This window comes from Quercus suber, unplaced genomic scaffold (assembly GCF_002906115.3).
Source record: "Quercus suber isolate HL8 unplaced genomic scaffold, Cork oak 2.0 scaffold_1037, whole genome shotgun sequence".
Taxonomy (NCBI): Eukaryota; Viridiplantae; Streptophyta; class Magnoliopsida; order Fagales; family Fagaceae; genus Quercus; species Quercus suber.
Window position 1 is genome coordinate 11,805 of NW_027070448.1, and position 64,361 is coordinate 76,165.

The 64,361-nt window shown below is 35.1% G+C and overlaps 3 protein-coding genes, 1 long non-coding RNA gene and 1 pseudogene across 19 annotated transcripts; 4 read left to right on the forward strand and 1 right to left on the reverse strand.

Annotated features, from left to right (window-relative positions):
* Positions 1-3,747: 3,747 nt before the first annotated feature.
* On the forward strand, positions 3,748-7,014 carry LOC112040867 (TMV resistance protein N). The gene is made up of 3 exons (XM_065769023.1): positions 3,748-4,253; positions 4,937-6,440; positions 6,525-7,014. The coding sequence occupies exons 1-2, from the start codon at positions 3,748-3,750 to the stop codon at positions 6,042-6,044; spliced, it is 1,614 nt and encodes a 537-aa protein (XP_065625095.1). The 3' UTR covers positions 6,045-6,440; positions 6,525-7,014.
* A 1,370-nt stretch (positions 7,015-8,384) lies between these two features.
* Positions 8,385-14,389, forward strand: LOC136065589 (uncharacterized). Of its 4 annotated transcripts, XR_010627226.1 has the most exons (5): positions 8,385-9,355; positions 9,470-9,584; positions 10,415-10,805; positions 13,619-13,704; positions 14,238-14,389. It is a non-coding gene; the product is annotated as an uncharacterized LOC136065589 (long non-coding RNA). The 4 variants fall into 4 exon arrangements; XR_010627227.1 differs by lacking the exon at positions 10,415-10,805; XR_010627225.1 differs by lacking the exons at positions 10,415-10,805; positions 13,619-13,704; positions 14,238-14,389 and having other exon boundaries at positions 8,385-8,516; positions 8,589-9,355; positions 9,470-9,755.
* On the reverse strand, positions 14,244-24,723 carry LOC111986695 (disease resistance protein RPV1). Of its 13 annotated transcripts, none has more exons than XM_065769033.1 (9): positions 23,954-24,722; positions 21,815-22,913; positions 21,422-21,697; positions 20,396-21,325; positions 19,167-20,327; positions 18,643-18,741; positions 16,666-16,733; positions 15,146-15,780; positions 14,244-14,664 (listed from the first exon to the last, which is right to left on the reverse strand). In XM_065769033.1, the coding sequence occupies exons 1-5, from the start codon at positions 24,478-24,480 to the stop codon at positions 19,953-19,955; spliced, it is 3,207 nt and encodes a 1,068-aa protein (XP_065625105.1). In that variant the 5' UTR covers positions 24,481-24,722; the 3' UTR covers positions 14,244-14,664; positions 15,146-15,780; positions 16,666-16,733; positions 18,643-18,741; positions 19,167-19,952. The 13 variants fall into 13 exon arrangements, with proteins under 13 accessions (XP_065625105.1, XP_065625100.1, XP_065625098.1 ...); XM_065769028.1 differs by having other exon boundaries at positions 18,610-18,741; XM_065769026.1 differs by having other exon boundaries at positions 16,619-16,733; positions 18,610-18,741.
* A 9,423-nt stretch (positions 24,724-34,146) lies between these two features.
* On the forward strand, positions 34,147-51,271 carry LOC112040865 (disease resistance protein RUN1-like; annotated as a pseudogene).
* A 5-nt stretch (positions 51,272-51,276) lies between these two features.
* Positions 51,277-53,040, forward strand: LOC136061286 (disease resistance-like protein DSC1). Its single transcript, XM_065769048.1, has 2 exons — positions 51,277-52,186; positions 52,230-53,040. The coding sequence occupies exons 1-2, from the start codon at positions 51,395-51,397 to the stop codon at positions 52,503-52,505; spliced, it is 1,068 nt and encodes a 355-aa protein (XP_065625120.1). The 5' UTR covers positions 51,277-51,394; the 3' UTR covers positions 52,506-53,040.
* The last annotated feature ends 11,321 nt before the right edge of the window (positions 53,041-64,361 follow it).

The following is a 64,361-nucleotide window of genomic DNA, read 5'->3' on the forward strand; positions in this document are numbered from 1 at the left end:
ATGAGCTAGAATTGATGGGATAGATATCAATAAGATGAGAAGCACAGATTGATAGAAATAACGCTCTTCGGTCAAGTCCGAGGATGGGATATTCTTATATTTAACTCAAGCTTATGTGAATACACTGTGTTCTCTTTTTTCTTCCTTCTTATATTACATGCCTCTTTTTCATGATGATCACTTCCTTATTTAGTCCTTCACCCCTTCATCCCAGCCTTCCACCTATTGATTTAGTAGAAAATCCCTTAGATGCTTGTCCCATTAGGACCTTCTAGAAGCTTTGTGGGTAGCTATGAGCTGAGATGCTATTGTTTAGGTGTCATTTTTCCATAAATGTGGTCAGTTCATTTGGTGCAGTGCATTTAATGTGGTGGTGATAGCCTTCTTCTCAAATATTTCGTCTTTTATGGTTGACTAAGTTTCTGCTACTTTCCTGAAGCTTATCCTTCTATAATGTTTGCCTCCCTAAAGCCCTCCTGAGGTGGCCCGGCTCCTCAGAAATCAGAGTTGACCCATTATTCCTTTTATTTGTCCTCGGCCCATTGACCCAGGCCCAGCAATCCCTTTGACCATATATCCTCGGCTTTTGCTCGTCCTCAGGCATGGCCCATAACCCAACATTCCTGCTTGGACTTCCTATCCTCACAGTTATCATTAAAACAAGGCCCATGAGCACTAGGCAATTATAATGAGAGTTGTATAGACGAGTTAAAGTTTCAAGGAATTTTCTAAAATTTAAAGAACATAGTTGCATCCTATACTATAATGGTTAACTACACGTGAGCTTATTGTGCATGTGAGTGTGGATTAATGTTGCATCTTGAGTCCCTCTAAAGAATAAAGAAAGATATTTGCCTTAAGTTTTTCTAGTTATCGTGCAAATTCTTTTGCTCAACCGTTAAACAAAATTTATATACATTCTCCACCATCCCCGCATCTCACATTACAAATTTTATACTAGATGTGTTGCATCTACAATATTTTCACAACACTTTACAATTGTTATATTTTTCTTTTTCTAGAATTGCATTGATAACCAAGATATGATGTTCAGGCAGATGGTAATGGTTAGGCCAAAAGCCCTACTATGTCCTGCAATTTATTTGGTCTATTTGTTATATCGGTTTTTCGTTGTAACTTAACCTCTTAGAAATTTCCAAGTATGGCATACCCTTTTTTTTCTATAAGCAAAATAGCAAATATTCATTAAAAACTATTAATTGAGCCGACCAAAAACTAAAGAATAGGTTTAGAAACAATTCATTGGACCACAATGTCAAGACTTAAGTGAAAGCACCATGTTTACATAATCACATTCAAGTTAATTTTATTTGAAGAAGAACAAAGTTTCAATATAAAAAAAGGGAGGAATTATATTTCATAATTTGAGGAGGGAAACAAAAATGATTGAGATTCACATACTCAGAAAAAAAGACCACATTTCAACGTACTTCTATGAAAACTTTAAAAAAAGAAAAGACTATCAACATTTAATTTTATTAAAAATATGTTCCAAGCAATCACTCAAATAGACTAGAAAGCTATAGATTTGCCACATCAAAACTTATTCACAAGATTAACTACAAATTATGCATGTGAGTATGCATTTATGCTATATCATCGGTACTTCTAACAAGTAAATAAAGAAAGATAATTTGCCTCAAGTATATAATTAATTCCCATGCTGCGAAAAGGAGTCTTGAGGTGCCTTGCAAATTACTCAGTGCCTATATTTTTAGTTTTCACATTCTCTAACATGTTTAACGGTTGTATTTTTTTATAGTCTTATAGTTCAACTAATACTTTATATATATATATATATATTTTTTTTTTTTTTTTTTTTGCTAGGACTAATACTTTACATTGTTTTCAATAGAAGGATTCCGATATTCTCATTAGCAACATATTGTAACTATCTCAAAAAAAAAAAAAAAAAAAAAAAAAAACTTCTCTTTGTGGAACAATTTATTTCCACATAACTATACATACTTTTCATACCATCATGGCTACAAATTTGAGGAAAGAAATACTTATTTATACTCCAATTATTTGCTCCTTTATATAACTCCTTTTCCTATTGATTTTTTTTTTTAGCTTTCTTAGATAACCGTAAAATTTTAAAAATCTTAACACACATTATTGTAATTATTTAACATATTATCAAATTCTAATATTGTGATGGTAAATGCTTATTTAGAAGAGCAACAAACTCACCGACAAAACAATAATTCACAACAGTTTCACACTTTCCCTAACTAGTAACAAAATCCAATCCGTATATTTTAGGGTAATTGTTAATGAGATTTTAAGATATGTTTGGAAGGACTTCCTCGTCTTTTCCTATTTTATTGCTCCCATAATTCTTTTTTTTTTTTTTTTTTGAGAAGTGCTCCCATAATTTTTCGTTGTTAAAAAAGAGGACATCCACTTCAACTTTACACATAAGCTGCTTTGAGTGGGTTTAGTTTAGCTTTTTAAAACTGTATTTTTTGAAAAAATGAAGATTTCAAAAAGTACGGTATGAAATTGTACTTTTTTAAAAAGCTAAGTGTTTAATAAAAACTGTTAAAAAATACTTTTTGAAAAAACTAAGTGTTTGACTAGCACTTATAAAAGAGACGGTTTAAATTGTAAATTACCAAAAAGGATAATGTATATATAAAAAAGTTTATTTCGTACTTAAATCAACTACTTAATACTACTTACTTAAAAAAAATTACTTAATAATAATAATATAATAATAACAATAATAATTTATTGTTAACTAAAATTTGTTGTAAAAATATTATTAACTAAAATTTGTTGTACACATATTTTAAAGATGCATTTCTCTAATATAATTTTTTTTTCATAAGCTTACTTAAAAAAAAAAAAAAAAAATTGTTCAAGCCCGTGCCCCACACGACATGTATAACCAACACAAAACCTTTTTCTTTTTTTCTTTTTTCCCTTTTTTTTCTCAGCCACATCTTTTTCACCTTTTGTCTTCTTTATTTCTCCATTATCACTATTTTTCTCCACACACTTCTTCACATTTTGTCTTCTTTCAAGTTTCAACAGCTCTCTCTCTCTCTCTCTCTAACTCTGTTTCACATCTCAGAAGGGAATGGCATAAAACTCAAGTAGTCAAGCCCTTTCTTTTTTTTAACGAGAAGATGGGAAGGGAGGGACACTTTAGCTTGAGTGCTTGACTAGTTGACTTGCATTTTGCTAAGTTCACTTATAGCCTTATTTAAAATTACTCTATTTTACCATTAAAATCTTCTAGATTTCTTAGAAAATTTTTAAATCTTATGATGTTATATATATGTATATATATTATATTATGTTTAATATAAGTAGTTGTTGGAATAGGAAGATATCTTTAGTATATCTTCCCCAATTTATTTTCCTTTCAAGTGTTTTTTTTTTTTTTTTTTTTTTTTTTTTGGAGAGGAATATATATTGCAATGCAACAGAGAAACAAGGAAACAAAGATAGGACCTGCAGAGCAGGATTTAGTGCAGCATGTCTGCTTGTACAATTGATTCTAAAAAAGAAGGGGTAACCCCTTTCCACACCTGATGAGAACCATTCCTACGGGCAAAATGAGCAAGCTCATGGGCTGCATAGTTGAAGGCCCGATTAAGAAACGTGAACGAGCAGAAAACAAAGGAGGCTTGGGCGTGAATAATATCCTGTATAATTCTTACTAAGTTGAATAATTTTCTTAATACATATCTTTAGTATATTTCCGATAGCAATTCTATGGGCACAGAAAATGCCTCCTCCTCATGTTTTCCTTCTTCTTCTACTTCTATGCCTAGATGGACATACGAATACGATGTCTTTCTCAGTTTCAGAGGCTTTGACACCCGCAAAAAATTTACAAGCCATCTGTACGAAGCTTTGAAACGGAATGGCATAACCACTTTTAGGGACGATGAAAATCTCGATCGAGGAGCATTCATTAAACCGCAACTCTTGAAAGCAATAGAAGAATCAAAGATTGTTGTCGTTATTTTCTCTAGAGACTATGCTTCATCGAGTTGGTGTTTGACTGAACTAGCAAAGATCATTGAGTGCATGAACAAGAAGAAGCTAACAGTTCTGCCTGTTTTTTATGATGTGGATCCTAGTGATGTGCGCAAACTGAGGGGGACTTTTGAGGATGCGTTTGCAAAACATCTCATTGATAACACTGAGAATGTGCAAACTTGGAAAGATGCTGTGTCAGATGTTGCTGGCATCTCTGGATGGGATTTATGGGACGAGTAAGAACTTGTTTTTGTTTATTGTTTTTACTATTTTTCCGGATACTATTTTTCGCTACTTTCTTTATTTGGCCACATGATAACTTTCGTTGTCTGTTACAAACCTAGGAAAAAATTATAAGCTCGAATTGTACTTTGGTTGAAAAACATTGCAGGCATAATTTGTGCCACATATATGTTATACACTTTTAGAGTTCCCCTTTTGCTACTTAACAAAGCTAAGATTTTACTCTTTCGCTATCTTTTTCACTACCTTTTCCCACGTGACCCTGACAAAAGAAAGAAAAAAGAGAAACCCACAGCCACAATTGTTGACTGTGTGAGTGCTGTGGAAGTGGGAATTGTTCTTACATAATACTCCAGTGTCTTAAACGTAACACATTGCAACAAACTTGAGTTCCACGTAATCGAGTTTCATGTAGCATTTTTTATGGTACTCGATCTTCTTAAACTCAAGTTCCATGTCAAACTCGAGTTTCAGAAACTTGAGTTTTAAAAAAGTGGTAGATTACTAAATATTTCTCAAACATGGGTAAAACACTAATAATTTCGAAAAATAGTGATATTTGGCTATTTTTGCCCCTAAATTAATGTATCTAGCTATGCCTGATCAGATTCTCAAAAAAAAAAAAAAAAAAATGGCTCCGCCTTATCAAAACTATTTTTGCTATATTTTTTTGCAGGTTTGAATCAACAGTTATCAAAAAAATCATTCAATGGATAAATTATGAGTTGGATCGTGAAGTCCCAAGTGTTTTTGAGCACCTTGTTGGAATGGAATCTCGTGTGGAGGAAATGTTGGATTTATGCTTGGGTGAAAGGTTAGATTGTGTTCGTTTCATTGGGATTTGTGGTATAGGTGGAATTGGTAAAACAACTCTTGCTCGAGAAATTTATAATAAAATTTTTCGTGTCTTTGAAGCTAGCAGCTTTATTGATAATATTAGAGAAGAATCTGAAAATCAACTTCTAGTTTCTTTACAGAAACAACTTCTTTCTAAGATCCTCATGAGTACCCAAAAAAATATATCGAATGTTTATGAGGGAATCAATGTTCTAAGGAAGCGACTCCGCAATAAGAAGGTTCTTATTGTTCTTGATGATGTGAATGAAGAAGAACAGCTAAAAGCATTAGCTGGGAAAGATGAATGGTTTGGTGTAGGGAGTATAATCATTGTAACTAGTAGAGATAGGCATTTGTTGAGAAGGCATGGAGTGAAACATATATATGAAGCTAAAGAGTTGAATGACGATGAAGCTTTGAAACTTTTTAGTTGGAAGGCTTTCAAGAAACCTCATCCTGAAGAAAATTATGTGGATTTGTCTAAGCGTTTTGTGAAGTACGCTGACGGCCTTCCCTTAGCTCTTGAAGTTTTAGGTTCTTTGTTATTTGGAAAAAGAATAGATGAATGGAAAAATGCCCTAGAAAAACTAAAAGAGGAAATTGGTAACAAAATTTTTAATATTCTTAAAATAAGTTTTGATGGGCTAACAAAAATGCAACAAGAATTATTTTTGGATATTGCATGTTTTTTTAAAGGAGAGTACAAGGATGGCATAATAGATATAGTTCAAAGCTTTGGTTTCTATCCAGCCTACAATATTGGTTTTCTTGTAGACAAATCTCTCATAACCATTGATGAATATGGAACTTTGTGGATGCATGATTTGCTACAAGAAATGGGTCAAGACATTGTTCATCGTGAATCCCTTAAAGAGCTTGGTAGACGTAGTTGGTTATGTCGTTATGAGGATGTCCTACATGTATTGAAAAATAATATTGTAAGTTGACATGTCTAAACTTGAATTTAGAGAAGTATATATATTCTTTCACATTCTTCTAAGAATTTTTCTAATTTTATTGTTCTTGGTTACTAGGGAACAAAGTTTGTTGAAGGTATAGTTTTAAAGACACCTGCGATTAAAAAGGAACACCTGAGTGTTGAAGCCTTCTCAAAGATGACAAATTTGAGATTCCTTAAAATTGGTTATGTGCAACCTCCACAAGACCTAATTGGAGGTCCTATCCAACTTCCACAAGGCCTCAATTATCTTTCTAATGAGTTACGTGTAATAGATTGGCATGGATATCCTTTAAAATCCCTGCCAACTAGTTTTCAACCAAACAAACTTGTTGAACTGAGAATGCATTGCAGTGACATCAAACAACAATGGAAAGGAATTATGGTAAGATTTTCATAATACTGATTTGTATTTCCTGCTTTTTCATTTAGGCTTGAGTTTGTCTAATTATTTCTTGTTTTATAATAGATTTTAAATGAGTTAAGACTCATTGACCTCAGTGACTCTCAAAACTTGTTTGAGATCCCAGACCTTAGTGGAGCCCCAAATCTTAAGCAACTGATTCTCCAACGTTGTACAAGACTATATAAGATACATGCATCTCTTGGAGATCTCAAAAGGCTTATTCGATTGGATTTGAATGGTTGTAAATGTCTCGATAGCCTTCCTCACAAGATCAACTTAGAAGCACTTGAATTTTTCAATCTTAGTGGTTGTTCAAAACTAAAGAAGTTTCCAGAAATTGTGGAAAATATGTCACGTTTGTCAAAACTTTGTTTGAGTGAGACTGCTATAAAAGATTGCAAAAACCTTTCAAGTCTCCCTATTGCAATTTGTAGTTTGATGTCTCTTAAAGCTCTCAATTTATCTGGATGCTCAAAACTTGATGAATTGCCAGAAAATTTGGGGAAAATCGAAAGTTTGGAGGAGTTAGACTTGAGTGGGACTGCTATAACGGGCCTACTGTAACGACCCCGCCCCAACTGTGTAGATATTGTCCGCTTTGGGACCCATACCCCTCACGATTTTGTTCTTCCCCAGGTTGCGCTAGGGAAAAGGCCTCTACACATTGAAGGGAGATCATTCCTTATAAACACATTTTCATATGCTTCCCTAGGCGATGTGGGATTCCATGGATTGTAGTGACCCACCCATGGAATCCCACATCGCCTAGGGAAGCATATGAAAATGTGTTTATAAGGAATGATCTCCCTTCAATGTGTAGAGGCCTTTTCCCTAGCGCAACCTGGGGAAGAACAAAACCGTGAGGGGTATGGGTCCCAAAGCGGACAATATCTACACAGTTGGGGCGGGGTCGTTACACCTACCTTCTTCCATTATTCACTTAAAAAATCTCAAAGTACTATCTCTCTCCAGATGCGTGGGGCTATCATCTAATAAGCTCATGAGGTTTCCTTTAATGCAACTTAGAAGAAGTCTAGATCCCATGGGCATGCTAGAGCGTTCTTTAATAAGCTTATGCTCTTTGACCGAACTTGATCTAAGTTATTGCAATGTTTGGACAATTCCAAATGTTCTTGGGTGCTTGTCATCTTTAAAAAGTTTAAATCTAAGTGGAAATAATTTTGTTTGCCTTCTTGAAAGTATCATTCAACTATCTAATTTAAGAGCTCTTTATATGGGTGGTTGCACTCATCTTCTAATGTTGCCCAACCTTCCATTAAATATTGAGTTTATTGATGCAACAAAGTGTACCTCACTGGAAGAAACATTATCATTAAGACCAGAATACGGAATTTTTTTTCTAAATAACAATAAATATTAAAAAATTTAGTTAGTTGTCACATTGCAAAAGAATTTTGAAAACTAGCATCTCGAGTGTTTAAAACTCGAGTTCTAAGATAAAAATCAATTTTTTGAGGCCTGATTTGTAAAAAAAATCCAAGTAAAAATCGAGTTTTAAAAACTCGAGTTCGGAAAACGCCGCTATAGGGCTTAAAAACGTCACTATAGGGCTTAAAAATGGAGTTATAAAACAATTTAGCAGAAAAACGCCACTATAGGGCTTTAAAACGTCAGTATAGGGTATAAAAACGCCACTATAGGGCTCCCTAAACCTGGTATTGAACACTTAAGAAAAAATTTTGCAGTAAAACGCCGCTATAGGGTTTTAAAACGTCACTATAAGACTTAAAAACGCCACTATAGGGGCGATAAAACTAAAAAAAATTTTGCATGGAACTCGAGTTTTAGAAACTCGAGATTTATGTAAATGGATCTCGATTTTCTAAAACTCGAGATGTCTACTTTCCCTTATAGTTTCAAGCTATGCCTAACTAATTATATACAAACCATTTCCTCCGTTATTCTGCACATTCCCCCCCAGAATACGATGGTCAGCCGATTTTTCGTCCTCTCAATCGCGACAAATTGATCAAGAATCAAGGCTGCGATGACCTGTTTTCAACAATGCTAAGACGTTATATCATTAATCCCCAGGTCGGCCTATCTGTCTCTCTCTCTCTCTCTCACACATGTGGAGTTCTAAGCATCATGAATTGTATGTTTCAGGGTCCGCAAGATCATCTTTTTTACTGCCTCCTGATTCCTAGAATTGAAATTCCGAAATGGTTTAACCACCAAAATGTGGGGGCTTCAGTGAATCTGCAAGTGCCCTCAGATTTATCATGTAACAAATTGATGGGAATTGCTGTGTGCGCTGTTTTTGTATTCCGCCAGCATCATCCACTTCACCAACTTCCTATTCAAGATCTTGGATATATAATAGGTACGCATGGGCTTTGGTGTTCCGTTGGTGGATTTAAAAGACCGAGGGTTATTTTATCCGAGGAATTTGGTAAGATTGAATCATATCAGCTTTGGCTGGAATATTTTCCCTCTACAGACTTTGGAGCGGAATGGACAGAAATATTGAATCAAGTCGACACTAACGGATTCAGCCAGATTGAAGTTAAATTTGAACCTGAAGGTCCGGGCTTGGAGGTTACAAAATGCGGGGCCCATCTGGTATCCAAGCGAGACATTAAAGACCTAAACCAAACTAAGGCTGGGCCTAGCAGCTGCATCATCACTCCTTATGACGAGGATGGTTTTGAGTATTCAGAAAAAGATACAAAAATTAAGCGAAGCAGTGATGACTCTGATGGGGAAGGGGCTGGACCTAGTGGAGAAGCTAACTCTAATGACAAACCACCACACCTAAATCTAATTGAAAATTGGTTTGGGAATTCTGATTGTGAGGAAGAGGAATCTCAATTAAAGTTATAGCTTTTATGGAATCTGCACTGCCGATCAACTTTTTTTCTCTCTGATTTTTTGTAAGTCACCATCTTTTCTCACTTTTACGTGAGATTGTCTGTATTTCTTTTTTCTTTTTGAAAATTCATTGCCAATTCTTTTAGTTTGGTAATTTGTTTTCTCATTTTTGCTAGATGCGAAGAAGTATTTGGACTCTGTTGGAAAGGAGAAACTGTCACATTGCTAGCTGACGAAAAGGCATGTGGAACTGGTTGTATGGTAGTCATTTTTGTTCAATTGTGTTGGATGGTATATTCGGAACTCTCTGTTATTGCTCTCTTTTTATAGTATTTACTACAACTTTCCATAGGATAATGCAATAGATGCATGGCACTCCAGTGATGTAAAATCAAATGGAATGAAGAAAATTTGGGCCTCTGTTTCCAAGTGAAGTAAAATTGCAGCTGAATTATTTGCAAAGCTTTCTTGTCGTGTACAATAGAACTAATGCAACTATTTTATCATTTAGAAATCTGACAACTATTTTAAAGGGCCCTTCTTTTCTCTTTTTTATTTTGAATTCACACCACACCACCCATTGTTTGGTTAGTGGAAAGCTGTGGAAATTTTCCTTTTTGGTATTTGTATTTTGTGCTGAGTTTGTCCTTGAACTAGGCCTGAAACAGCTGAATTAGGTTCCTGTGTTCTGACTTGTTTTTCTGGGTCCCAATATAACGAACTTACAAATTTTCATTATTTTCTTTTTTTATTTTAACAATTTGATTTAAGGATGAAATCATGTCTAGAACTCCTGATGTGCGTCTCTATATGACAAGTTAGCTCTGTTGAGTTAATAGAGTAAAGCTATAATATTGATTTATATCTTTGGATTTGGAATATTAGCAATAGATGGCTACTCTGCCATCTATTCAATACCATTCGTTGTGTTCTTGCTGGTCAAAAATCATATTATTCATGTACTCAGAAGTCAGTATGAAACTTTTTCTTTATTTGTTTTTCCCTGTTTGTATGTGCTTCTTTTTCAGTCTATGAGCATCCAGTTATCAACCTTGACCATTTGGAATTAGAAACTTCTCATCGTCTTATTTGTTGTTTGGATCTCATGTTGTTCCATCTAGGTGCATTGATGTGGCTGTCCTACATATTGCGTGGGGTCACTTCTAGAGTGGTTGAATCAATACAATTGCATTGAAGCTTCAATTGCTAGCAGTTGCACAAGCTTGACAGTGCAGAAGTATGGGCTTTGTCACTTAATGGGTTCTTTATCTGATAATTTGGGTCACATTTGTGAACTGATGATTGATAATAGAGAAACAAATAAGCAAAATTGTAATGGTAAAGCAATACCCAGTAGAATTTGAAGCTGTCATGAGGAAGTTCAACCCAAAAGCTCAGAACTTCCATTGATTCCATGCTTAAAGACAAGGGAAAACAAGCTGTAGAATAACCTCTCCTCTGCCTTGCACTGCTGCCTTCATTACTTTTGAGCTCTTCATATCTAAGTTCATGGTATGTCATCCACCCCATAATGGAATATTCCAGCTATTACACAGATATCTCTTCATTCTAGAGTATTGGAAATTCCCTCTAGCTTCGTCCTTACACCAATTTCCATTTCTTCAACAACTGCTCCTCACTTTAAATATTCCCTCCATCAATTTTGCTTTTCTCTGACACCATAAATGGTAAACAAACCCCCATGCTAACTTACATGTGGAAGCTTTCAGGCTTTTTACCTTTTAAACATTCTACCCCCCATTCAATAACCTTATTCCAATTTGTTTGAGGAGAGTATATACGCATCTCTACATAACTTCCCTCCACAATCATTTTGACAAACTGCATTTAAAAAATAAATGGTCTGGACATTTTATGCAACTCCTGTAAAATGCACCAGATTCCCAGAATATCCCCTTGTACCCCCACTATAACAATTTATGGAAAGTGGATAATTTGTTTCTCATAGCAAACCAAGTGATGAATCATGGCTAGCAAAAGGCAGTAAAAAACCAGAGTTTTTCCACCAATAAACCTCATAAAACCTCAATTGAATTGGATTCCAGGTTTCTTAGCTGGTATAAATGCTCCCCTTATCAGGAACCCAAATAGGTCTATTTACTTCTCCAATATCCACAGGAGGAAGTTTGCTTTGTATAGAAACCAGAGGATTAGACTTAAGTGCTTCCAGAGATAGCTTTTTTCCTGCTATACGCTTGAAACTTTTCCTTAAGACTTCTTGCAACATCATATACTGCTCTGTAACCATACCTCATTTTAAAAATATCATCAGGATTCCACCAATACACTGGAAAATTTTGCCTTAAGACTACTTGCAACATCATATACTACTTATTAGGAGTACCTGATGATGTTAAGAGTATCATCAGGATGTCATCAATCTCCCTCTTGAAGGTACCTCCTGTATTGTGTTCCAAATCTTTGGTTTTACAACTTTCTGTTCCCATTGTCTTGTGATTTAATTTTATAAAGGGAAAAAAAAAAGACAGCAAATCGACTGGCTGTATAGTTGGATGATTGAGCATGTCATTATGATGGATCTTATAGCCGTATTGCCTCCTCAGTCAGCAAAATGAGATAACTAGTACTTATTTAAGTTTCGTCCTTTTGTTTGTTGCTTGTCTATTGACATCCATTAATACCACGAAAATAATATATCAGACTGCACATCAAATGCAACAAAGCTTGCCCAGAAATAGCTGCCCATAGCTCAATTTAAGAGCCCAAAGTTACAGCCTTAAGTATCCAGCTGTTTGATTTGCGGAAGAGTAAAGAACCTATGACCTTAGTTTTGTACTAATTATCTTTGCATCTAAATCAATGCGTGCGTGTTTAAACTTGATTGGCCTGTTTTCTTACTCCCAACTCTTTTTACTTCCTTCTTTAACTTATGTTTAGTAGCCACAAGAAGAAAAAAGAGGTAAAAAATCTTTGGCAGGTGGTAGACAAAAACTATTTCTTCTTTGAAATTGAAAAGAAATTTGTTGAACTTCAAATAATTGTAAATTATGTCGCTTGATCCTTCTGATTAAATGTTAAGACTTATATCTACACGATGAAGTATTGCATAATGTCTTCACTTTCACTATTTTGTTTTTATATTGTGAGGAGATCTTAATTTTCTTTCAAACATATGACTTTTTGTGGAACAAACTGTATAGCCCATGTTAAATTATAAAATTCTTCGTCCATGCTCTTGAAGCTGGCTCATAGATATCAGTCATGACCAATTTGTCAATAAGGTGCCTCTTACGAAAGAACTTTATTTATTTTTTAAATGTACAATATACTAAGTCTATGACACAGTTTATTTAAAAGAGAGTATAGAAGATACAGTGCTAAATAAAAGCTAGCCTCAAGTGGACCTCCATTTTGGATACAATAAGAAACAAAGGAAAATACATCATAAAAGGTTAGGAAAACAGCACAAAGACAAAAATAGTTCCAAGACCTATGAAGGCATATAATCTCCCCAGAGCATCTCAGTAGTGAGCCCACTACCCATAAAACCCACCTACTTTTTAAAATAGATTGGACAGATTGTATCTACAATGGCCTGCTTGAAATGTAAATCTATTAAGCCCAAGAGTATAAGATCAGTATGTTTCTAACTTTCTATGCTGAAAACCTGTACTAAGTCATGATCATCTGCATTGATATCTTTCTTTATCTCGTGGAAAACCGAGTTATCACAACATAGTTTATTGGTTGTTTATTGCTAGACCTACTCATAGAAGTATCAAGAAAAACTCCAATTTTCAGCTTATAGCCTTTACCAACATCATTCTGAAGTTTTTCCTTATATGACTGGTCTTCACCGTTTTCTTCATTCTCTGTTGCAGGGTTCCTAGAATTTCTGGATTCCTTGAGTTTTCACCAGTTTTGTATTCTATCAGTTTTGATTTTTCGCTTTCCTAATTTCTTTCTTTTTCTGTTGTGTGTTATACTCTATGTATGCAGTCCCTTTACTAGGGTAGCAACTCTTTTTGAATCAATGAATTTTTTACTCATCCAAAAAAACAAAAACCCAAAAAAAATAAAAATAAAAATAAAAATGGTGAAGAAATATTTGATTTGGTTTTTCCATTATACGGTCATAGCCGTTTGGCTTGTATGATGATATGTTAATGCACTAATGCAGTAATGCTTATTACACCATGGGGTAGACGTTGGCTTTTGCCTTGCCATTATCATTATTATTATTATTATATAAACTCTTGAAATTGAATTTTACAATATGTTCTTGAGAAAAAGCTCCCTTCTTCACTTGTCTTTACAGAACATTTACTCACTGTTTTCAACAGGAAAAAATGGTATTAACTTCCAAGGGTGGTACTCAAGTTTTTGTTTCTAGAATACCTCCAAGTGTCACAGATGATGATTTTCACAGGTATTAAATTCTTGATCACATTTACCACCTCTTGGTGCAATTAGTAATATCTAGCAGACTAAAAAAAAAAAGTAATATCTAGCAGACCTAAATGCTTCAAGGGCCGCATGCATCACTAATTAATTCTGTAGGATTGTAAAATAATGAAAATTGGATGGATTGTTGATGTTTGTTGCAGTTACTTTATGAAATATAGTCCACTTACAGATGCTAACATACCTAAGGTATATGGTATCCTAATCCTCTTAACTTTAATTGTAATTTCAAATATATTCTTTTTATCTTTAACATTTCCATTTCTGGCTTTTGATTTCGAGAAACTTGGCCTAGTTAACAAAGTTGAGTGTTACTGGTGTTTTTGACATTTCCTTTACAGGTCTAATAAGTACTTATGCTAATTTATAATAATGATTAGTTAATGTTAATCTAATTCGTTATTTTGTTGGAGTTTCTTGCATGTATATTCTACATTGTACTACATTCTCACTATTTTTACATTTAAATGTTGAAATTTGAAGTTGCTTGCATTCCAGGATCCAGTGACAAAACAACACTCTCGAATTGAATTCATGAAGTATGAAAATGCAGGAAGTGGAGCTTTAGTCTTAAATGTTTTATATTCTGGTTTTTTGTTCAAGTGAATTTTGTATAATACAGTGGTAATCAAGAGATTCTAAACTATAAACATAGTGTCTGAGTTGTCGTTTGGACGATTGATAATTGTGGAACTTCATCCTTTGTTGTATTGGTCTTCCATCTTACCTCATAGTATTGTCTGTTCTGTTTTCAGATTCAATATACCAGCTAATGTCTTAAACATATAACTTTAAAAGGTTCTACAGTTGCTGTGGACTTAGCGATTCCAAATGTGTGCTATTATTTAATCTGCTACTTGTATTGAAAATCGAATCAAGTCGGTTATGTTGATGGTAGACTTGCATGTTCCACCTGCTGATGTGCCTGTTATATGGGAGTAATGCTTGGTTAGCATTTCAAAATCTAATTTCTTCTCCAGCTAAATAGGCAAAACACAGGCAATAGTTTTAAAAGGTTGTTTGGATGCAGAAAAGCTTATGGTTTAAAATTTCAGTAGAAGCAAAGTGTAACAATTACTTTTAGCACCTAAACTCAAAACTTTTCTTATTAGTTCAAACACGAGCAGCAATCAACTTCCACTGCCAGTGATTTAACTGTGAATACTCTGACATCTGCAGCCAACCTATCTATCTTGTCATTGACATTTAATATCAATATGATACAGTATCAACAAGAAATAAGGCAAATCCTTAAACATTAGGACCTTCACATGGAAAGGGCGTAGGACACAGTAGTAAATATATCTAACAGTTTTGTTTTTATAAAATTCTCCTTAAATTAGGGGCACACTTATGGGAAATAGATAGAGATACTAAGTGAATGAATAATGAATATAATGACTTACCATATCCACTAACATGCTGCCGACTCCATGATCACTGAGACCGCCTCGCATATTGGCACTGCTGCACAACTGCATCTACTCAATTGCCATTACCATTGTATTTCCAAGGGTTAACCATTTAATTGAAGAAGATCAATGGGGTGGTGATTTGAAACGGTTTTGAAGCAGAAGGGAGGAGAGGGACAACAAGTCTGGAGTGGCACAGCAGGAAGCAACGTCAATTGATGTTTTAAGTCCTCCATTTTTATATATTTGTATAGATTTCAGTTCTCCTTACCCCAAGCCCTTTGAGATATTTTGGTTAGCAAATAGTGTCCTAATAAATCATATGCAGCTTTCTAAGAGTAGAATCTTGTACTCACCAAAACAGACACATAGTAGAATTAATCTTCTTACAAATATCAGCTCGAGGGGTAGTGCCACTTGCTTACAGATAACCTATGCACATGTGCAGACTTCCATTTGCTTGTTCCCATTACCAGCCAATATATGTGGTGTTTGTTTGGTATCCGAGAAAGACATTGAAAACCTCAAACAAACTACAGCTGGGTGCAGCAACAGCAGCATCACTCCTTATGAGGCTGTGGCCCCTCTCCACGATCATTTTGATGATTCAGCAATGGCAGAAAACGACACTGAAATTAAGCGAAGACATGATGACTATGATGGGGCTGAGCATAGTGGAGAAGGTAGCTCTAATGATGTTCCATACACAATGACAATTGAAGGGCTAGGAGATATTATAAGTCCAGGCTTGGAGGTTAAGAAATGTGGGGAGGGTTTGGTATTCAAGCATGTCTCCAATAATCAAAAACAAATTCTGACAAGCTACAGCAACAGCAGCATCACTCCTTATGAAGATGTTCTCCATCATAGAAATGAACCAACTTCTAATAATTAAAAACATCATGTTTAGATTGATCTAAACTCAAATGCATGTTGACTCAACCAGAACCACTACTTCTTGTTAAATAAAATGGCATATATAAGAAATTAAGCAATGAAAACTAGGCATGAGATGCAAGAAATAATTCTTGGGGAGCATACAGGTGTACTGATCTAACATCTTCATACTGCCTAAGAGAGTCATTGTGTTAATTGAGCAGCAATCTAGCAGATTCTAATGGAGTGGAAATGATAACTCGTAATAAGTAGCTTGGAATTTAATATGTGTGACAGAGTGAGGGAGGTTTAGGGCTCAAAAATATAATTAAACAAGATTCAACTATTACAGGCCCACTTCCAGGGTCCACTCTGGACCAAATTCCAAAAGGAAAAATTTCCACAGCTTTCTAATCAACCAAACATAACAAAATCATCAAAATATAACTGAAAAAATAATTGATTCAATTTTTAAATTTTGAAAATTTTCAGGATTTACAAATCAATTGTTTCAAATTTTTTGAAGTCCAGATTTAAATTTTATACTACCACACCAAATATATTCAAGCTACCATGCAGGTCTACCATCACCTTAAAACTGAGACTTGTTTTGATTCCCAATACAAGAAGCAGCGCACCTTTGGAGACCCTCGGTCTGCAGCAACTGTAGAACCTTTAAATTCAAACATAAGCCAGTCTACTGAATCTGAAAACAAACCAGGCATACTATGAGGTCAAATGGAAGATCAATACAACAAACGATGAAGTTTTGCGATTATCAATCTTCCAAACAACACCTCAAACACAATCTTTATAGTTTAGAATCTCTTGCTTAACTCTATGTATTCTACAAATTCACTTGAACAAGACCAGAATACAAAAGCTACTCGATCTCCACTGGAATTTACATATGTTACAAATCCAATTCCACCGTGTTGTCTTGTTACTGGATCCTAAAATGCAAACAAGTTCTTATTTCAACATTTCGGTGTGAAAAAGTGACAACATACCTCAAGATAGAGCAATATACACGCAAGGTCTTTTGTGCTAACCTCCCCTAAGTTGTACTTTCCTCAGTTTCTTATTGTATTCAAAATGGAGGAGGTCCACTCATGGCTAGCTTTTCTTTAGCATTCTATCTTTTAAACTCTCTTTTACATAAACTCTCTGTCATAGACTTAGTATATTGTAATATTAATATATAAATAGAGAAATTTCTTTGGTAAGAGGTAACCAATTCATCTTTGTAACAAATTGGTCATGAGTGATACCTATGAGCCAGCTTTAAGAGCATGGAGGGAGAATTTTATAAGTTAACATGGGGTGTTCAGGTTGCTCACCCAAAATTACCATATTTGAAAGAAACTCAAGAGCTCCTCACAATACAACATCAACTTATACTTCATCCACGTAGATATAAGCCTTAACACTTAATCACAAGAATCTAGCAACATAACTTACAATTATTTGAAGTTCAACCAATTAATTTTCAATTTCAAAGCAGCTATAGCTTTTGTTTTCCAGTTGCCAAAGTTTTTTTTCCCCTCTTTTTATTTCTATGGCTACTAAACATAAGTTATGTAAGGAAGTAAAAAAGAGTTGGGAGTATAAATTGATTTAGATTATTGAAAAGATTATTTAGTACAACACCAAGGTCATAGGTTCTTCCCTCTTCCGCAGATCAAATGGTTGGATAGTTCAGAGAGCTCTTATTAAGCTACGGGCAGCTGATTCTGGGCAAGCTTTGTGCATAATGTATTTTGGCTTTTAACTTCAACTTGTATTAATACATATCGTCATCTACTAACACATGTATACTATCAAGAATTGACCACAAAATAAATCTTAATTACATTATTTAAATATACTTAATATTATATATAATCATAGCATCGCTCATAAAAAAAATCTCACAATTAGAACCATTTCCAGATTTTTGCTTCCAGCACCTTATGTTAGTTGGATCAATATTGGGTAATAGCCTTTACGCATCAAAATTTGTAAAGAGATTTATATATATGTGCATAAAAAATAAAATACTCATGTCCCAAACTCCAACATACAATCAACCAAAAAATAATAACAAAAATAAATGCAGAGAGAGAGAGTTTGATAAGATCAATTCATACTTCTGTGTCATGGAATTAATGGATGATAATTGACAAACATCAAACTACTTTAAATGTGCACCAACTCATTAGAATTGACGGTTATATATCTAAGTATTCTCTCTACATGCCCATATCAACTTTGGAAGAACTCAAAGAAATATGCAATATTTATTTGGATCCCAAAGGTTGAAACTTAGACAAATACTATGAATCTCATTTTGCTGATTGAGGTAAGACAGATAAAAGATACATCATCTATAAATATCAACATGCCCAATCATCCAAATACCGGAGGTACCACCAAGAGGGTGATCCATGTAAGGAAAAGAATTCTTTTAAGCTAGGAACAGAACTTGCATTTGGGGTAGCAACTTGAACCTCAAGTGTCCTTCCATTATGGGTATGTTGAGCTACAAGTATTTTCTGACAGCATGAATATCAGATGATAGAATGTCCACTTGCTCTACCTACCTTGATTAAATTAACTGTCTAGAAGCTCAATACCTAGGAATCTTCTGAAGAGTTAAAATGTGACAGCTAAATCCACCAGAACATCTTCTAGGGCGATCCCACAACCATAGCAGAAACCAGTTAGTCACCAAGCTGCAAAAAGTAAAAACTCACCAACCAATATACATTTAATCTGGAAACACAATGAATGTATTCTATCTAATGCATGATAGCATTAATACTAAAAGTGAGCTCAATGATTGCTCATCAGACCAAGGCATGTAAACTATTAGTTTTCTGCTTAGTGCCAGTAGAAACTTAGGTAATCATCAACCTATAGTTTTCATTTGTACGGAAGAATTTTACCAAAGCTATGTAATTTTAACTTCTTGCAGGCTAGGAGGGTAAAATATTAAAGACAGTTAAGGCTTCTTACAACAAATGAGAGAATTAACCACCAAAAAAATTATCTTGCATGAACAGAGGACACATACTGAACACAGAAACCAAAAATGAAAGTATACTTAACCGACAAATCTACAATAGAGAAAATCACACACAGGAATTGTTCACAGTACCTTCATCACCAATTCACCATTGCATTTTCTAGTTCACCAAACTGACTCATGCATTGCCTCAACTCTCCCCAGAACCTGTAAAAAATCAAATCTGGAAAAGGTTTTATACATAATACTAACAAGAAGAGCATGTCCTACAGTTTGAAGATACACATTCTACCAATTTTTGGCCTTCACTTGTCGTAACAGCTAGGCTTAGAAAAAATTAAAGAGAATGCCACATGCATGGAAAAATTGCGAGTGAAATATAAAAATAAATGCAAGCATATGCCCAATCAATAAAAAAAGAAAGAAATATGCAACTACCAAGGTCTGTGAAAGAAGGCAAGGTGGTGGCTTACAAAAATTTCAGAGGAGAAAGTTTATTTGCCTTTTGAATTCATCAAAGCTACCATTTTTACTGGGATTTCTCATCATCAGAGTCATCTTGTGTGCTTAAATTCCCAATCAAATTTCCCAAACGTGGCACAAATCTTTCAATGATATTAGGGAGCCGTATTCTCTTTGGGTGCAGTAGGTCATTAAAGCTACCTTCTTCACTAGGTCCAGCCCCATCATAGTCATCGTGGCCACGCCTACGCTTATTTTTTGAATCTTTTGCTGAATCATCAAATTCATCCTCATAAGGAGTGATGTTGCTATTACGGCACTGAGCCATAGTTTGGTTGCAATCTTCAATATTTTCCTTGAATACCAAATGGACCCCACATTTCTTAATCTCCAATCCTGGACCGAAGGTTTCAAATTCAAACTCAATCTGATTGAATCCATTGGCATCAATTTGACTTAATTCCTCCACCTGATTGAAGTAGGGGGGGGGGGAACATAACTCAGCCAAAGGTGATTCGATTCAATCTTACCATATTGTTCGGAAAAACAATAGTCTTTTTTATTGGGTTTGTCACATCCATTGACTTTAAAGGAACAGGTAAGCTGATGCATAATTCTAAGAAACCCCCAATTTGCCGAATCAATTAGGTCAAGTGGATGATGCTCACGGAGTGCAAAAACAACACACAGAACGATCCCCGTCAATTTATTACATAATAATGAAGGCACTTGCAAATTCAGTGAAGCCCCCTCACTATGATGACTAAACCATTTTGGGATTTTACTTCCAGGAATAATCATATCATATCCAGATGTCTCTTTAAAGTTGCCCTGAAACACACAAATCAAGATGTTTAGAACTTCACGAGAGAGAGAGAGAGAGAGAGAGAGAGAGAAACCTGAAAGTAATGTCTTAGCATTGTTAACAACATGTCGTCGTAGCCTTGATTGTCAATCAATTTTACACAATTGAAAAGAGAGAGATATGGCTTAAAAGAATCTTCTGGTCTTACTGGTAATGTTTCTAATGAGGTACAACCTTCTGCTAGAATATAACCAATATTAATTGGAAGCTCAGGCAATGATCGAAGAAATGTGCAACCACTCAAAAAAAGAAATTCTAGATTAGATAGTCGAATGATACTTTTAGGAAGACCAACAAAATTATTTCCCATTAGATATAATTCTGTTAAAGAGGATAGGCAACCAAGAACATCGGGGATTGCTTGAAGATTGCAATAACTTAGATCCAGCTGGGTCAAAGACCATAAGCCTGATAAAGAACGTTGTAACATGCCCATGGGACAAGTACTTCTTCTTGGAATTAGAGGAAAGTTGAAAAACCTATTTGATGATTTAGATAATAGTGCTTCACATCCAGAGAGAGAGAGTATTTTAAGATTGTTGGAGGGAAAAGTGCAGGACCCTTCTCTTATAGCACTTCCACTTAGATCCAATTTAATAAGGCCGGTTAATTGCTCAACTGATAATGGAAGTTCTTCTATAGCAGTTCCATCCAAATAAAGTTCCAACAAACATGACATATTTCCCACAATCTCTGGAAACGTTTTTAGTCTTGAACAGCCAGAAAGAATAAAAACTTTAAGTGACTCCAGACTAATCTTGTGTGGAAGGCTTTTAAGACATTTACAACCATTCAAATCTAATAGAATAAGCCGTTTGAGTTCCCCAAGGGATGCATGAATCTTTGACAATCTTGTACAATGTTGAAGAATCAACTGCTCAAGATTTGGGACTTCGGAGAAGTCCGGAGTCTCAATCAAGTTCCAAGAGTCACCAAGGTCAATGAGTTTTAACCTCTCTAAACTCTGTTATAAAACACCAATCAAATGGAGAAAATTAAGTCCTTATAAACATTAATTTTTCGTTTTAAAATTTTTATTAAAAAAAAAAAAAAAACTTACCTTGATTCCTTTCCATAATCCTTTGACAAGGCTGCAAGGCATAATGAGTTCAACAAGTTTTTCTGGCTCAAAACTTGTTGGCAAGGATTCTATAGGATATCCATCCCAGTGAATAAAACGTAACTCACTAGAAAGATACTTGAGCCCTTGAGGAAAGTGCACATTACTGATTTTAAGTAATCTCAAGTTTTTCATCTTAGAGAAGGCTTCAGCATTCAAGCGTTCCTCTTTTCTTGGAGGTGAGTCAAGAAATATGCTTTTTACTACTTCTTTTCCCTAGTTAAGAAAATAAATAAAGATTGAGTGTATAGCTATAGAGATTATCAAAAACTTATTTGAATTTTCATAAATATATACCACAAGAAAGCTTGAGAGCCTACATAATCATCTTACCGTATTACATTTCAATACATGAATGACATCCTCCATAAGCCACAACCTACTACGTCGGCCAGGCTCTTCAGGGGATTCACAGCGAACAATTTCCTTACCCAATTCTTGTAGCAAATCATGCATCCAAAATTTTCCAAATGAGATAGTTATGAGAGACTTTTCCAGAAGAACAACTATATCAATTTTTGGCTTGTCATAGAGAGCTTGTAATATATTTACAACATGATCTTCTTCCATTCCCTTAAAGAAACAAGCAATGTCTAAAAATATGTTTTTCTCTCTTTCCCTCAAGCCATCAAAAGTTATTTTAAGCACATCCGAAATTTGTCTTTCAGGACTTTCTTTTAGCCTACATAGTGCACTTTCCCATTCATCTACACCTCTACGAAATAGGAATCGACCTAAAACTTCAAGAGCTAAAGGAAGGCCTTGAGCATAACAAATAACCTTCTGGGATAAGACCTCATAACCTTCTGAAGGATAATCCTTCTTAAAGGCTTTCAAACTAAAGAAATGAAGAGCTTCATCGTCATTTAGTTTCCTAGCCTTGTATATTTCAACTCTAACCACTTCATGCCTTATCAATAGATGTTGATATCTGGTTGTTATAATGATTCTACTTCCTTGACCAAACCAATTTCGCTCACCTACTAATGCTTCTAATTGATCAAGTTGATCCACATCATCAAGAATGACAAGAACCCTTTTATGACATAATCTTTTCCCTATCATATTGATTCCCCATTGAACATCTAGAAAATCAATATTCTTTTCAAGGAAGATATCAGCAAGAAGTCGTTTCTGTAAAGGAACTAGACCATGTTTTTTACTTTCCTCTCTAACATTTGCAAGAAAGCTGCTACCTTCAAAACAATAATGAAGTTTGTTATAAATGAGTTGTGCTAGAGTAGTTTTGCCCATTCCACCCATACCACAAATTCCTACAAAGCGAACATCATTCAACCCTATGGCTAATAAGTTCACCATTTCCTCCATACGAGAGTCTATTCCAACAAGATCCTTGTGAACAACTGAGTATGTAGAATTCAATTTACCAAGTATTTTTCTGACCATCTCTTCAATAACTTTTGCCTCATGTCTACAAAGAAGATAGACAATAATTTTATTGAGTTAGCACAGGCTAGAAAGAGAGAAAAGATTCAACAAATGTATATTTTTTAGATTTATGCATTATGGGAAAGGGAACTCTAAGTTCCATAATACGAAAAGATATAACAAATAAACCTAATAAAACATGTATTTGACCTCTTTATCTTTTTCTGATAATGTAAGGAACCTTTCTAAAGAAGAGCCCTTTGGACTCACTTCTAGCTAGTTAAACCTGCAAGCAACTAACTACATATTTGGGCTTTTTGACCCAACTATTTGCCTTAAAAATTTCATCTTTGCTTATCTAATCAGTTCTGCAAAAATATTTAAATTAGTAAGCCATTGTTGTGGGGAAAAAATTAATAATTTGGGTGATGGTGATATGCATAGTGTCACTACCTCCCCAAATAAAATTTTTAAAAAATGTATAGTGGTCTTGGTCAAGAATGATTGAAAAGTGTGATTTAAATTAGAAATTAACAACCTTCAATAAACCTTTTGAAAGCGACAATTTGATTTTATATGATTCTTTATTTGTTGAAACTGTTTCTAGATTATTTCACTAAGACATGTTGTAGTATGTTAATTGTATCTTCTTCTTTTCTTCTTTTTGATAAGTTCCTCCCATTCTTCCTCCCAACCAAACAAAGGAAAGTTGTATTATATGTGTGTTCTGCAATTTTTTGTGACTACAGTTTTGCAAGACGTATCTAGAAATGCTTTTAGGATTGTTTCTATATATATACATAGACAGATTGATCAATGGGAAGCAGAGTTCAAATGGGTTAATACAAGCCACGCAAGGAAAATAATATCTATATCATCTATAGACAGAAAATCAGAGATGTCATGCTCAAAGTTTCAAATATGAAGAACCCATTTTTTCAAATCCATAAAGGATGTCATCAGATTTGCACTTAACTCTTGGGATATTACTAAACAATATTAAAAGTACAAAATTTGGACTGTAGGAAGATATTAAGATAACAATAATAAGTAGCATTATTAAATTCGAAAATAAAATCTTACTTATCGAGTAAATCCCATCCAGCAATACTAGCAACTTGTGTCAAAGCAGCTCTCCACGTGTACACATCCTCTATGTTATCTTTGAAACGCTCTTCGTGTTTAACAAACGCTTCAGCAAGAGCCCCTCTCTGATTGCGCACATCACTAGGATCCACGTAGTGGAAAACTGGCAGGACTATGAGCCCCTTCTTTTCCATGCACTCAACGATCTTCGCTAGCTCAATCAAGCACCAACTCGACGAAGCATAGTCTCTGGAGAGAATCACAACAGCAAATCTCGAGTCTTCAATTGCTGACAAGAGCTCAGGGGCAATGAACGTTCCTCGCTCAAGCTTTTCATCGTCCCTGAATGTGAATATGCCTTTCTGACTCAGCGCCGCGTATAGATGGTCTGTGAAGTTTTTGCGGGTGTCGGTGCCTCTGAAACTGAGAAAGACGTCGTATTTCCATCCGGGCGTAGAAGAAGAAGAAGAAGAAGGAAAAGATAAAAAGGAGGAGGAAGCGTTTTCTGTGTCCATAAAAGCCATCGGAAATATAATCAAATTGGTTTTGAAGAATAACAGAGAGGCAGAGAGGAATATAATGATGAAATTAGGGAAGATGATATGGAAATTGAAGCAGTGACTGAAAAGCTACAAAAATTATATGCTCTTTAAATGTGAGTTCACGGATTTAGGAAATTGCTGTCCAGCGACCCGCTTGCCAATGAGGGAAAGAGAGGGGAAGATACCGGAAGGTCAGTAAAGTGAGAGGATTACACAATCACCGTAGGCACATGGTCATATAACCGAACCAAAATTGTGTAGTGAAGTTTGTAGGTAAGTGTGCAATAAGATTTTTCAATATAAAAAATGGTGTAAATTATGTAATAGATAAATCATAAAAACATCAATTTATAAGGTTAGAGAAGTTAATGTGGAAAATGTATATATCTTTATTTATTTATTTATTTATTGAATATAAATGAAGGATGGGAACAAAATGGCGTCACGGGTAAGGGTGTGCAGCCAAAACCGACCAAATCCAACCCAATTCACCGAGTTGGATCAGTTTTTAGAGATGGTGGATTGGGTTGGGTTATGAAATTTTTTTATAGTATGTTGGGTTGGGATTGGATTATAAAATTCACAAATTCACCTAACTCGACCTGACTTTATCCACCTATATTTAATATATATTTAAATTTTAAAAATATAATATACAATTTTATATTTAATTTTTTGCCCCTCTTTCTAAATAAAACTCAAACTCTAAATTCTCCTCACTGCAATCTCCTTATTCCCTCTCTCTCTCTCTCTCTCTCTCTCTCTCTCTCTCTCTCTCAATTCAGCTACAAAATCATAAATAAGTTATGACAATACAATTTCTTAATATTCTCATAAATATTTTCCCAAAAAGTGAGGAACTCATGACAGCTTATGACAATACAATCTCATAATATTCTCATAAATATTTTCCCAAAAAGAAAAAGGAAACAAAGGCAGTCCAGGACCTGGTAAAAAACAAAGCCTAGATCATTTCATCTCCCCTAACACTAAAAGGCAGAGACAAGCACGCTTTCAGATAAATATTGTTGTTCATATTAGATAACAAAGGGATGAGCTGAAAATAAAGCACACGAACTATAGTTCATCCCTATATTGTTAGATTCTCTTCTTTTTTTTCAATTCGTTTTTCCATTTGTTTTGGACTGCTGGGTTAGTGCTTTTACTCTGTTTTTTTTTTTTTTTTACATTTACATGGGCTGGCCGACTCAGTGGGATAGTTTAGGATTTTTGGAGGGGGGGCTGGGTTAAAAAGAAAGGGGGGCCCAAGTCTTCTTCTTGTTTTTTTTTTGGGCAAATTTACTTGCTAAAATTTTTTTTTTTTGGGCCCGGGGCCTCTGGGTTCAACGTGGGTCCGTCCCTGCTCTGTTTGTTATTCTTCAAAACCCAATTGAATATATCTCCAAAACTCAACAGACGCTACGCTTCGTCGAGTCGGTTCTCGATTGAGCTAACAACAGATCATTGAGCGCATGGAAAAGCATGAAATAGCGATTCAAAGATATCATGTACACGTGGAGAGCTGCTTTGACACACAAGTTGCTAGCATTGCTACCTGGATGGGATTTACACCATAGAAGGTTACAATTTTCTTTTCCAATAATAATGCTACTTATTATTGTTACTTTTTAATATTGTTTAATAATAGCCCAAGAGGCAAAGTCCGAATCTGATGGTAATTCCTTTATGAATTTGGAAAATGGGGTTTTTCATCTTTGAAATTTTGAGCTATGGCATCTCTGATTTCCTGTCTATATATATGGTAGATATTAGAAGCGTAAGTGTGAAGTCGCCTCCTTGCATGGCTTGTATTTATATTATATAGCCCATTTGAAACTCTGCTTCCCAATGATCAATCATCAATCTGTCTACATATATAGAAACTTAAGGCACAACAAAAAAAAAGTTTTCTGCATTGTCAGAAACATTGCAGAACACCCACATAGTATTTCTGCATTATCCCCTCCGAACTTGGGTATCCTTGGTTGTTGATTTTTTTATTATAAAAGCTTTGGTCAACTAAGCTATAAAGGAATTCTTATGCATTTGTAAATTTTTTTTTTTGGGTACCAATCTAGGACTGGAAGAGAATTTTTTTTTTTTTTTATTGACTACTAATTAGCTATACAATTGTCTTTGCTAATATTGAAGTAGTTCAACAGAGTAAATATATGTGTTGATATATTTGAACCTTTACACATCTCTAGTGATTCAAAATAGATTCTTTGATGTAGCATAAGTCCAACAAGTGCATCATGCTACACCCTGTCTGAAAAACAGTATCACATTCAATGAAAACACTCTCTTTACCCCTCTCTCTCTCTCTCTGTTTCTCTCTGAAGAAAGGTAAAAAATAGAAGATTTTTTATTTCACTGAATGAGAATGAATCAGAATATACAAAGTAGCTTTGCTTTTATACTAAGAAGCACGGGTGCGTTTCGGCCCTTCGGGACTCGGGTGCTGGTGCGAGTACGGGTGCGGGATTCGGCAATTTTTGAAAAAGGTGGGTGCGGGTGTGGTGGGACTTGGCAATTAAAAAATTATTAAAAATATTTTTATATAGTAAATTTAATATTTTTATATAAAAAAAATCAAATAAATGGTAGAATTTATTATTAAAAAATAATTATTTATGATTTGTTTTTAATAAAATCAATATTTTTGGTAATTGTAAACAAAAAACCACATTTCAAAAAGGTTCCTTTATTCATTTTTCAATTCCCAAGCTCACCCACATTAAATATTTGACTTTTCCACCTCCTTAATTTATATTCAGTTACGTTCATTTATTATTCTTCCAGTTTTTTTTTTTTTTTTTTGGTGTCTTCTCATCTTCTTCTTCCTTTTTTTTTTTTTTTTTCCTCTCACAAGGCCACATGAAGCAGAAGAATGGCAGCCACTGCCCATTTCGTCCTGTTTCGGCGGCTGTTTCGGCCGAAATCGGCCGTATCGGCCTGTTTCGGTGGCCATATTGGCCGTATCGGATTCCGTTTCCGTCGGAATCGGCCCGTTTTGGCCCGAATCTGCGCGAATCTGGCCGAACCGAGCAACCAGAGAGCACACAGAGAAGAGAGAGACGAGCGATGGAGATTGGAGTGAGGGAGGGTGTTTGGAGTTTTTGGACGAAGTGAGAGTGCTGACGTGGCAAGACGCGGCTCGACGCGGCACGGACGCGCGGTCAACGGTGTTCGACGCGCGTCGCCGTGTCGGGCCGCGTCCGACGCGAGGCGCCGCACCCGTGCTTTCTAGCTTTTATATGTACAAGCAAGCGTAAAAGAAAGAAAACAAAAAAAAAAATAATTTCTAAAACTAATTGATCCGTGAATCAAGGAGTTAGTGGCTGCAAATGCGGAAGTAGTTAATGCTCAATCACGTGTCTGCATCTGGCTGCTCCTTATCAACTAATCTCTGCTGCATCTTGCATCTTATCTTTACTAACCTCTTCCATGTGAACCTCACGTGCCTCAACACTCCCAGCACTTTTCTTCTTAATACTCCCCCTCAAGGTAGCCACTGCTGCTGTGCTGGATTGGCTACCTTGCACCTCTATTGATTCTGCAACAGGTTTGTAGATATCTATCATTCCTAACTTTGCTACCAACTTTGAAAAAGCTGGAAATCCCAGGGGTTTAGTAAATATATCTGCATTTGGATTAACCCCTGCAATATGGAAAGTTTTGATGATGCCTCTCTATATCTTTTCCCTAACCAAATGACAATCTATTTCAATATGTTTGCTGCGCTCATGGAATACAGGATTGGCAGCTATGTGAAGAGCTGCTTGATTATCACAATACAATAGTGCTGGCCTTTTGTGCTCTATATGAAGGTCCTTCAACAGCTGCTTCAGCCACACAATCTCACAAGTAGTTGAAGCCATAGCCTTATATTCAGCTTCTGCTGAACTTCTTGAAACAGTACCTTGCTTCTTTGACCTCCAGGAGATTAGGGACTCCCCTAGATAGACACAGTAGCCTGTTATAGACCTACGAGTGTCTGGACATCCAGCCCAGTCCGCATCACAGAATGCTTTTAAGTGCAATTCTGTATTGTTGGAAAGAAAAAGACCTTGTCCTGGTGATCCTTTGATGTATTGAACAATCCTAAAGGCTGCCTTCAAGTGTGGCTCTCTTGGTTTACTGAGGTATTGGCTGAGCAAGTGTACTGCATATGTTATGTCTGGTCTAGTCATGGTAAGGTACATTAACCTTCCAATAAGTCTTCTAAACTGTGTAGGATCCTTTAATAAAACTCCACTGGTTTTAGACAACTTAATATTTTGCTCCATGGGTGTATTGAAAGGCTTAGAACCAGCTAAACCAGTGTCTTGCAGAATCTCTAATGCATACTTTCTTTGGTTTAAAGCTATTCCTGTCTTGCTTCTAGCTACTTCTATCCCCAAGAAATATTGGACAGGTCCTAGGTCCTTGAGCTTGAACCTAGTGTCTAGCATGCCCTTCAAATGAGTAATATAGGACTCATCATTTCCAGTCAAGAGTATGTCATCCACATATACCAGCAGTGCTACAAAAACAGAACCTTTAGTAAAGGTAAAAAGAGAATAGTCAGCTTTAGATTGAACAAAACCCAATTCCAAGATAGCATTAGAAAGTTTGGCAAACCATTGCCTGGATGCCTACTTCAAACCATACAAAGATTTGTGTAGTTTGCAAACTAAAGGACCTTGAGCACCCTGAACAAACTCCCCCTTACCTTCTGTCTCCCCCTTGCTGTGAAACCCCAATGGAAGGGACATATAAACATCTTCAAGCAAGTCACCATGCAAAAATGCATTGTTGACATCAAGCTGAAGGATGTGCCATTGTTTCATAGCAGCTAAAGTAAGAACCAACCTCACAGTAATGAACTTAACCACAGGAGAGAATGTCTCATTATAATCAATGCCTGCCTTCTATGTATATCCTTTGGCCACTAACCTGGCCTTGTAGCTTTCAATGGTGCCATCAGAGTGATATTTCACTTTGTAAACCCATTTTGAACCAATAGCTACCTTACCAGGTGGAAGAGGCACAACAGACCAAGTATTGTTAGCTTCAAGAGCTTCAATCTCTGCCTGCATGGCAGCCCTCCAATGAGAAAATTTCACAGCTTCATGATAGAAAGCAGGTTCAGAGTTAGGATTGGAAATGGCTAAAGCAAAAGACTTGTACTTGGTGGAAAGTTTGGCATAGGTGAGATGACACCTAATGTCATAAGGCTGGCCAGCAGTGGGAACAAGAGTGGAAGACTTGCATGAATAGTCTTGTAGGTAAATAGGGGGTTTGTGAGATCTGGTAGACCTTCTAAGAGGTGGAGCTATGATGTCAATAGGAGTAGATGGCTGAGCTATGATATCATTAGAAACAGGAGCTGATTGTGTACTAGAAGAAGGTATATCAGAAACAAAAGAATCATGAAGTTGATTAGGAATAGAGGCAATAGTAGGAGATGTAATAGGTGTATTAGTCTCAGGATGAACAATAGGAGTAGAATCCTGAATTGGAGGAGAGTCATCATACTCAAAATGCTCAGTAGTATCAAATATAGGATCAGATTCACAATCCAAAACAGGTTTAGGAAAAACAAGGAAATCTGAATCTACCTGAACAGAAGCAGAGGCAAAGGGAAAAATTGTTTCATGAAAAACAACATCTCTTGAAATAAAGGAGGTATTGGTGTCAATATCCAGAACTTTATATCCTTTAATGCCAAATGGATAGCCTAAGAAAACACATTTCTTAGCTCTAGGAGCAAATTTGTGCCTATTATGAGAAAGAGTAGAAGCAAAACACAAACAACCAAAAACCTTTAAGTGAGTATAGGAAGGTGGTTTTTTGAAAAGCATTTCATAAGGGGTTTTGTGATTCAAAGGAGAAGAAGGTAACCTATTAATCAGATAAGCTGCTGTCAACACACAATCACCCCAAAAATGTAAAGGCAGATTGGACTGAAACCTCAATGCTCTTGCTACATTTAAGAGGTGTTGATGCTTCCTCTCAACAACATAATTTTGTTGTGGAGTTTGAACACAGCTCAACTGATGAATAATTCCTTTTTCTTGATAAAAAGATTTCATCACAACTTTGAGGTTAAATTGTGTTTCAACCATAGAACAAAAATTTCTTAAAATTGATTGACATTCAGACTTGAGCCTTAAAAGATAAAGCCAAGTGCATCTAGTGTAATCATCAACTATTGTTAAGAAGAATCTATAACCATCAACTGTAGGAATAGAAAAAGGACCCCAAATGTCAATAAGTATTAAAGCAAAAGCACAATCCACAACATGCTGACTAGCAGGAAAGGATAATTTCTTTTGTTTTGCCAAAGGGCAGACCATACAAGGTTCATTGTTATTACAAGAAACAATAGGCACAGTTTTATTCAAAATGTACAATTTCTGATCAAAAGGATGACCCAATCTGATGTGCCAAAGATCAGTTCAAACAGTTGATGCAATGGAAGGTAAAAATGCAGTAATCTGAGAAGAACACTGTGTTGCAGTGTCTTGAAGAAAGTAAAGTACTTGTAATTCTTTACCCAGACCAATCATCTTCCAGTGAAGAAGGTCCTGGATAAAACACATATCACCAAGAAAGATGAAACAACAAGTCAAGGACTTGACCAATTGACTAACAGAAATGAGATTGAAATGAAAAGAAGGAACAACCAAGACATTTTCAAGGATCAAATGTTCTGAGATAATGACAGTACCAATGTGACTTACTAATGCAGTCTCTCCATTAGGTAATTGAACATAAGCTTCTAAAGTGGAAGTTATGGTAGATAGGATAGTGATAGAATGAACAAAATGATCACTAGCAGTATCCAATATCCAAGTATTGGCAGAAAAGGCTAGTCTATTAACTTTCTGGGAAGAAAAAATGGAATGTGAAAGGTCTAAGGTGGAAGCACAAGAGGAAGTTAAAACCTTACCTGTGAAATTTGGCATTAGAGGATGCTGAACCATGGTCTGAGAGTGAAGACCTGTAGCTATCACATTGGCTGCCTGATGAGAACTTCCTGCCTGATGAGAACTTCCAACCTGAGATCCATCCAAAGATTGACTGTTCAAGAAAGCCATTAGCTGCTGGCATTGTTCTTGAGTGATAGGGCACTTCATGGCCTGATGCTCCAGTGAACCAGTGGTGGACATGGAACCATAATTTAACATGACCAATTGATCATTTCCAATGAAATTAGAAACCTGATTTGCTGAAGATGATTTTCCTTTTGGCTTATATCCAGGCGGATAGCCATGCAACTTGTAACATTTGTCAATAATGTGCCCTTGAATGCCACAGTGACTACAAATTGGCCTTTCCTTTCGATTGCCATACCTATTCCCTGAATTAGGCTTAGCACTTACATTAGAATACAAAGCAGCTGCTTCAATCTCAGAGGAGGAGGATGAACTAATTTTCTTTTGCATTTCCTCATGAAGAACCATAGAATACACCTTATTCAGATCAGGCATTGGATCAGCCATAAGGACTTGAGTTCGAATTGCAGCATAGTTCTCATTCAGTCCCATCAAGAATTTCATCACACAATCTTTCTCAAATTTTTCAGTCAAAATCCTCATTGCTCCACAAGAACATTCAGGCAAAGGATCACAATTCATTTATTCATCAGAAAGTGTCTTGAAGTTAGTGAAGTAATCACTCACCAAAAGATTGTTCTGAGAAATGTGAGAAATTGCCTTCTGCAGTGAGTAGATCCTGGCAGCATTGCCTTGAGCAAATCTGTGTTTTAGATCCAACTAGACCTGCCTAGCAGTCTCGTTGTACATCACACTAGATTTGATGTTCTTATTCACAGAGTTGTATATCCAAGAAAGAACCATTGTGTTCGCAAGAGTCCAAGCTTTGTACAGTGGAGAATTGACTTCTGGTTTACTGATAACACCATTGATGAACTCAATTTTGTTCTTGGCAGTGAGAGCAATAACCATTGCTCGTGACCAGGATGGATAATTGACATGTCCAATCAAAAGCTCAGTGACCAAAATAGAACCAGGATTATCACCACTCTTCAAGCAATATGGATTGGGATTCAATTCATTAGAATCCGAAGAATCCACTGGATCTAGAATAGAAAATGAAGAAGCTTGATCAGTGGAAGCCATTGTTACAGCTCTGATACCATGAAAAACAGTATCACATTCAATGAAAACACTCTCTTTACCCCTCTCTCTCTCTCTTTGTTTCTCTCTGAAGAAAGGTAAAAAATAGAAGATTTTTTATTTCACTGAATGAGAATGAATCAGAATATACAAAGTAGCTTTGCTTTTATATGTACAAGCAAGCGTAAAAGAAAGAAAACAAAAAAATAATAATTTCTAAAACTAATTGATCTGTGAATCAAGGAGTTAGTGGCTGCAAATGCGGAAGTAGTTAATGCTCAATCACGTGTCTGCATCTGGCTGCTCCTTATCAACTAATCTCTGCTGCATCCTGCATCTTATCTTTACTAACCTCTTCCATGTGAACCTCACGTGCCTCAACACTCCCAGCACTTTTCTACTTGTTTTTATTCTTAATACTGTCTGTAAGCTTGCAGTAATGACGAATTCGGATGCTAGTGGTCATGCCATAAATGATAAAATACGTCCTTAATTTTTCCTCCATCTCCAGTTACACTCAGAAAGCATAGGAATTTCCCATAAGCTCCTACCTTTGGTCACTTTTTCTTTGAAAAAAAGAACTTCTAGTCATTTTGCCTTAACATTAGTTCATTCTACATTCATTTGGGGTGATAGAGGCATCTTTTATTTATTTCTCAATCTAAATTGGAAATCAATCATTATTGTACTTATGCAACCTTCATATTTAAAAAAAAATTTAAATAAGAATTTTATATTATGGGCAAATTTTAATTAATGTGCCCTTCATATTTAAAAAGAAATTAAAAAAACACTCATTTAATGTACTAATGTATTATTTTTTCTTTTATTGTTTAATTTTTTATTTTTTGCTATATATGACTCATTAACTTTAAGAGCATTTAAAGCATATGTTTCCAAAATTATATAAGTAAATCTCTATATTATTATTATTTTTTAATTTCTAAAGACTAAAACAATCCCCTTTTCATTTTGTAATTCAAGAGTTAGGGATACATGAATTCATGGATTTTTCCTTTTTCCTTTAGTTCTATTAATTTTTTAGATATAAATTTGGGGCATATTCTACCTCCCCACCCATTAACAAAAGAAAAGCTTTCATTTAATGGCTTTTATGGCAAAAAAATAAAAAATAAAAACTCCAATTTTCCCCTGATAGCTGTTACCCACATCATTTAATGAAACCACTCTTATACTAAACTCAATGATGGTAAAACCACAGTTCTTAATATTCTTAATGTTTTGGTTCTTTGGCGGTTTATTGAACATACCTCAGTAAATGAAGCAGCCAAAGAAACTTTGTTGCATAGGTGCTATGACTACATTCAATTTCCCAAGCATCTTTGCGTTTTCTGGTTTGGTGCTCCATTTTACAGGACGTCGATAGTTCTGCTTACACTCATTAAGGATGTCCTTATTGTAACTGGGCAGATCGTCTCCTGCAGATCATGCTCATGTAACTGGGCAGATGCCAGTGAAATGACTATTATCTTGCAGGAGTAAACGGGACTTGCCTCCAGAAATGGTGGTTGATTCTGCTTCTTCTGATGACTGTGCTGTTAAGCCATTGATGAGTTCAGCTGCTAAGTGGGGAAAGAGGCTTTTCATAGGATGTATTCCAATTGAAGCTACTTTAATAATGTGCGGTTGCATTCCCGTCAGTTTGGCCATGTTTTGGACGTGTATCTTCGCAAGGTAAAAGTAGCTGACTTGTATCTAGTTTAATTAAGAATGGTGTGGAATGTTAGCTGATTTCTTGTCAACTTTTTCCTAAATGCTTAAACCATGGCCATGCAGCACGTAATTACAGTTGTTGTTAAACCTTCTTGGGTTTGTTCAAGGTTTAAAATGGGCTTGCTTGCAGAGTCATGCTTTTATTACCACCTTATCTATATACCAGAAATTCAATAATGTGCAGCACTAGTAATAGCTGAAATCAAGATGTTCAGATATGGTATCTGCCAAACTTATGCAGGGATGAAAATTGAAAATTAGTGACTTCTTGGAGGCTTTTCTTGGAACTAATTGGTTGCATGGTTTTTTTCTCGTTGCTATTTGCACTTCATGGAAATTGATTTGTACTGTATTAGCATTATTCAAAATCAAATGGAAAGAAGAAAATTGAGTCCTTTCTTTCGGAGAGAGGTCTCCTTCTCTTAGAGCAGTCATGTGATGCTTTCCCCCTCTCACTACATCAACCCTTTCAAAATCTGAAAATTGAATTTTTTTTTTTTTTAGTTGTATTGTTGATGAACTCAAGAGGTTGTAATGAATTTTGTTGATTTTTTTTTTCCTGCTTGGTTGATTAGAAAGCTGTGGAAATTTCTCCTTTTAGTTTTTGGAGTTTTGTGCTGAGTTTGCCCTAGAATTGGGCCTGTAATAGTTGAATTAGGCTCATTTTAGTAGAGAGGGATTTTTATTTTTCTGTTTCTCAATATAAGGAACTTAGGTCATTATTATTTTGTTTACATTTAAACAATTTGATTTTAAAAATGAAGTTTTGTCTAGAAGTCCTCCTGTGTGTGTTGTTGGGGGGGGGGGGGGGGCTAATATCGTGATGCATTTTTCTTCAGGATGAAAGAAAAGCGAGTCATAGGGGGTTCGATTTTGTGAAATTCGCTGATGAAATTTTAGCTAAGTACACTTCTCAAAATGTACATTGGATAGGCAGAGGGTGTGTCAATAGATGTTATCATGATATATGACACGCCTCTTGTTGGCATTGGGACATGCTTGGGCCTAATAGGCACTCATGTGGGTGGCTGAGTATCAAAGGTAAAAGCCTCCAAATTCCTTATTATCTCAGATAAACTCAAGGATTCTTGGAGAGGTCAAAACAGAGGGAAGCTTAATGAAGAGTTACCTTGATGTTTAAAGGAAGTGGCAGCAACTCTATCCTAAACAGAACTCTCTATTGTAACTGGTTTGTACCTTATTCAATCCTTCATAACCTCTGCTTGAAAGTTTGCTAGTAGCTGGGTATGTGATTGTTTTGTATGTAAAAACAAGACATTGGTATGATTAGGACCAATCAGGAGTCTAGTATCAAGGAAAGAACCTCAGAAGTTCCTTATGCAGAGTGGTTTGGGCTACTGCCTATCACATATGGTCTAAGAGAAACTCAAGAATTCATGGAGAAGAGATCAAAACAGAGGAAATCGTGGTGAAGAGTGTGAGAAAAGATGTCAAGTTTAGGATAATGTTTAAAGGAAGTGCCTCTAAGTTTATCCTAAGCAGAGTCCTCTGTTGTAACTGGTTTATACCTCATTCCATCTTCTGCTTAGAAGTTTGCTAGTAGCTAGGTTGTGATTGTTTTGTCTGTAAAAACATGTCGGGTATGATTAGCACCAATCAGGTGCTGTAGTTTTGTCTGAAAACTGTCTTTTTTGTAGAACTGGGTTGGGGTGATGTAACACTACTTTCATGTTCAGTAGGGAGTTTATGTCAGGGCAGAATGCCTTGTTGCAGTGGACTAGCTGAAGTCTCAGTGTTCAAATGTTTCTGTTTGTATTGGTTTGTTTCATATTAATAGAAATTTCTGAATTATCCAAAAATGATAAAATGAACTGTTGATTTATTATTTTTTGTGTGGATGCAACAATCTTTGGGTCTTTTGGGGGGGGGGGGGGGTGTGGGTGTGTGTACTTGTACTTGTGTGGATTTTCATTGTGTTCCCACTTTAGCATTCATCCCATTATTTTATTGATATCCGAGTTTTCATTTCTTCTTTTCTATTGATGGTAGGGAGGGGGGACTGCAAATAAAGGCAGCTCTTTTTGACTTGACTACTAAGGGAAACATATAGTAGGGAAATTCTTAAGTACTCCAGGAGCATTGATAAATGGTTTCCTCTTTTCACATTCATGTGTTCCCCACCTTAAATTTAATGAGTGAACTTCATCATGAATGTGAGAGGAAGAAACACATTCTCCGTACTCCGGAAGTACGTAAGAGTTACTTCGTAAAGTAAAGCTACAAGGGGATAAGAAAAAACCTTTTGAAGTTTCCAAGTAAGGACATACTCATTTCTTTCAAATAAGAAAGAAAATACTACTAGGTTTAATATATTGTTGGCTAAAAACAGATACCATAAACTATTATTTTCCAAGCAATCACTCAATTATAAAAGAAATATTACTTTTGAGATGCCACACCAAACCTTGTTTACAATAGTAACCATCTATATATATCTAAAAGCTGAAACATAGAGTTTAATGTTGTTATGTTCCTGTTGAGCCACATCAGCGCCACATCATCAACCTATTTTCAATATTTTCACTCTCCTCTTTAATTATTTTTCTCCATATTAATTTGCCACTTTACAATTACACGTTCTCCAACATTTATTTACTTTTACCTTTTTATCTCCTCACTATTTTATTCCTTAACTTTACAATTTCTCCATCCCTTTATCTTCCTTTTATTTTGACTCTTCTTCTCCCCATTTTGTTATCATAAAAATTTGATATTTTCTCTACCATTCAATCCATATTTTTCTCACACAAAAAGACTCTCCTTTTTAATTATTTTTCTCCTTATTAATTTGTTACTTTACAATTACACATTCTCTAACATGTACTTACTTTTACCTTTTTATCTCCCTACTGCTTTATATATTAACCTTACAATTTCTTTATCCCTTCATCTTTCTTTTAATTTTTTCTTTCATTTTAATATGACTCTTCTTCTTCTCATTTTTTTTACTATAAAAAAATTGTTATTTTCTCTTCTATTCAATCCATGCATATTTTGTTCACACAAAAAGGTGAATACTCTCTCTCTCTCTCACTCTCTCTCTTTATATATATATATATATATTCTTTCTTTCTTTTGGTGGATGTTTAATTCTTTAGATTGATGAATTTTATATTTAACTCTACTTGAGGTTGATAAGAATTGGTTATATTTTAATTTTTTATCTTTTTAATTTTTATTTTCTTTGTTTGTTACATGTTGTTGATACCCATTTTCAAGACACATTTCTACAAGCCCGATTCAACCAAGCCTGACTTCCTTGTGGGCTTAGTTCATGTATTATATTATATTTCATTCTTTTAAGCATGGTCCAAGCCCATGTGACTTATGAGGGAAATTGAAGAAGTGTGGTTTGGAGGGTATGGGTTGATTTCTTTCGGACCTTTTGCATGAGCCCAGACTAAGCGTACTACCAAGTGGGCAAGGGACACTAGTAGCATCTCAGGCTCATGGAGGAGGTCTTGTATCCAAAATTTCCATCTCAAAAGAGTTTTTATGCTTTGGTTGACTGTGGCCCAAAGTTTTTGCCTTAACCTAATTTTGCTACCATATTTTTTTTTCCACCCAAAAAACACAGTTGGCCCTAAACTAATTAGCTAGCCTATTGTAGTCAAATGCAACTATCAAAAGCCTACAATGACAAGGAAAGAATAGATAATGGAGTCAGCCACTTTATTTCCAAAATCGTGCTAAAAGCATGCCAAACTCTTCCCTAAACAAAAGCAACCCAAGCCAAAACACCAAATTAGTATCATGGGAAATAAAAGCCTCTTCCACTACTCAAAAACCAGTCATTAGCAACACCCCAAATTCTATATAAAACTCTCTCTTCAGTTCAAAACAAGGCCAACCACGTTTTCCCAAAGAGCTAAAACTTGAGAGCAAAATCCCATTGAGCCAGGAAACATTCTCACAATTCTGAACCTTAGGGTGGAAATATGGGTACAGGGAACCTTCCCTCTCTTTCTCACAACCTCTCTCAATTTCCTCTTATCGTTGAATGTGGGTCAAACTTTCAGACCTATTATGTTTTTATGCTTTTTTTGCACTTTGTTATTAGCATTTTGATTCTCTCTTGTCAAAACATCATTAGCCTTTTGTTTATTATACTTTTGGAATTTTGGACTTGATTCTCCACAATAAACACTTCCAAAGAACCCACGGGGAGAATTGGGCCGTTTTTGCATTTTCAACCCTCGTCACAAAACGTCCCTGACACATGTTATCCTATGAAATTACAGAATGATTTAATATTATTCTATTACATAGTATGACTTGGATAATTTGGTGTTTACAACTATACATTTTCTATTGAATATTCTTCTACTCATCTTCTTTTATATAATTTTGTTATTTGTCTCATATTCTCTTCTAAAAAAGGTGATCGTTCTCTCTCTCTCTCTCTCTCTCTCTCTCTCTCTCTCTCTCTATTATTAATTCTTTCTTGCAACTCTATTTTAGATTGATGATTTTTTTTTTTTTTTTTTTTTTTTTTTTTGTGTGTCTCTACTTTTGGATGATACACTTTGGTGGTGTGTTTTTTGAGTTATTTATCACATGTACTCTCTATCCCTCTTATAGTTTTAGTTTGAGTTAATTTTTAGATATTTTAAAAGAGAGATGATAATGTATTTGAATGTCTCTATAAATTATTTGAATAATATCAATTATAAATTTGTGATGAGGTTTGGTTATCATGATAATGTCCTTAAGAGAATGAGAAATTCAAATAATTAATTTTGGAACTTAAAATTTTTAGTTGTTAGAAGAAAAAAAAAACGATAACACACTAATCACTGTACAAAAGTTTGAATAATATAGATCACTTGAAAAAAGGATAGTATTTCTATCTTTTATCTCAAAGAAAAAAATAATGGAATAATATCAATCAAATGCACCTAAGATTTTTTTTTTTTTTTTTTAACTCAAAATAATAGAATGATATATTTGTAGAGATGGAGAGATGAAAAATAATTTTAGAAATAATATATCCAGTATGTTTTATAGAATAAATCATACTACCACGTTACAAAATAGTTGTATATTCCCCCGCATCGCGGAGGTTTGCGAGTAGTTAAAACAATGACGAATACCATAAACCATTATCTTCTAAGAAATTGCTCAATTAGGTTAGGAAAAAAACTTCTGACATGCCACATCAAACCTTATTCATGAAAGTCACTAATAAAACGAGGCCACATCAAACCTAGCATATTGATTTTGCGCTAGCTAGGCAATTATTTGAGAATCGTATATGCGAGTTGAGATTTTAGGGATTTTTTTTTTAAAATTGCAAAGAGCATTTGTAACTACATCCTATTCGAGAAAGACTAACTACACTTGAGCATATTAAGCATGTGAGTGCACATTTATGTTGTATCTTGAGTCCCTCTAATATATAAAGAAAAATCATTTGCCTCAATATTCATATACTCCGTTTTTTGGACAAAATGGGCTTTTGCCCTTTTCGGGCAAATTAATTAGCTTTATACCCCATTTCTCAAACTAAATAGAGAAATACCCCTCTTTTAAAACTCGATTTATGATAAATTGAGTTAGGAAAAAAAAATTTCTAAAGCCTTATAGTGGCGTTTTAGTGAGCCTATAGTGACGTTTTTAAGACCTATAATGACGTTTTTCAACTCGACTTTAATGAAATCAAGTTATAGGTAAAAATTTGCCTATAACTCGATTTCATTGAGGTAGAGTTAAAAAACGTCACTATAAGCTCCTTAAAACGCCACTATAGGGCCTAACTCGATTTATCATAAATCGAGTTTTAAAAAAGGGGCATTTCCTTACTTAATTTGGGAAATGGAGTATAAAACTAATTAATTTGCCCGAAAAGGGCAAAAGCCCATTTTGTCCTCTGTTTTTTACAAATTCGTCCATAATAACTCTAATGTAGTTTAAATATATATATATATATATATATATCTTTTTTCATGTGTTCAAAACGACTAGTTTTATTATGTTACAGTTACATCATTTTGAATTTAATTGATGCTTAAAAGATGGCCAAAATGGGCTTTTACCCCTTTCTCACAAACTTTCCAGAAAAATGCCCTCTTTCTAAAACTATTTAGAGAAATGCCCCTGTTTTGAAACTTGATTTTCTAAAAATCAAGTTCCAAATGTAAAACTGATTTTTGGACAATCAAGTTATAGCGAACGTGGACTTAGAAATTTTTTTTTCTTGGAACTCAAGTTCCATACAAAGTACTTGAGTTCCACAAAAAAATTTTCAAGGAACTCGAGTTCCAGAATTTTTTTTTTTTTTTTTTAATTTTCAGTTTTGTATAACTCGATTATCCAAAAATCGAGTTTTAAATTGAAACTTGATTTTTAGAAAATCAAGTTTCAAAACAAGGACATTTTCTTAAATAGTTTCAGACATGGGGCATTTTGCTGAAAAGTTTTGGTGAAAGGGGCAAATACCCATTTTGGCCCTTAAAAGATATATAACATTGAGCATGGGTAGAAAGTTTGAATAAAAGGCTATATAATGTTATGAGTACAAATAAAGTATTTAAACATTATGGTATAAATAATAAATGGCTAAACTCTAAGTATGTAAATGGTTTTAGCATAAAAAAAGTATTTAAATGATATATATTTTTTAAAATAATGCAAATGGTAATTTAATGGAAAGGAAGACAGTTTTGTTCACTCGACTGCAAAAGGAAAACATGAATAAAAAAGAAAGCGTACTAACTCCGACTATCTCTTTATTCTTATTTTTCTTCTTCTTCACTTTCTTTGCAGCTGAACGTTAACCAATTCTCAACTTCAACCTCACTCGCTTTCACCTTCCAAGATTGGCCCCTCATCAGCGTTTCGGTTTACTCACTGAAAGTTTTTTTCTTGTTTCTTTATTTTTTCCTGGTTATCTTAATTTGGTGGTTTTTTACGGGGAAAGTGACTGAAATTTTTGGTCATTGATCCAAGTTCTTCCATATCCTTTTATGTCCACTCAAACAGCTTCCTCCTCCTCCTTCTCCTCCTCCTCCTCTTCTTCTTCTTCTTCTTCTTTGAAATATGATGTGTTCCTTAGTTTTTGCAGTGATGACACCTGCAAGAATTTTACAAACCATCTCTATACTACTTTGAAACGAAAGGGTATTATCACCCTCAGGGATGATGATGAGAAACTTAAGCAAGGAAAGTATATTTCTTCACAGCTCTTGAAAGCAATAGAAGAATCCAAGTATGCAATCATCATTCTCTCAACAAACTATACTTCTTCAAGACGGTGCTTGATTGAACTAGCAAAGATTATTGAATTCATAGAAGAGACGAAGTTGACAGTTTTTCCCATCTTTTACCATGTGGATCCCACCGATGTACGGAACCAGACAGGTACTCTTGCTGAAGCTTTCGAGAAGCATGAAAATGATCCCAAGGTTAACAACAAGGATGTGCAAGCATGGAAAGCTGCTTTGAAAGAAGTGGGCAATATCTCTAGATGGGATTTACATGATAGGTAACATTTGTCTTTCGCTAGAGTACTTNTTTTTTTTTTTTTTTTTAACTCAAAATAATAGAATGATATATTTGTAGAGATGGAGAGATGAAAAATAATTTTAGAAATAATATATCCAGTATGTTTTATAGAATAAATCATACTACCACGTTACAAAATAGTTGTATATTCCCCCGCATCGCGGAGGTTTGCGAGTAGTTAAAACAATGACGAATACCATAAACCATTATCTTCTAAGAAATTGCTCAATTAGGTTAGGAAAAAAACTTCTGACATGCCACATCAAACCTTATTCATGAAAGTCACTAATAAAACGAGGCCACATCAAACCTAGCATATTGATTTTGCGCTAGCTAGGCAATTATTTGAGAATCGTATATGCGAGTTGAGATTTTAGGGATTTTTTTTTTAAAATTGCAAAGAGCATTTGTAACTACATCCTATTCGAGAAAGACTAACTACACTTGAGCATATTAAGCATGTGAGTGCACATTTATGTTGTATCTTGAGTCCCTCTAATATATAAAGAAAAATCATTTGCCTCAATATTCATATACTCCGTTTTTTGGACAAAATGGGCTTTTGCCCTTTTCGGGCAAATTAATTAGCTTTATACCCCATTTCTCAAACTAAATAGAGAAATACCCCTCTTTTAAAACTCGATTTATGATAAATTGAGTTAGGAAAAAAAAATTTCTAAAGCCTTATAGTGGCGTTTTAGTGAGCCTATAGTGACGTTTTTAAGACCTATAATGACGTTTTTCAACTCGACTTTAATGAAATCAAGTTATAGGTAAAAATTTGCCTATAACTCGATTTCATTGAGGTAGAGTTAAAAAACGTCACTATAAGCTCCTTAAAACGCCACTATAGGGCCTAACTCGATTTATCATAAATCGAGTTTTAAAAAAGGGGCATTTCCTTACTTAATTTGGGAAATGGAGTATAAAACTAATTAATTTGCCCGAAAAGGGCAAAAGCCCATTTTGTCCTCTGTTTTTTACAAATTCGTCCATAATAACTCTAATGTAGTTTAAATATATATATATATATATATATATCTTTTTTCATGTGTTCAAAACGACTAGTTTTATTATGTTACAGTTACATCATTTTGAATTTAATTGATGCTTAAAAGATGGCCAAAATGGGCTTTTACCCCTTTCTCACAAACTTTCCAGAAAAATGCCCTCTTTCTAAAACTATTTAGAGAAATGCCCCTGTTTTGAAACTTGATTTTCTAAAAATCAAGTTCCAAATGTAAAACTGATTTTTGGACAATCAAGTTATAGCGAACGTGGACTTAGAAATTTTTTTTTCTTGGAACTCAAGTTCCATACAAAGTACTTGAGTTCCACAAAAAAATTTTCAAGGAACTCGAGTTCCAGAATTTTTTTTTTTTTTTTTTAATTTTCAGTTTTGTATAACTCGATTATCCAAAAATCGAGTTTTAAATTGAAACTTGATTTTTAGAAAATCAAGTTTCAAAACAAGGACATTTTCTTAAATAGTTTCAGACATGGGGCATTTTGCTGAAAAGTTTTGGTGAAAGGGGCAAATACCCATTTTGGCCCTTAAAAGATATATAACATTGAGCATGGGTAGAAAGTTTGAATAAAAGGCTATATAATGTTATGAGTACAAATAAAGTATTTAAACATTATGGTATAAATAATAAATGGCTAAACTCTAAGTATGTAAATGGTTTTAGCATAAAAAAAGTATTTAAATGATATATATTTTTTAAAATAATGCAAATGGTAATTTAATGGAAAGGAAGACAGTTTTGTTCACTCGACTGCAAAAGGAAAACATGAATAAAAAAGAAAGCGTACTAACTCCGACTATCTCTTTATTCTTATTTTTCTTCTTCTTCACTTTCTTTGCAGCTGAACGTTAACCAATTCTCAACTTCAACCTCACTCGCTTTCACCTTCCAAGATTGGCCCCTCATCAGCGTTTCGGTTTACTCACTGAAAGTTTTTTTCTTGTTTCTTTATTTTTTCCTGGTTATCTTAATTTGGTGGTTTTTTACGGGGAAAGTGACTGAAATTTTTGGTCATTGATCCAAGTTCTTCCATATCCTTTTATGTCCACTCAAACAGCTTCCTCCTCCTCCTTCTCCTCCTCCTCCTCTTCTTCTTCTTCTTCTTCTTTGAAATATGATGTGTTCCTTAGTTTTTGCAGTGATGACACCTGCAAGAATTTTACAAACCATCTCTATACTACTTTGAAACGAAAGGGTATTATCACCCTCAGGGATGATGATGAGAAACTTAAGCAAGGAAAGTATATTTCTTCACAGCTCTTGAAAGCAATAGAAGAATCCAAGTATGCAATCATCATTCTCTCAACAAACTATACTTCTTCAAGACGGTGCTTGATTGAACTAGCAAAGATTATTGAATTCATAGAAGAGACGAAGTTGACAGTTTTTCCCATCTTTTACCATGTGGATCCCACCGATGTACGGAACCAGACAGGTACTCTTGCTGAAGCTTTCGAGAAGCATGAAAATGATCCCAAGGTTAACAACAAGGATGTGCAAGCATGGAAAGCTGCTTTGAAAGAAGTGGGCAATATCTCTAGATGGGATTTACATGATAGGTAACATTTGTCTTTCGCTAGAGTACTTTTGTTTGTTCACATTATCATCAATATGGTAATTTTTCTACACTAAAGCTTTGCTGACTTTCCCCTGGAATAATATGACAAATTTTATTTGCTTTTTCTAATCTGATTAACTAGAGAAAATTTATGTTTGTCCCTTGTATGTATATTATGACTTAGGGAATTATAAGCTCAAGTTCGACTTTGGTTGAAGAGCCTTTGCATTGTATGAGGCATGGTAGTCCATTACTGAAGTATTCAATATAGACAAAAAAAAAAAAAAAAAAAATGACTTGGTAATCCACATTATATAAACTAGTTTATAACTCCATCCATATGCACGGGTACAATTATAGTCCATTACTGAAGTATTCAATATAGACAAAAAAAAAAAAAAAAAAAATGACTTGGTAATCCACATTATATAAACTAGTTTATAACTCCATCCATATGCACGGGTACAATTAAAAACATTTACAATTATACACACATCTTAGGTTAAGTTTTTGGGGCTAAATCAAAAAAAGAAATACATTTGTTGAAAAATTCATCAAACTAGTTGAGTTGCCTAATTTTGAAAGCTAAATTCAATTAAATTCAATTGTAGAATTTAATTGAATTCTAATTTGAAATCTAATTGAATTTTCTCTTAGCTTTACCTATATATATATATATATATAGATGATTTGTTGAGTGAATGAAGCTTTGCTTCTTATATTTGGCCTCAATTCAAATGCTTGCCTTCTTTTAGCTTAGAATGTCTAATACCTTTCACCAAAAAAAAAAAAAAAAAAATCACAAAATGGCTTATTCATGCATGTGCGTCAGTGACAGCTCCAAGAATTTTTGTTGGGTAGTCATTAAAAATTTTTAATAAAAATAAAATTTGAATATATTAACATCACAAAATAAAAACATATGCAAATACATAAAGTTTTAAAATTTTATTTCACAAGTTTTTATATTTTGAAATCGTTGTGTGATATGATAGTTTCACTATTAATATTATCTGCTACATCTTTTTCAATATATACAACCAAGCAATTATTAAGCTACTGATCTCCCATTCAATTACCAACATATTGCCTAAATAAGTAATAATATAAACAAAATGCATTATCTTTTTGAAAAAATGTATCACATAAATCCAATAAATTCAGTTAAAGACTAAAGCAAGCACTAACAGACTAGCTATTTGAAAAGTGTGCTTTTTTATATTTTAAAAAAAAAAGCAATTTTAAAATATGCCATTTGAAAACACAATTTTAAAAATCACAATTAAAAGTTTGACTTGGGTTTTTAGGCTAATTTGTTTGTTTGGGCAAAATTTTCAAAGTTCTACATCCATAATATTTTTGTAACACTTTCACAATAAAGCCTAGGCGGTAAGTTTTTATTGGTTCTAATTTAAACTTACCACTGACATTAATTTTTTGTTCAACAGTAACAACATGCTACTTAGGATTTGTTACAAAAATGTTGCAAAAATGTTGTGAACATAGCATTTTTCACAATTTTTTAGTTTAACATTCAAAGGACCAAAATTTTGGAGAGGTTGAATTTTATTTTTAATGGACTCAGTTGTTATTAAGAATATTCAAGTTTTTTTTAGGGTGGTCAAGCTTTTTTCTAGGCAGTCAAAAGACCCATATTAATTTAAAAAAAAAAAAATTTAAGGCATATTAAAAAAACAAAAAAAATTCAGGGTGGTCATGTGACCACCCTGATTAACACTTTGCGCCGCCCCTAATGTGCGTCACTTATACATTTGGCCCCCTTAAACTTAAATCTTGGCTTTTCCAATTAATAACTATTATCTTCTAACAGGACTCAAGCTAGGTCCTGATAATGCTAGTAGCGTTTAGACATGCTTAATCAATATGCTTGTAATTTCCAAAGTTCATAATATGCATGGTCTAGTCCCATATATACTTCTTTTCGTAGTAGATTTCTCATGTGGTCATACTCATATCATTTTGCATTTCGCTTGCCTCCCATTTGAAACCCTCCCATTCTCTCTCATTTTTATTTTGATGGATGACACATGGCAAATAAATTATATAAAGGTTAGAAAAATGCCATGTCAAACACAATTTATTTCTCACTATATTCTCCTCTTTTTTGCAAGAAATTATTAGGTCTATAAGGAGGATTGCTAACATGATTCTCCCTTACCTTCCAACCAATAAAATGCTGTAATTTATGCAAATGTGACATCATTTGGTAAATTTTTTTAATTTTTTATTCCTTTTGCTAATTAGGACATCGACTCACAAATTTGCATAAATGGCATTATTTCATTGGTTGGAAGGATCACATCAGCAGTCCTTCCGGTGGTCCTAATAATTTCTCATTCTTTGCCTTTCGTTCTTAAGATTACCAAATTTTAATTATGGTAATGATTTAGAACCTAAGTTGTAATTATGGCAAATTCCAATTTTAAGCTAATCTACCAATTTATAGCCCAATGGTATACATCATTAGCCAATTAACAATATAGCAATAGCAAGCATAAATAATCAATTGAAAAACTCAATCACTACAAAATAAAGAGCACAATACCTCACGATAACACTGTATTTTCATCTAATTTTTATTTCTTGTAGAATTTCTTCTTTGAGCAGTTAAAATGTTTTGGGCAAATAAATAGGCCAGAACCATAAATATATAGTAAATAGTTAAGTACTTCAATTGGTCTATCTGTTATATCTTTTTTCTTATTGTGAAGATAAAAAAAAATATATACAAAAAAGGAGTATGAAAATTAAAATCTGAGAAACTTACAAAAAATGACATTAAAATTTGTCACACTCTAACTATCGGCTTATCAAAAAAAAAGAAAAGTAGGCACACTCTTAACCCATTAAACTATTACAATTAGAAGGAAACACATGGTTCTTATCACATGGACTATCCGACGTGACAAACAAATCAAACCTCAATTACGATGCTATATTATGCACTTTTTAGATTCCACTTTTGCTCAATGAATCTAAGATTGTATTTTGAATATTTTGTCTCCTGTATTTATGCTATATATTATATAGTCATCAAAATTATTTTTTTGTTATCTTCTTTGCTGGCATGAATCAATAATTATCCAAAAAATCATTGAAAGGATATCTAGTGAATTGAATCTTATATTTCAAAGTGCCATTTCCAAGGAACTTGTTGGAATAGAATCTCCTGTGATGGAAATGTTGAATTTATATTTAGTTGAAGGGTCGGGTGGTGTTCGTTTTGTTGGGATTTGCGGGATGGGTGGAATGGGTAAAACAACTCTTGCACTAGAAATTTATGAAAGAATTTCAGGTAGCTTTGAAGCTAGCAGCTTTATAGCTAATGTAAGAGAAAAAACTAAAAATCATCATCTAGTTTCTTTACAAGAACAACTTCTTTCTAACATCCTTAAGGGAAGTAGAAAAAATATATCGAATGTTTTTTAGGGGATCAATGTTATAGGGAATAGACTACAACAAAAAGGTTCTTATTGTTCTTGATGATGTGGATGAAGATGAACAACTAGAAGCATTAGTTGGGAATCTGTGAGATACCGCGCCCCCGGCCCCCTTTTTTATAGGATGTTGGGCCAAACCCACATGAATGGGTGGCGTCGTGTTAATCCCTCTCAAAATGGAGGTTCGACTAGTTATATTTTCCCATTTAGATTAAGGGTTTAACAATGGAGTCGCCACTTATTTAATTATTAGAAAAATAAGAAAACCATAATTGAAAAAAAAAAATTCCTCATTTTATTAATTTGAAATTTACATTGATCATAGGAAAATTACATGACTTTGGTCCTAAATACAATCTAAGATAAAGTACATGGCTTTGTTTCCTAGTTACAATCTAAAAATCGAAAATTACATGGATAAGCATTTGATCTACTAACCTTTGATCTAAGTTCGGAGGCTATGTTACAAAGTGGGAAGGTGTTAGGCACCCACCTTGCCCGGTGAAACCGGTCTTCTAGACTATGGTGGCCAACAATCATATCATATCATCCAATATGTCAATTAATTTACATGTTGAATTAATGTGTGTGCATGTGATAAACCCTAATTCAATTTATTAAGCATTGCATTTGGATTGAAAAATAAATTCTAGTGAATGTATGTGGATAGTGATATCCTAGATTCAAGGATTTGAAAGAATTATAAAACAAACATCTTTTTCATGTTTTTTGATGTGGGTTTAAGATTAAAATTAGTGTTATGCATGAACATGTGATGAACAACCAAGAACATGTGAAGAACATATAAGAACAATTAAGAACATTCAAACATATTCAAAGGAATTTAAATGATTATTATCATGCTTTAATCTTAAACTCTCATTATGGAAACATAAAAAACTAGTTAGGAAAAGAGATTCTACCTTCATGCAAGATCCATATGGTGGAGGAGGAGACTCTTGGTAGAGGTCCTAAGAGAGGAGGAAAAAAAGAACTAGGAGAGGGAGAGTGAGTCTCACTCAATACCTTGAGTCTCAGGAAGACCAAGATATGACAAGACTACTCTACTTCACTAGAACTCAAGAGAGGAGAAGAGAGAGGGTTTTTTGGTGTCCTTTGGAATGAAGTAGAGAGGGGTTTATATAGTAGTGGTGGAGGAAATATGAATGGAAGGCTATTTAATGAGGGTTGACAAAGAATCATGAACCTAGACCTCATTTTAGCCTTGGGGAAAATCTGGTGCATTAAATGGAAAGATTGGTAGGAGTGAGGAACAAGCCAAAATTCGGTTTTCCCGTAGCTGCTGTAACAGCTTGTAGAGCCAATTTCAAAAAATCATATCTGACTCAATTCTAACCGGAATTGCCTCATTCTTGTACTCAAATTGAAGCCCCGGATGTCTAGTTTCTGGGAAAATTAACCTCATTCACAGATTCAAAATGTTATAAGAGATATTGATGAAATGGTGAGCAGAGGTCATTTGTTAGAAAATGGTTTCAGCACAAATAACATTAATAGTCCCAAATTAGCTCCCAATTAACATTAAATGGCTCCAATCACTCCCATTTCAGACTTAATTGGTTCCAAATTTACTCTAATTAAAAGATAATTACGCAAATTACTCATTGAATAATTAATGTTTAACTATCTAATTAATTAGGTGTATGCAACATCACCATAAAATGTAATCCTAACCAATCAAATTATGACACATCATTGATCTCAAATTGATTAGAATTATAACCAATTGGAATCAATTGTTCATAATCACATATAGTCGGACTCAATTTTTGATAGTGCATCTCGGCCATTAAAACTTGATTTGATGATAACTTTCAATCTGATGGTCCGATTAGGGCTTATGACTAGTCGATTTGATCGTTACAACATCAAGATCATTTTGATAAAATGAGATTAAGAATCTAATGACCAGAATCAAAATGCATATTTCCAAGTCAAAATTACCCTTTTACCCTCCCGGTGAGGTTAAATGCGGGTTGCAAAATGGGGTGTCAACATAATCATGATTGGTTTGGTTCAGGGAGTAGAATCATTGTAACAAGTAGAGATAAGCACTTGTTGAGAAGATGTGGTATAAATGATATATATACAATGCAGGGATTGAATGACAACGATGCTTTGCATCTTTTTAGTTGGAGAGTTTTCAAGAAACCCTATCCTGAAGAAAATTATGTGGATTTGTCTAAGGACTTGGTGAATTATGCCAGTGGCCTTCCTTTGGCTCTTAAAGTTTTAGGTTCTTTGTTATTTGAAAGAAGAATAGATGAATGGAAAAGTGCCTTATATAAACTAAAACAAGAACCTGATAGAAACATTCTAAATATACTTCAAATAAGTTTTGATGGTCTGATGTATACTCAAAAGGAATTGTTTTTGGATACTGCATGTTTTTTCAAAGGAGAGAACAAAGATTGCATAAGAGATATACTAGAAAGTTTTGGTTACTATCCAAACTACAATATTGAAGTTCTTACAGAAAAATTGTTGATAACCATTGATAGAGAGAGAAGTTTGTTGATGCATGAATCCTTGTGGATGCATGATTTGCTACAAGAAATGGGCCAAGAAATTGTTTGTCGTGAATCCCCTGAAGAGCCTGGTCGCTGAAGTAGGTTATGGCGTTATAAGGAAGTCCTTCATATATTGAAGAATAGTAGTGTTAGTTGTCCATTCTAGACCTAAACTTATAGAATTATATATATTTTAACAATTTCTTCTAAATATTTGTCAATTACTCTAATTTCATTGTTCTTGATTATTAGGGAACAGAGGTAGTTGAAGGCATAATGCTAAACATGCCTATTGAAGCAAAGGAACAGTACTTGAGTGCTAAAGCCTTCTCAAAGATGAAAAATTTGAGATTTCTTAGAATTGGTTATGTGCATCCTCCACAAGATCTCATTGGAGGTCCTATCCAACTTCCACAAGGCCTTAATTATCTTTCTAACGAGTTATGTGTAATTGATTGGCATGGATATTCTTTAAAATCAATGTCGACCAATTTCCAACCAAATAAACTTGTTGAACTAAGAATGCATTGCAGCAACATCAAACAACTATGGAAAGGAATTATAGTAAGATTTTCACTTATACTAATTTGTTTTTCCTGCGTTTTCATTAATGCTTGAGTTAGTCTAATTATTTATTGGTTTATAACAGATTTTAAATGAGTTAAAACTCATTGATTTGAGTGACTCTCGAAACTTGATTGAGATCTCGGACCTAAATGGTGCCCCAAATCTTAAGCAATTAATTCTTCGACGTTGTACAGGACTATATAAGATTCATGCATCTATTGGAGATCTCAAATGGCTTATTTGATTGGATTTGAATGGTTGCAAATGTCTCGAAAGCCTTCCTCACAAGATCAGCTTGGAAGCTCTTGAATTTTTCGATCTTGGTGGTTGTTCAAAATTGAAGAAGTTTCCAGAGATTGTGAAAAATATGTCACGTTTGTCAAAACTTTGTTTGAGTGAGACTGCTATAAAAGATCCATCATTATTAGTGGAACACTCAACTGGCCTTATAAACTTGGATCTAAGAGATTGCAAAAACCTTTCAAGTCTTCCTATTGTTATTTGTAGTTTGACGTCTTTAAAAACTCTCAATATATCTAACTACTCAAAACGTGACAAATTGCCAGAGAACTTGGGAAATATTGAAGGCCTAGAGGAGCTAGATGGGAGTAGAACTGCTATAAAAGAGTTACCTTCATCCATGGTTCTCTTAAAAAATCCCCAAAATCTCTCTCTTCGTGGATGTAATTTTCTATCATCTAAACCATCAAATAAACTCCTCAACTTTCCTTTATTGCAAAGAAGAAGTCTAGATCCCATGGGCATGTCAATGCTTGCTCTATTAGGCTTGTCCTCTTTGACCTATATGAATCTAAGTTATTGCAATCTAGAGGCAGTCCCTGATGTAATTGGTTGTTTGTCCTCTTTAACAAATTTAAATCTAAGGGGAAACAATTTTGTTTCCCTTCTTGAAGATATCATTCGACTATCTAAACTGGATTCTCTTTTTTTGAGTGGTTGCACTAATCTACGGTCACTACCACAGCTTCCATTAAGTATTGATTATTTGGGGGCAGAGGGTTGTACCTCACTCGAAACATTACCCTTAAGACCAGAAAAAGATTTTCATCCACATCTTTATCTTTTTAACTGCTTCAAATTAAATGACAATCAAGATTACGGTGGCATGTTCTTAACAATGCTGAGACGTTACATTCAGGTCTCTCTCTCTCAATTCTAATATCTTGATTTGTGTGTTTCAGAGACTAGATTTAGGTCTCCAAAATATTCTTATACCTGGAAGTAGAATTCCGAAATGGTTTAGCCATCAAAGTGAAGGGCCTTCATTGAATCTGCAAGAGCCTCCAGGTTTTATAGGAATTGCTCTGTGTGTTGTTTTTGTTCCCTGTGAGCATTATCCACTCCAACATCCTCTGGAAAGTTCAGAAAATCATCCAGTTACTCATTTTATTAATTTTCTCTGTAATGTCAATGGATTTAAAGTTCCAGATTACTTAAGCTTTGGTTTTTCCGAGTAATTTGGTAAGATTGATTCAAATCACCTTTGGATAAAATATTTTTCTATGGAAGGGCTGTGGGACAAGATATTGAGTCAAGTCGATGCTTATGATCAATTAAGTCAGGTTGATGTTGGAATTGAAATTGAAGGTACAGGCTTGGAGGTGACTAGATGCGGGGCTCGTTTGGTATATGAGCAAGACATTAAAGATCTCAAACAAAATATGGCTGGTTCCTGCAACTACAACATCACTCCTTACGAGGATGATTTAGACAATTCAGCAAAAGATGCCATAATTAAGCGAAGTCATGATGACCATGATGGGGATGAGGATGGACCTAGTGGAGAAGTTACCTATAATGAGGTAGATGTACCACACCCAAAGAGGATACGGCTCCCTGATTTAATTGAAAGATTCATTCCACATTTGGGAAATTGGATTGGGAATTCAAGCACACGAGAACAAGGTGACTCTAATTGCGGGGAAGAGAAATTCCAGGGAAATTGGTATCTTTGATGAATTTTCAAGGCTGATACACTATTTTTCTATGACTTTTTTTGGTAAGTCGCGCTGTCTTTCTTGTTATTCTCTAAACAGAATTCGTTTCTGGCTGTTTATTTCATTTTTTTTTTCCTTTTTTCTTTTTAATTCCTTTGCATTTCTTTTCTTAAATAGGGTCTGAGTGATTTTGTTGTTAATCCAGCAACAAAACTAACCCCATAGCTTGAAGGACTTGCATCAGGGTTTTGCTCTCAGGTATGTGTATGGAATGTTTAAGCCTCTATATATTTGGTTTTGGTGTGGTAGTATTTATCATTTGAAGTTGCTCAGGCCCATATTTATCAGGGCCTTCTTAATAGGCATTGAGAATTAGTAATGAATATGATGATGACCCAATGAGTACTGAATATACCCAGTTCAAATGGCGTGTTATATACCTTTCGGTTTGCCATGCATGTGGCATTCGATCTCTTCATTATTTCTAAGCCTAGCTGGATGAATTATCTCATTTTTTGTCAGCAGCCTTAACTTTCTATAATATCTTCAACAACTTAAAATTACGTAGTTTTGGTAAAATTCTTCCATACAAATGGGAACTATTGGTTAATGATTACCTAAGTGTCTACCTCCCTTAGATGATATGCATTTATTGTCTCACTTTTCTCCTGTGGTTAGTCTCACCGCTACGCAGAAAACACTTTGACCAGTGATATTAAGTAAAATAAGTAGTCCTTCTACAAATTCTTTAGACTAGACATGTTGAATCAGATCTTCATTTCTTACCGTATTTGTTATTGAAGCATCTAAAAACTTTAAACTTGTAAAAAAAAAAAAAAAAATTTTATTCAGCCGGTTCAATAAAATAATAGAAAGTCTCTCTCACATCTCCTCTCTCTCTCAGTCACTCTCTCATCTCTCTCTCAAAACGCTCTCATCTCTCTCTCAAAACGCTCTCATCTCTCTCTCTCAGTCACTCTCTCCGATCGCCTCACGCCGCCGATTGCCTCACGCTGCCGATCGCCTCATCTCATCTCATTTCATCTCACGCCGCCGATCACCTCAGCCACGCTGTCCCAGCCTCCGATCGCTCACCCCACGCCTTCCCAGCCGCCGATCGCCTCAGCCACGCCGTCCCAGCCGCGATCACCTCACCCCACGCCTTCCCAGCCGCAATCGCCTCACCCCACGCCTTCCCAGCCGCCGTGGTTGTGGTTTTGTTTTTTGTTTTTATTTGTTTTTTGTTTTTTTTTTCTATGTTGTGTTTTGGTTGCCTGGTGGTTGTGGCCGGTAATGGTGGTGGTGGTTGTGGTTTTGTTTTTTGTTTGTTTTTTTTTTTTTTTTTTTTTCTATGTGTGTTGTGGTGCCTGGTGGTTGTGGCCGGTAATGGTGGTGGTGGTGTGGCTGTGGCTGATGGCAGAGGTAGTTGTGGGTGGTGCTGTGAATTTTATTTTTTGGAGTAGAATATATTATTTTATTGTAGAGGGTATATTATTTTAGTGTAGTGAATATATTATTTATTGTGATGTTTATATTATTTTATTGTGTTAAAAGCTAAAATAATCCACTGCTGTAGCATGTGTATAGGTAAAATAGATAAAGTAACTTTTGGTGGAGCTAAAATGCTAAATTTTTAGCTCCACTGCTGTGAATGCTCTTTAAGAGCATTTAAAGCATATGTTTCCAAAAATATAAGTTTATCTATTTAGTAAAATTTCTTTATTTTTTCCCCTAAAACAAACTCCTTTTCATTTGTGTAATTTAAGAGTAAGGGATACACGTAGCATGGATTTTATTTTCCATTACAGAAAAAGATGCGATAAATTTTATGGTTACAAATTTGAGACATGTTCCATTGCAACCCATAAACAAAAAGAAAAGTGTCCATTCAATGTTAGGATTATATCTCTATGATATTCCTGGTATATTAAGGCATAAAAGTGACATTATATTTATTTACTTAAATTAATTGATTTATATATATATATATATTATGTTACCTAAAACTTGTTTTTTTTTTTTTAGAGTTTCAACCTATGACATTCGCATCTGTGATTTTTGTTTTTTATCATCAAATCAAGACACCAGTTGATTTTTTATGTAGGTAGGGATTAAATTCTAGATATCTTATTTAATCATCAGAGACTTAAGCTAACTGAAACCCACAAAAAATTAATCTACTCTAATGTGTAGTCTTTAATTCATTTAACAAAAAATTATTGATTTGTATAAATTTCTACCTCCCTCACTAAGCAGGAAACTAATATTTCACATGCATTGGTCTGATGCGCAATCATTGAGCTCAATTTTAGAGTTAAATATTAATCTTATCATGTCTTAGCTGCTATACATTAATTGTGTTTCAGGATTAGATTGTGAGTTTCTGACTAGGAGCATAACGCGCATGCTATAAAATTAGTATATTTTAATTTTTTAATGCACAATGTAAATGCTATAAAATTAGTATTTTTTTAATTTTTTAATGCACAGAATAAAAGTTACAATTTTTAAAGATACCTTGTCTTTTCCTTCTCCATTGTTATAATATAATGGTTCCTCACCCCTTCTTTTGTTTTTATTGGTCAACAAACGATATAACATTAAACTTAGGAAATAATAAGTCTATTACATCTTAAACAAACTTTATCAGAAGCTAAGATACTGTCCACCACAGGCAGCGGATTCAAAAAGATAACAAAAGCATCTAAACTACTAGCACCAAGCTTGGCCAACGCATCAGCACATTGGTTGGCCTCCCTATAGATGTGAACAATCTGCTTGTTGGGAATCTCTCTCACCAGGTTCCTGCAATCAGTTAGCGATGGCTCCATTAACAAGTTGGCAGGATTATTGTTCATAAGCAAAACAACACTTAAGGCATCCAGCTCAATGATGAGATTATTTAACCCCTTCAACTTCACACATACGCTACTTTAAACTCAAGCCGTTTCTTTCTTTTTCTTTATATGTGTGAATGGTTAATTGGTCAGACATGAAAACGCTGTCTAATTTTTATTTTATTCTCTTTTGGAGACTTTATTCTACAGGGTAAGGAATAAAGGGGGCACTCAAAGAAAGGCCTACTTTTCTTTTTGTTAGTCAAAAGTGAGATAAAAATATAAAGATAAAGATAAAGATCACTTTATTAATGCCTGTCTCTTTGTTCCTCAGATGGTGCTGTGAAGAAAAGAAAAGAAAAGAAACGGTGTCGTGTAGTGTATCTGTACAAAAAATATAAGAAGGCACAAAACGGCAGTGTTGGACTTAAATGAAGGCACAAGATCAGCACGTGCACAACTTAACGCCAGAAACAGTTACTGAAGCTGTCCAGGTGTCATGACATGATTGGCTCCGTGTAGTTAGCGCTAGGTAGTTAGTTGGCGAAAATGGGAAATTAACCATAATTTTCCAACTATATAGTTAGTAGACAATGTTTTCAAACTATATTTTTTACTGATATCTCGAGTCTAAGAGACTCGATTTTGGCCTATAAATTGAGTTTCAAAGACTCGATTTTCATGGTCTAATCACGTCTGATGTGGCATCTTTTTCCACATGGCGACCACTTGGAAATCGAGTCTCTAAGACTCGATTTATAAACCAAAAAAATTTTTAAGTCTCAAGCGCGGCCTCACCTCACCAGATCAGATCAGATCACAGAGAGAGAGAGAGAGAGACCTCGCGCGGCTTGGGTCATCAGATCAGAGAGAGAGAAAGAGCTCGCGCGGCCTGAGGCCGCCCGCAGCCTTTTTTTTTTTTTAGTAGGTTGGTAAGGTACTTGGGATTCCTTTACTTGTAACCGCTTGATTTGATAATAGTGGAGTTTCGGGAGTGGTGACCTGAAAATCACCCGGTGGGGTTTTTGCCATTAGGGTTTTCCCCATTCGTAAACAAATCACCGTGTTATTTATTTTTCGCTGCATATTTAGTTGATTGGTGATTTGTTTGTGCTTCCATAAAATTGCATGATTAATTGATTAATTAATTACTTGGCTAAATTAATTAATTAGGGTTAATCACAAGGGGTCATTCAGATTGTGACCTATCAATATTCAACAACCTATTCGAGGCTAATTATAATATTTTTATAAAATTTTGGGCCTTTACAATTTTGGGCCTGTTCTTCCCGGGGCAGCAAATATAACGTTTATCGTGCCTAGGGGGGTCTTGAAGAGGCATTTCCCTGAAACGTCAAACCTGCCTGACTTCCTCGGCCACTAGAATGATGCAGAAGCTGAGTCAACTTTCCTTCTCGGACCAGTTGTTCCAAGTGGTCCCATAGGTTTCTGCAATCTTCAGTAGTATGTCCATGGTCTTGGTGATATTGGCAGTAAAGGTTTTGATTACGTTTCGTAGGATCCCCTGCCATCCTATTGGGCCATCAGAAGAATGGCTCATTCTTTATCTTCTCCAAAACCCGTTGCACTGGTTCTCGAAACACAGCATTAACCACCTAGGAATTAGCAGATCCTGACTGCCCCCTAAAATCCCTCTAAGGTCGGTTGTTGTTATACCGGTCCGACCTGAAATCCCCCCTCTCCTGAGGGACCACCTTGGACTTTCCTCTACCCTGTATCTGATCCTCCTCTACTCTTCTATACTTGTCAATTTGGTCCATAAGCTATCGCACGCTGGTAACAGGTTTACCAGTCAGAGATCTCCTCAGATCATGCTCGGTTGGAAGGCCCTCCTTGAAGGTATTAATAGCCACTTCATCATAGGCTCCATCTACTTTGTTGAACATTTCCCAGTATCTATCAGAATAGGTCTTTAGGGTTTCCCTCTCCCGCATAGACATGGATAATAATGATCCCAAGGGCTGAACAACCCTCCTGCAGGTGATAAAGAGGGCACCAAAAGCTTGGGTGAGCTTCTCAAAGGAGTCAATAGTATTCGCTCTCAGACCGTTGAACCATCTCATCGCCACCGGACCTAGGCTAGCTGGGAAAACTTTGCACATCAAGGCCTCGTCCTTAGCATGAACGGCCATTCTCTGACTGAAATGGCTAACATGTTCCACTGGATCTGTTCGACCATTGTAAATGGTGAACGTAGGTTGATGGAACTGCCGAGGAAGATTTGCATCCTCAATGCGTCGCGTGAAGGGCGATTTGGAAACTTGACTCAACGCTTTGTTCAGAGCGTCATTCCCTAAGCCCTGGCGAGGTGGACTCTTATATTTTCGTTCACGGCGGTACTCTTCATCATACAAAAAAGTCTCACTGGGTGGAGTTCTTGACCTCCGTCTATAACTGGTGTCATTTGACTCCTCAGAGGATTGCCTGAGTTGTGAGCCATACGCTTTTGTCGCTTGTATCGTAATTCCCTTTTTAATCTGTTAATCTCATGCTGCATATCCCTGTCGTTCTTTACGTGGGAAATATGGCTTTCTCCCGAGAATGACTTCTATCAGTGTGGGTTGTTCGCGCACTTCGCTCACGATCCCCTCTTTGTTCATGGATTACCAACGGATTACCAACGGATTACCATGCTGAGAGCCCCTAGACTCTGCCTGGTGTGGATTAAGATCCACCTACTGCGGGCCCGCCACCAGTTGCTGCGGTGCTTCCCCTTCTATCACAACCATTGCACCTGCCTTTCCTTACGAATAGATCAAGTTCTTCCCACAGACGGCGCCAATTGTAGGGACTCAAATTGGATTAGACCCAGAATAGGGATGGGTTTCTAGCCCAACAGGCCCAAACAATAAATTTTTTAGAGAGTGGATGAAAGAACTAGTTCTATTTGGTAGAAAAGGTCATGGTTATTGTGCAGCAAAAGACATTTCAAGCTAACTGTATGATAAAAACTCTCCTCGGCTAGGTTTCAGGGGGTATCTTTCTGAGTTCTATCGTTTTTCTCTTTCTTTTTCCAAAAAGTCCCCCTTAATGTCATCCACTTTCAGGTTATATACTACGTCCGTCCCCCTCTTTTCACCGTACACGTGTAGGTTTTATCCTTAAGACTCCTTTCTGTCCCATCCAGCACCTCCTAGAATCTTCGTTAAGCAGCCATAAGGCTGCTTGGTTACTGTTCAGGTATCACCTTCACATTAATGCGGCCAGAGAGTTAGCTGGGAAGCATTTAATGTGGAGGTAGCAGCTTCAGAAGATGTTTGTCATCGCTCCTGGTTCCTTCTTTGTTCTATATTCACTTTCCAGTTCTAGTACAACTTTGTGGAGTACCCCGAATAGTAAGATAGTTACATCCACCTCGGACCATAGTATCCAAGGTGAGTTTTATCCTCGGATGTGTCTTGGGCCACTATACATGACTTCCATCCCTTTTTCATATATTAGTCCCACAATATCTCTCTTTAACTATCCTCGGATAAGTGAGTGTCCTCGAACTGGGCCGTTGGGCCACAAGCCCATTTCCTGTAATCTCTACATCATTCTTTTGGATACCCGGCCCCACAATATATATATATATATATATAATTTTTTTTTAAAATAAACTTAATTTATATTGGATATATGATGATACATATATATATTTTTATAAGTAAAGTTTTAATTTTTAATTTTATATCTTGTTTTAGAGAGAGAGAGAGAGAGAGAGAGAGAGAGAGAGAGAGAGAAAGAGAGAGAGAGAGATTGTTTGTTGTGTCATTGATGATCTAAAACATTTGTAATATTTATTTTGAAACATTTTAGAGTTTCAATTGGATTATATTTCTATTGGTCTCATATTTTAAAGCCTTGTTATAAATGAAAAAGAAAAATACTAAAAGTATTATAAAATGTTCACAAGATAATGTGATAAGGAGAAAGTTTCTTTGCAATCTGAATTGGAGGAAGTCTCTCCAAACTATGACGTGTCATTATCTGAAAATGACATCTGTCCCACTCTATTATAACTCAAATTCAAGAGATAACTCCAAATGTTAGCAATTTTTCCATTTTTTTTAATTAAAAAAATAATTAATTATTTCTCACACCAACACCTAAACGGATTCGGATCCTCTCCATTTCCATTTGAAATGGAGAGGCTCTAGTACACGGTGAGGATTTCATCCAAAATTATCAAGGGCCAAAAACTGGACATGTCATTTAAAAGGTTGATATCACACTTAACACTTAACTCAAGTTAAACTCTTAACTCAACCGGACAAAAAAACTCCCTTTTCTCTCACCAGCCGTTCAGACTCTCACTCTCACCAGCCCATCTGAAATTTCCTCTCATCTCCAAGGATTTTCTCTCCATCCCACGGTCCTCACCGTCACCGGTGCCACGGTGAGATCCGAAAGTACCAGAAGAGTACCGAGCTCCTGATCCAAAAGCTCCCATTCCAGCCATTGGTTTGTGAAAAAGCTCAGGATTTCAAGACCGATCTCCGATTTTAGAGCTCCGCCGTGGCTGCACTACAAGAGGCCGTTGAGGCTTACCTTGTGGGACTCTTTGAGGACACCAATCTCTGCGCTATCCACGCTAAGAGAGTCACCATAATTCCTAAGGATATTCAGCTCGCTAGGAGGATCAGGGGTGAGCGTGCTTAGAGTGAAAGATTTTGTGTAGATAAAGAATTTGGGCAGATCTATGTGTTTCAGGGGTTGCGGTAAGCCAGCCTTGCCGATTTGGTTTAGACCCAAATCAGAGAAGGTTAGGGTTTGGGTTTGGAGAAATATGGCCAATCGTATCGGACTCAGACTGGTGGTGTGTATCCTTATTCATCCTCTTACTCAGTCACTTGTGCCATTGGTTCTGTACATCCTAGTCTATCAAAAGCACTGAAGAAGTGGACAAGTGGAGGAGGAGGAGGTAGAGCCCCTCGGCGCTTGATATTGGGACTTGGGGTTTCATTTTGGACTCAGTATATGAGCATGGCTGGTGGTTCTGTTGGAGGGAATTCTTTCATTGCCTTTGCTAGGAAAAAGGGTGCTGTTGAAGAGGTAAATCTTTCACCATTCATTTACTTGAATGTTGGTTTAGTTTCTGGGTTTTCTTGCATGTTCAATTTTGAAGACTGGTTGGTGCTATATTGATGAAATGCTGTGATAGACTTCAATTTTCAAAGAGTAATCCATATTTCTTGGTTTGGTTTCTGGGAATTTGATTAATTGCATTTGTTTAGCTTCTGGGCTGGTATTATTTGTTTATTTTCGAGAATTGGTTGATGGTAATATAAAGAAAACAATTAATTTAATGTGTGGTGCAGTGATGAATTTGGTTCATTGATTATTAATTTATATATTTTAGTGTTTGGTCTTTTCGTTTTAGAATCATTGCGATCGATTCATGCTGAAAAAATGGGGATAGACATTAGTGCAGACAAGAATTCCAAACATGAAATAAAAAATTGTGCAGTGGATATCATTGTTTTTATCAAACCAATTGTATAGTGGTTATCTGAAATACTTGGATTCTATTCTGCAAATTAAATTTACATAGTGCCAATTCAGGGTTCCAACTTCCAAGGCCATTGCTAAAGGATAATGCACTAGGCTCTGAAAGACAGAGAAGGTTAGGGTTGATGCTTAATCTCCATGGCTACTGCTAACAGACCTTTGAAATGAATTCCTCAAAAGTTAGGAATTTTTTTTGTTGGTCCAAATTGGAGTATTTCTTGATCTGTTTTTTTTTTTTTTTTTCATGTGTATGACAGTATGATGAGTTTAAGTGTTTATAGTCTAGCTGCTTTATAGGTATGGTTTTCTTTTTTGGAACCGTCATAAATACTGAATTGTTCATGGTTGATGCATTGTTTCTTTTTTATTCTACTCGTGATGGGTGCATTGTTATTTTAAATGTCAATGTCAAGTTTGCCTTGTAAAAGTGCAATGTTGGCATGCTTTGACTTGAAATGCTACTATTTGCTAATCTTGGTCCCATATTCTGTTCAGGGTAAAAATTATGGACAATATGGACAAAGTGATGGGTGCATTGTTCTTTTTTCTTGCATATGATTAATGATGCCATATACAAATAATATTGAAAAACAAGTAACAATAATTTTGTGTATCATGGTGCAGGGCTTCGAGTAACAATTGATTGCAAGCCAGAAAATGGACACTTCAAGAAAAGAGGGGTAGGGAAACTCGATGAAGAAGGAAAGTTCAAAGTGTCTGTTCATCGTAAGATTGTAAAAGATGGAAAACTAAATGAAGAGTGCTATGCACAGCTTCATAGTGCATCAGCTGCACCATGCCCTGCACAAAATGGCCTAGAGTCTTCCAAAGTAGTATTCAAGTCCAAAACTAAATGTATAGTCAAGCAATAAGCACACCAATTGTAGAAGTTTCATGTTATTTTAATCAAAGTGTTTATTTTAATGGATTTTTTGTTATGTGATCAGAGTGTACATTTTAATAAAATTTGTTCATTTTTTTATTAAATTTTCTTATTGTCTACTCTATTGGATTGAATTTTGATTGTAAGGATTGTGACAGTTGTTATTGTAAGGATTGTAAGGATTGAATTTGGATTGTAAGAATTGTGACAGGTGGAATGTGAATATTTACAGATATTTGTAAATAAGGAGTGTGACAGTTGTGGGCTATTGATATTTGTAGATATTTTTAAGTAGGTGTAAGGGTGTGCTGCACAGGTGGTGCGGGTAAAGCTACTGGGGTGTGTGTTGGTGTGACAATTGTGTGTTGCTTGCTCACTCCCAAGTGCAGGAGATCGTAGCAATATAATTCTCGGAGTACCGAGGTCGAACCACAAGGAGCAGGGTAAATTCAAAGACAATATAATTAAACAGTAATTTGGGTGAAGAAGAAAAATACTTTTGCTTGGTGATTGTTAACAAGAATAATAATAAAAACTGATTTAAATCAATAATGTAAATACTAGAGCATCGGGGTGTTTCCTTATATTGATATGAAATTCTTTGTGATCTAAGAAAATATATATTTCATAATTGATTGTTCTTATACAATTAAAAACTTATGATTCGGTTGAACTGAGACAATTTAAGAACGCATTATAACCTCGATTAATAATGCGGTTAGAAAATTTTTCAGAAAAACCCATTCACTTTAAAACATGATTTCTATTTGAAACTATTAGAAATTCCTCTAAACAATAAGAAAAACATGATTGAACTTATTGAAAGCATGGAAGAACTAATACATCAAAAGAAATCTAATTGAACAATCAAATATGTCATTGATAAAATCCTAGAAAGAATCACATTGAATATTCATACCGTAGAGAAGAAACATAACCCCTAGCCCTAGCAAAGAGTTTAGGCTGCCATTAGAGAAAGAAAAATACAAGGTTTTCTTCTCCAAAATTCGTTCTCACCGCCTCCCTTCTAAAACCCTAATGTCTAAGTGTCCCAAGAAAATAAAACTTTTCACTATTTAAATTTCCGTCCAGGTTTACAGCAGTAACTTGTGAGTTAATTTTGGCCTTCAAAAATTGAGAATTTCAAAAAACTCAAAACTGGAAAGTTGTAGATATTTAAGTCACGGTTCCAACCCATCTGGTCTTGTGTCAATTAGATTTTTGAGGAGAGAGATACGCCCAAAATACTGATCAGTGCTCAAATCAGATTTTTACTTTTCAGATTCTGGCTCTTTGATTTCTTTCCTTATTTGAAGCTTCCAATCATGTTAGATGATCCAAGCACTCCAGCTACACCTCCTTAGACATTTAGGCATGGTCCTTTAGCTCCACTTTAATTCTAGTTTGGCCACCATTCTCTCACAAATTCCTGTAAACTCATCTTTCTCACATGATTTCCTGAAAGTAGAAAATTACACACAATGAATAGCATCTTATTCAAGAAATTATGTAAAGATAAATAATAGGGACTAATACAAATCATGGCTTAATTATACAAATTAAGCATAGTAATAAGGAGATAACGTTCACATAAATATATAACAAGTACACATTTTAAGGCGTTATCACACCCCCCAACTTAAATCTTGCTAGTCCCTAGCAATCCACAAAGCACCCATGTCTACTAAAAGTGAAAAATTAAAACTAAAATACAAGCCACTTTCGTAGGCTACACGACTGCACTTCCCATGTGCAGCAAGTTTTTGAACCCCTAGGTCACCCTAGTGGACGAGTTTACTCTCGTGAGGGTTTGCAGTGACTCTACCCACAAAAGTCAAAGGTTTCTTGAAAATTCTTGCAGCAAATGTTAGTCTTCTTTATCATTATATCATACAAATGAACTTTCAATTTTTGAGTTGGGATACTATTCATCATATTAAAGAGCTTTCACTAGCTTCACTTTTGGAGTGTGTGTGTGCATAGCCCATCCAGTCAAACCAGCTTTTCCAAACATGCATAGACCAAGAATAATCTAGATTAGAGCCTCTACTCCAAAACCTCTCTTAGGTCATCAACACTCTGAAAGAACACACATAGAAGTAATGGTTTCTCTCTTCAAATCACATGTGAACAAAAAGGAAAGAA

Coding starts and splice junctions, on each gene's coding strand:
- LOC112040867 (XM_065769023.1), top strand. CDS start 3,748: ATGGGCACAGAAAATGCCTCCTCCTCATGTTTTCCTTCTTCTTCTACT. Junction 4,254..4,936: donor GGATGGGATTTATGGGACGA/GTAAGAACTTGT, acceptor ATTTTTTTGCAG/GTTTGAATCAACAGTTATCA.
- LOC111986695 (XM_065769033.1), bottom strand. CDS start 24,480: ATGGCTTTTATGGACACAGAAAACGCTTCCTCCTCCTTTTTATCTTTT. Junction 22,914..23,953: donor GGATGGGATTTACTCGATAA/GTAAGATTTTAT, acceptor TCTTCTTTGTAG/ACATGAGGCAAAAGTTATTG. Junction 21,326..21,421: donor GATTATGGAAAGGAATCAAG/GTAAGTTTTTTT, acceptor GTTTTATAACAG/AGTTTAGAGAGGTTAAAACT.
- LOC136061286 (XM_065769048.1), top strand. CDS start 51,395: ATGTCACGTTTGTCAAAACTTTGTTTGAGTGAGACTGCTATAAAAGAT. Junction 52,187..52,229: donor TGCTGAGACGTTACATTCAG/GTCTCTCTCTCT, acceptor TGTGTGTTTCAG/AGACTAGATTTAGGTCTCCA.